Consider the following 72,089-nt stretch of genomic DNA (forward strand, 5'->3'; position numbering starts at 1 on the left):
TATGAGAATACAAGTAAATAAACCTTTCTTCTTGCTACTTGTTGTTGCCTCTTGAACCTTGGAGATGCTCTCTAAGTGCCTTCAAGAACTGGCGTGAATGCTGGAGAAATCGCCATGAGGATCGGAGAAGAATCACAGGAAAAAGATCGCAAAGAACTAGCGAAGAAAATGCTCCGCCCAGGCTATATACAGTGCCTCCAATCGATTGAAATCAACCCCAATTGATTGTCACGTCAGCACCGCTCCATCGCAGCCGTCCATCACCTGCATCCTACGTAACGGTCACTTCACAATCGATCGATCGATCGATTGGGACTGCCTGAATCGATCGCCCGATCGATTCAGCGTCTTTCTGTGCTCTCGCATCTGCGTGAAAGTTTATGCTGCCCAATCGATCGACCGATCGATTGGCAGCTCCCAATCGATCGTCTGATCGATTGGGAAAGTCTCTGTGCTCGCGATTTCATATCCCAATCGATCGGTCGATCGATTGGGCCTTCCCACAATCGCAGCACAGTCCAAATCGATCGACCGATCGATTTGGACCCTGTTCAATCGATCGATTGAACACTCTGAACTTGACTCAAACTCAAGTCTAAAGTCTCAAACCCAACTTCTGGTCAACCGTGACATGTTGGGTCTCCATGCCTAGCATTTGGTCATACCCGACCAACCTCGAACTAGCCTTCTAGCCTCCTCCATCAGCCTTGCGTCCCTCGGATATCTCCCCATCCTTCACACCTTGCCTTCAGGAGCTTCCTTCGGCCTCATCCTAGTTGTCGGGTCTTCCTTGCCAAGTCATATCAGGACTTACCTTGCCAAGACCACATGCTTGGACTTTCCAACTGTCTGGCTCCTCACCAGGACTTTCTCCTGCCTGGCTCCTCACTAGGACTTTCCAAATGTCTAACATCTAGTTAGGGATTTCCCAGTCAAGTCTCCTATCAACTTTGACCTACTTGACTTATATTATCATCAACCTGGTCAACCCTTTGACCATCTCCATAACCGGGTGATTGCTCCAGCAATCTCCTTATATTGTCAAACATCAAAACTCAAATCCTGACTCAAGCTTGACTCAACTCAAGCTTAGTCAAACTGGTCAACCTTAACCTAGGGAAATTGCCCCTACAATCTCTCCCTTTTTGATGTTTGACAATACCTTTAAGTTAGGCTAAATCCCATAGCCTTAACCTCTTCTTTATACCAAAGCTAAATCTCATAGCCTTAACCTCTTCTTTGTACCAAGGCTAAATCCCATAGTCTTAACCTCTTCTTTATCACAAGGCTAAATCCTATAGCCTTAACCTCTTCTTTATCACAAGGCTAAATCTCATAGCCTTGACCCTTTCATGACAAAGCATGAATGAAGGTTTCCTTCATTCTCTCCCTTTCCTAGAGGGCAAACTCCCCCTGCTTGGGATGAAGGCCTGAGTTAACCTTCCATTCTCTCCCTTTGTCACACATCAAAAACTAAAAACAAACTCTTCTCCATAAGAGTTAACTCTACGTTGTTTACAACCTCATATGTTGTTAACAATCCCACAATGAAGATCTCATATTCTTCATTGCTACCAAAGCTCCCCCTTGAGCTCTACTTCACTTCACAATGCTCATCCTAGAGCATACATCAACTTCCCAATGAAACTCTCATTCATTGTATTTAATGCTCCCCCTTGAGCAGTAATCTTCTTCTCAATGCTCATCCAAGAGCATTTTTCACTTTACCAATGAAGGTCCGATCCCCTTCATTAATCCAATGCTCCCCCTTGAGCAGTAACCTACTCCACAATGCTCATCCGAGAGCATTTATCATCTTAGCAATGAAGATAACCAATCTTCCATTGTTCCCCAATACTCGACCCTGAGTATTGTCCATCACGAAGGTTTAACCCCCTTCCAAGGTCCTTGAAAGTGAATTTTCATGCATTCAAGGAGTAGCTCCCCCTAAAAACATGGTCAAACTTCTATCATTCCACCAACAATGACTTAGAGTTCTAAACAATTAGGAAAACCAAAACTTGAAGTTTTGAGGTTCAAAATTCAATAATGAAACTAACCCCCAACCTAAACTTCACCTAAGTCTACCTTAACCAATTCATACCTGCTTTCATCGTGAAAGTTCCCCTTAAATGTATACGAATGTATTCCAAGGGATTTGGAATGGTTATTGGAACTTGAAGCGGCTTAAAGTTCTGAAATCAGGCTTTTTAGGCCAAAATCAGACTTCCCAATCGATTGAAGTTGGGACTCAATCGATTGAAGCTACTTCAATCGATCCACTCATCGATTCTATGAGCTTTTGCTCGCAGAAATTTCCTCTGAATCGATCGACTGATCGATCCAGCCTGGGTCAATCGATCGGCTGATCGATTCACTAACCTTCTGTTCGCAGGAATGGACTTTCCAATCGATCAACTGATTGATCAAAACTCCTCCAATCGATCGACTGATCGATTGGGTTTCTGATTTCTCTGAAATTCAATTTCAGCAGACTTCAGAAACTCCCCAAAAATTCTATAAAACTCTAAAAATCATGAAAACTCATGTAGATACTCTTTAGGGTATACTTTATCAAGGAAAAATAATTTTCTATGAAAATACTTCCTATTTTCAAAAAGTGACACAAATTTGAAAACTTCAATGTTTTCTCCTAGTTTGTGTCTAACTTTTCAATGGTGAATACTATCAAAAGATAGTCTTCACCAAGGTTTTCAAAAGCATTTTAAAAATATTTTAAAAGTCAATATCTAACCATGTTCTTTGGGCTCAATACACATGACTTGTACATTAGCTTTCCCAATGATTGGAAAACACATAACTATGTGTTTTGATGAACCTAAAACTCAACAAGATGCACTAAATCAACATCTTGAGTTTTGTTCACCATCCTAACATCTCACTTGTATCTAATGTGTACTAAAACACACACAAGTCACCTTATGATTCTTTGTGAGATGTATATTTGGTTTTGTCCTAAACTAAAGGATCATGCATAACTATCTAGGCATTATGAAACTTATGATCATCCACCTAGGATGTCACTTGGTGTCATCCCACTTATTGAGATATTTACCATTCATGATAAATGTCTTTTGTCCTTAATTATAAGGAATTAAATATGATGCATGATATGTTATGACATACATCAAAAAGAAATAATTTTTAAAAGAAAATTTCCTATAACTACATGATGTATGTATGACATGACATGATATTTTTTTGTATTTTTCATAATAATCATGAATGAAAAAATAAATATGATGTCATGACATATGATGGGCAATCAATCATGGCACTTTAGCATAGATAAAATATATCTAGATAGAATATCTAAGTATCCTTAATCCCTTAGCTAAGCCTTTAAATTATAATCCTAGATTGCCTATTGAAGAAATGCCACAACCCAACTTGGCATGTCTTTTATCCTTTCCTATTTGTGCCAATTGAGATTAAGAATTAAATCCTCAAAATTTTATTTGGCACATGTTACTCTTTCCAATGAGTAATCGATCCGATTAAGGCTTAGATTTCCCTTAACGCATTAAGAGAACACCAAAATCTCAACTTAGTATCTCTTATGGTTTTCCTTTAAATGTGCCAATTTAACCTAATTCAAATCTTCAAAACTTGGCACCTTTTTGCTCTTCAAGGCTTAATCACATTTGATTAAAGCATGGGTTTTCTCTTAATTCCTTAAGAAAGTATCAAAATTCTAACTTGATTTTTCTTATACTTTTCTTAAGTGTGTCAATTTAGACTAAGTTTAACTCTTCAAATTTTGACACATTTTAGTCTTTCAAAGAGTAACGCTAATAATCCTTTTCATTTTCAAAGGTTAGTGGAACCTTGAAAATGCTCTCCAAGTGCCAACTTCATCAAGGTTGGGTTCACTACCCTTCCAAATAGAGTTGACACTCTCTAGACCCATCTAGGGTGTAGAGAATATGCTCCTAGGAATCCAAAACCTATTGGTGCTCCTTGGATGCTTTAGGTACTCACTAGGGATAACTTCCCTAGTCACCTTCCTAAGTACCTTTCTAGGTTTCTTAGAAGCCTTGGTCACTTCTACTAGGTCAACTCTAGGGATTGCTTCCCTTGTGACCTTCTTTGTAACTTTGTTTGACTTCTTAGAAGTCTTAATCACATTGGTCTTGACAAACGTACTCTTAGGGATGACTTCCCTAGTATTTTTGGCTTGACCTCTAAACTTAGGGTCGGTCTCATAGCTATATGGAACCCTATGGAATTGAGTCTCACTCTTCTTGGCTTTGGGTTTGTATCCCAAACCGTTATGACCATTGAATGACTCTTGCCTAGTTCTCCCTAGAGTTTGCTCATTTTGGCCCTTAAGAATATTTTCCATTCTTGCTAGGGTCCTTTCTAAGTTATCAAGTCTTGGCCTCAAGACTTGGTTCTCCGTCATTAAATCCATATATTTGGATTTTTCTTGACGCCTATGAGCATTTCTATATTTTAACATATATCTATAATCCTTAGAGTTATTGCCTAAGTTGCTATCTACCTTCCTAAACTTAGGTGTGGTAGTTCTAGCATGAGGAGGAATGTATTTTCCCTTAACACTATCATGCTTCCTACTTTCATGATAATTTGAATTAAGATGGTAAGAATTATTTCTAGCATACTTTTTATCATGTGTCAAAGGAACAGATTCATTAAATGATACCTTGGTTTTTACATTGGAAGCTCCACCTAGACTTGTGATTCCTCCTTTGACTTTGGTTGTTTTTGTAACGACCACCCTTCTTACTACTACTACTCTCTAAGAGTGACCGTTACTTAACTACTAACTCTACTTAACCGGTATGATTAAAAAAAATCACATGGAAACCCTACCGAAAAATTTTGGCAGAATCTCCCCTGTACCGGTGACCATATTCAACAATACATGCAATATATACTCAGCCACAAGCGGCTGGAACACATATCAATCAACCACGCAGTTAAATAAGTATCAAACACACAAATATCTACTTACTAAACTGAACTCATCCTACATGCAATCTACACAGAATAATCTCAAATGACATGAACTTAAAATACAACTCAAATGTTTACAATAACTAAAATGCGGAAACTAAAATTAAAATATTTTTCCTAGTCCCAAGGCTTCCATAGTCCTGGCATGATTCTCTTCTCCTGGAATAAAAATAGGATCTGTACATCCTATCACTGTAATATAAAGGGTAAATTCAAGTCGAGCAAGTTCCAGACAACATGCTGGATCTACAAAAATGCTTGATCTACCAAAACTGGCAGCATGCTTCAAGAAGAAAACTTCTTTATAGAATTCTTCGAAAACCAAAGAAAGAATCAACAAACAGGAATTAAAATCCCTAGCAGCAAGCTTCAAAAATCGACACAGCAGCAAACTTCGGAAATCATGAACACAAAGATCCAAAACCTAAATTCACAGCTACAAGGGCAGAAAATCTCGGAACTACTCTTACCGCAGGTCAGTGAGCAACTAACTTGGCTTCTTGGTCTCACAACCGAAGGGGAAGGCTCTAGGGTTTCCGGAGAAGTGAAGATCTCGGCTCCTCTTCGTGTCCACGAAATCTCCTCGACGAGGGGATTGTGATAGTGAAGAAAATCCCTTGGAGAACCTTGGCCGGCCGTCGAAAGAAGCCCTAGCTTCTCTTCGTCTTCCGCCCGAGCAGAGGACAACGCCGCGCGAGATAAGGGAGGGGGAAGAAAATTAGGTCTCGGAAAAAATTAATCCCTAAGTTCTCTCTTATAACTCAATATTCGATTAACTTCTTTAAATAATTTTACTATCTAATCTTAAACAAAACCGCCCGCGGCACACTTGGTTAGCCAGGTTTTAACCAAGTCAGAGATCTCGGCTTCGATTCCTCAGCCGCGCACTTTTATTTCCAATTTATTTTACTGTTCCTAACTATTACTTAAATATATATCGCTCCATATATAAATAACAAAACATCCGTAGACCAGATGGTTGGGCAGAGTTCGTTAAGACTTGGGTTCGGATCCGGGTTCGTGATCTTGGGTTCAAAACCCGGCTTCAACATATATTTTTTTATTTTATTTTTTTTTACTTCTTCCTCTTGGTAAAAATATCAAACGAACTACAAAAATTACATAAAAATACTCTATAAATTCCTAAAAATCTCTAGAATTTTTCTAAAGCATTTCTAGATTTTAATAAGGTCTTTTACGACTCCAAATCATAAAATTTGGGTGTTACAATTCTCCTTACCTTATAAAAAGTTCGTCCTCGAACTTAGACTAATTCTGGACATTTCTGTCTCATGCTGTCTCCACGCTCCTAAGTAACTTCCTCGTGTTTCTGGTTCTAAATGACTTACACTACTGGTACTCTTTGTTCCTTAGTCTCTTAACTTCTCGGTCTTATATTATTCATATCGCATCGTACCCATTAGTGGTCCTTGGAAGGCTTGATATCTTCTCTATCCTTTCTAAGCATACTTATGTATATGAATATAAGAGAAACAAAACTAAAATTGTCTCTATTCTTTCTAGGCATATGTATCAAAACATAGAAAATTAAAACATGAATTTTCTTCTTTCCTAAGCACATATAAGCAGATACTCTATACTGTAAATAATAAATAAAGCATAAAAGAAAATTAAATACTTTCTTACTTGAAGACGGCAAGGATGGTGCTGATGTGTGATGCAGGAGAATGGGAACGTCTCTGATACCAACTGTAACGACCACCCTTCTTACTACTACTACTCTCTAAGAGTGACCGTTACTTAACTACTAACTCTACTTAACCGGTATGATTAAAAAAAATCACATGGAAACCCTACCGAAAAATTTCAGCAGAATCTCCCCTGTACCGGTGACCATATTCAACAATACATGCAATATATACTCAGCCACAAGCGGCTGGAACACATATCAATCAACCACGCAGTTAAATAAGTATCAAACACACAAATATCTACTTAATAAACTGAACTCATCCTACATGCAATCTACACAGAATAATCTCAAATGACATGAACTTAAAATACAACTCAAATGTTTACAATAACTAAAATGCGGAAACTAAAATTAAAACTTCTTTCCTAGTCCCAAGGCTTCCATAGTCCTGGCATGATTCTCTTCTCCTAGAATAAAAATAGGATCTGTACATCCTATCACTGTAATATAAAGGGTAAATTCAAGTCGAGCAAGTTCCACACAACATGCTGGATCTACAAAAATGCTTGATCTACCAAAACTAGCAGCATGCTTCAAGAAAAAAACTTCTTTACAGAATTCTTCGAAAACCAAAGAAAGAATCAACAAACAGGAATTAAAATCCCTAGCAGCAAGCTTCAAAAATCGACACAGCAGCAAACTTCGGAAATCATGAACACAAAGATCCAAAACCTAAATTCATAGCTACAAGGGCAGAAAATCTCGGAGCTACTCTTACCGCAGGTGAGTGAGCAACTTACTTGGCTTCTTGGTCTCACAACCGAAGGGGAAGGCTCTAGGGTTTCCGGAGAAGTGAAGATCTCGGCTCCTCTTCGTGTCCACGAAATCTCCTCGACGAGGGGATTGTGATAGTGAAGAAAATCCCTTGGAGAACCTTGGTCGGCCGTCGAAAGAAGCCCTAGCTTCTCTTCGTCTTCCACCTGAGCAGAGGACGACGCCGCACGAGATAAGGGAGGGGGAAGAAAATTAGGTCTCGGAAAAAATTAATCCCTAAGTTCTCTATTATAACTCAATATTCGGTTAACATCTTTAAATAATTTTACTATCTATTCTTAAACAAAATCGCCCGCAGCACACTTGGTTAGCCAGGTTTTAACCAAGTCAAAGATCTCGGCTTCGATTCCTCAGCCGCGCACTTTTATTTCCAATTTATTTTACTGTTCCTAACTACTACTTAAATATATATCGCTCCATATATAAATAACAAAACATCCGTAGACCAGGTGGTTGGGCTGAGTTCGTTAAGACTCGGGTTTGGATCCGGGTCTGTGATCTTGGGTTCAAAACCCGGCTTCAACATATATTTTTTTTATTTTATTTTTTTTTACTTCTTCCTCTTGGTAAAAATACCAAACGAACTCCAAAATTTACATAAAAATACTCTATAAATTCCTAAAAATCTCTAGAATTTTTCTAAAGCATTTCTAGATTTTAATAAGGTCTTTTAGGACTACAAATCATAAAATTTGGGGTGTTACAATTCTCCCTACCTTATAAAAAGTTCGTCCTCGAACTTAGACTAATTCTGGACATTTCTGTCTCATGCTGTCTCCACGCTCCTAAGTAACTTCCTCATGTTTCTGGTTCTAAATGACTTACACTACTGGTACTCTTTGTTCCTTAGTCTCTTAACTTCTCGGTCTTATATTATTCATATCGCATCGTACCCATTAGTGGTCCTTGGAAGGCTTGATATCTTCTCTATCCTTTCTAAGCATACTTATGTATATGAATATAAGAGAAACAAAACTAAAATTGTCTCTATTCTTTCTAGGCATATGTATCAAAACATATAAAATTAAAACATGAATTTTCTTCTTTCCTAAGCACATATAAGCAGATACTCTATACTGCAAATAATAAATAAAGCATAAAAGAAAATTAAATACTTTCTTACTTGAAGACGGTAAGGATGGTGCTGATGTGTGATGCAGGAGAATGGGAACGGATCTGATATCAACTGTAACGACCACCCTTCTTACTACTACTACTCTCTAAGAGTGACCGTTACTTAACTACTAACTCTACTTAACTGGTATGATTAAAAAAAATCACATGGAAACCCTACCGAAAAATTTCGACAGAATCTCCCCTGTACCGGTGACCATATTCAACAATACATGCAATATATACTCAGCCACAAGCGGCTGGAACACATATCAATCAACCACGCAGTTAAATAAGTATCAAACACACAAATATCTACTTAATAAACTGAACTCATCCTACATGCAATCTATACAGAATAATCTCAAATGACATGAACTTAAAATACAACTCAAATGTTTACAATAACTAAAATGCGGAAACTAAAATTAAAACTTCTTTCCTAGTCCCAAGGCTTCCATAGTCCTGGCATGATTCTCTTCTCCTGGAATAAAAATAGGAGCTGTACATCCTATCACTGTAATATAAAGGGTAAATTCAAGTCGAGCAAGTTCCACACAACATGCTGGATCTAGAAAAATGCTTGATCTACCAAAACTGGCAGCATGCTTCAAGAAGAAAACTTCTTTACAGAATTCTTCGAAAACCAAAGAAAGAATCAACAAATAGGAATTAAAATCCCTAGCAGCAAGCTTCAAAAATCGACACAGCAGCAAACTTCGGAAATCATGAACACAAAGATCCAAAACCTCAATTCACAGCTAAAAGGGCAGAAAATCTCGGAGCTACTCTTACCGCAGGTGAGTGAGCAACTTACTTGGCTTCTTGGTCTCACAACCGAAGGGGAAGGCTCTAGGGTTTCCGGAGAAGTGAAGATCTCGGCTCCTCTTCGTGTCCACGAAATCTCCTCGACGAGGGGATTGTGATAGTGAAGAAAATCCCTTGGAGAACCTTGGCCGGCCGTCGAAAGAAGCCATAGCTTCTCTTCGTCTTCCGCCCGAGCAGAGGACGACACCGCGCGAGATAAGGGAGGGGGAAGAAAATTAGGTCTCGGAAAAAATTAATCCCTAAGTTCTCTCTTATAACTCAATATTCGGTTGACTTCTTTAAATAATTTTACTATCTATTCTTAAAGAAAACCTCCCCTATCACACTTGGTTAGCCAGGTTTTAACCAAGTCAGAGATCTCGGCTTCGATTCCTCAGCCGCGCACTTTTATTTCCAATTTATTTTACTGTTCCTAACTACTACTTAAATATATATCGCTCCATATATGAATAACAAAACATCCGTAGACCAGATGGTTGGGCTGAGTTCATTAAGACTCGGGTTCGGATCTGGGTTCGTGATCTTGGGTTCAAAACCCGGCTTCAACATATATTTTTTTATTTTATTTTTTTTTTTACTTCTTCCCCTTGGTAAAAATATCAAACGAACTCCAAAAATTACATAAAAATACTCTATAAATTCCTAAAAATCTCTAGAATTTTTCTAAAGCATTTCTAGATTTTAATAAGGTCTTTTAGGACTCCAAATCATAAAATTTGGGTGTTACAATTCTCCCTACCTTATAAAAGGTTCGTCCTCGAACTTAGACTAATTCTGGACATTTCTGTCTCATGCTGTCTCCACGCTCCTAAGTAACTTCCTCGTGTTTCTGGTTCTAAATGACTTACACTACTGGTACTCTTTATTCCTTAGTCTCTTAACTTCTCGGTCTTATATTATTCATATCGCATCGTACCCATTATTGGTCCTTGGAAGGCTTGATATCTTCTCTATCCTTTCTAAGCATACTTATGTATATGAATATAAGAGAAACAAAACTAAAATTGTCTCTATTCTTTCTAGGCATATGTATCAAAACATAGAAAATTAAAACATGAATTTTCTTCTTTCCTAAGCACATATAAGCAGATACTCTATACTGCAAATAATAAATAAAGCATAAAAGAAAATTAAATACTTTCTTACTTGAAGACGGCAAGGATGGTGCTGATGTGTGATGAAGGAGAATGGGAACGTCTCTGATACCAACTGTAACGACCACCCTTCTTACTACTACTACTCTCTAAGAGTGACCGTTACTTAACTACTAACTCTACTTAACCGGTATGATTAAAAAAAATCACATGAAAACCCTACTGAAAAATTTCGGCAGAATCTCCCCTGTACCGGTGACCATATTCAACAATACATGCAATATATACTCAGCCACAAGCGGCTGGAACACATATCAATCAACCACGCAGTTAAATAAGTATCAAACACACAAATATCTACTTACTAAATTGAACTCATCCTACATGCAATCTACACAGAATAATCTCAAATGACATGAACTTAAAATACAACTCAAATGTTTACAATAACTAAAATGCGGAAACTAAAATTAAAACTTCTTTCCTAGTCCCAAGGCTTCCATAGTCCTGGCATGATTCTCTTCTCCTAGAATAAAAATAGGATCTGTACATCCTATCACTGTAATATAAAGGGTAAATTCAAGTCGAGCAAGTTCCACACAACATGCTGAATCTACAAAAATGCTTGATCTACCAAAACTAGCAGCATGCTTCAAGAAAAAAACTTCTTTACAGAATTCTTCGAAAACCAAAGAAAGAATCAACAAACAGGAATTAAAATCCCTAGCAGCAAGCTTCAAAAATCGACACAGCAGCAAACTTCGGAAATCATGAACACAAAGATCCAAAACCTCAATTCACAGCTACAAGGGCAGAAAATCTCGGAGCTACTCTTACCGCAGGTGAGTGAGCAACTTACTTGGCTTCTTGGTCTCACAACCGAAGGGGAAGGCTCTAGGGTTTCCGGAGAAGTGAAGATCTCGGCTCCTCTTCGTGTCCACGAAATCTCCTCGACGAGGGGATTGTGATAGTGAAGAAAATCCCTTGGAGAACCTTGGTCGGCCGTCGAAAGAAGCCCTAGCTTCTCTTCGTCTTCCGCCCGAGCAGAGGACGACGCCGCGCGAGATAAGGGAGGGGGAAGAAAATTAGGTCTCGGAAAAAATTAATCCCTAAGTTCTCTCTTATAACTCAATATTCGGTTAACTTCTTTAAATAATTTTACTATCTATTCTTAAACAAAACCGCCCCCAGCACACTTGGTTAGCCAGGTTTTAACCAAGTCAGAGATCTCAGCTTCGATTCCTCAGCTGCGCACTGTTATTTCCAATTTATTTTACTGTTCCTAACTACTACTTAAATATATATCGCTCCATATATGAATAACAAAACATCCGTAGACCAGATAGTTGGGCTGAGTTTGTTAAGACTCGGGTCAGTGATTTTGGGTTCAAAACCCGGCTTCAACATATATTATTATTTTTTTTTTTTTTTACTTCTTCCTCTTGGTAAAAATATCAAACGAACTCCAAAAATTACATAAAAATACTCTATAAATTCCTAAAAATCTCTAGAATTTTTCTAAAGCATTTCTAGATTTTAATAAGGTCTTTTAGGACTCCAAATCATAAAATTTGGGGTGTTACAATTTTCTTTCCCTTTGGAAATTGGCTTCGATAATGTCCATTTTGGCTGCACAAGAAACACACAATGTGTTCCTTTCTCTTCTTTGTTGTGGGGATTGTCTCTTTGGGCTTCTCCTTGCCCTTAGGTACTACTTGGCTCTTCTTCTTAGTCAACTTTGGACACTTGCTCTTATAGTGTCCATGTTCCCTACACTCAAAGTAAATGATATGATTTTTATTATTTACAATCGAAATTTCTATACCTTTGCTTGTAGGGGTGGCACTTGATCCTCCATTTGATTTATCTTTCATTGTGGAGGTTGCATCATCTTCTTCTTCTTCTCTTGAGGGTGTGGGTGCTTCCACCTCTTCAACTCTTAAGGATGTGGATACTTCCACCTCTTCCTCTCTTAAAGATGTAGAAGATCTCTCTTCTTCTTCTTTCTCCTCTTCTTCCTTCTTCTCCTCGAATGTTGACCTTATGTCAACATCGGATTGGTCATTCTCTTCTTGGACCAATGAGCCCTTCTCCTTAGGCTCATCCACTCCTTGAAATTAAGTGGGGTTCTCATGATAAGCAATAACCTTTTTTCAAAGACCACTTGCACTCGTGCATTCACCTACACTCAAAATTATGTTAGAGGGTAATAGATTTAACAAAAACTTTGTTACCTCCTTATCCGCCTCTGCTTGCTCCCTTTGTTCCTCGGTCCAATGTCGAGGTCGGAGGCGCTTACCCTTCTTGTCCATTGGAGCTACAAATGGGTCCTCCAAAATAACTCATTGGTTCCAATCCATTTGGAACCATGTCTCCAACTGAGTTCTCCAAGAATTGAAGTCCTCTTTGTCATACGGAGGTGGAATCCGGATGTCCCATCCGAGCGGTTCTTCGGACTCCATCTTCTTCCTCTAGCTTCTTGCTCTCTTGGCGGTTAGTCCGTAGAAGAGCGGCCTCACTCTGATACTAATTGTTGGAACTGATGTGCCCGCTAGAGGGGGTTGAATAGCGTTTCGTCGTGCTTGTGTCGATTTGCTTCGTCTTGTTGTTGTGCAGCGGAATACTCGAAGACAAACACTCACAATGCTAACATCTAGGATTTACTTAGTATCCACCTCAAGAAGAAGTGACTAATCCAAGGATCCACACACGACATGTTATCTCCATTAATGAAAACCTCTTCTCGGTCGCAACCGGAGGCGGAGAAGCCTCGTACAAACTCACATACAACACAAACACAAATACAAGAAGCAACTATGAGAATACAAGTAAATACACCTTTCTTCTTGCTACTTGTTGTTGCCTCTTGAACCTTGGAGATGCTCTCCAAGTGCCTTCAAGAACTGGCATGAATGCTGGAGAAATCGTCGTGAGGATTGGAGAAGAATCGTAGGAAAAAGCTCGTAAAGAACTAGCAAAGAAAATGCTCTGCCCAAGCTATATATTGTACCTCCAATCGATTGAAATCAACCCCAATTGATTGCCACGTCAGCACCACTCCATCGCAGCCGTCCATCACCTGCATCCTGCCCAACGGTCACTTCCCAATCGATCGACCGATCGATTGGGATTGCTTGAATCGATCGCCCGATCGATTCAGCGCCTTTCTGTGCTCTCGCGTCCGCGTGAGAGCTTCTGCTGCCCAATCGATCGACTGATCGATTGGCAGCTCCCAATCGATCGCCCGATCAATTGGGAAAGCCTCTGTTCTCACGATTTCATATCCCAATCGATCGACTGAATCGATCGCCCGATCAATTGGGAAAGCCTCTATGCTCACGATTTCATATCCCAATCGATCGGTCGATCGATTGGGCCTTCCCACAATCGCAGCACAGTCCAAATCGATCGACCGATCGATTTGGACCATGTTCAATCGATCGATTGAACACTCTGAACTTGACTCAAACTCAAGTCCAAAGTCCCAAACCCAACTTCCGATCAACCGTGACCTGTTGGGTCTCCATGCCTAGCATTTGGCCACACCCGACCAACCTCAAACTAGCCTTCTAGCCTCCTCCATCAGCCTTGCGTCCCTCGGATATCTGCCCATCCTTCACACCTTGCCTTTAGGAGCTTCCTTCGGCCTCATCATAGTTGTCGGGTCTTCCTTGCCAAATCATACCAGGACTTACCTTGCCAAGACCACATGCTTGGACTTTCCAACTGTCTGGCTCCTCAACAGGACTTTCTCCTGCCTAGCTCCTCACTAGGACTTTCCAAATGCCTAACATCCAGTTAGGGCTTTCCCAGTCAAGTCTTCTGTCAACCTTGACATACTTGACTTGTATTCTCATCAACCTGGTCAACCCTTTGACCATCTCCCTAACTGGATGATTGCTCCAACAATCTCCTTATATTGTCAAACATCAAAACTCAAATCCTGACTCAAGTTTGACTCAACTCAAGTTTAACTCAACTCAAGATTAGTCAAACTGTTCAACCTTGACCTAGGGAAATTGCCCCAACACATACTAGATTTTTATAATTAATCATTGGATTTTGACCGAAATCCACTGATGAACCTATGATATTCGCATTTCTATAAACTCTCAACTGATAGGAAGGGTTGAGCAATGAGAAGGTAAATATGGCGTCAAACCAAAATTGTGATCAATGATCAAAGTGTGTCTAATATGATCCTATATCAGGTCCACGTTGGGCCTGATATGAGCCCATATCATGCCCACATTCAAGCTGAAACTTATAGTAATGTTTTTGATATAAACTCATATCAGGCTCACATTCAAGCTGAAACTTATAGTAATGTTGGAGCATTTCTGAAGAGACCTAAATAAGCAATGGATGATACCATCGAAGTCCTTGCAACAATAGAAACTCACAAGATTTGAAATGGGTGCAATCATACCTTCTAGATTTATCAATGGATTTTGACCAAAATTCGATGATAGACCTAGGGTATTTGGATTTCTGCAAATTCGCAATCACTAATAAAGGTTGAGCGAGAAGAAGGTAAATATGGTGTCAAAACAAAGTTTAATCAAGGAACCTAGGGTATTTGGATTTCTGCAAACTCACAACTTGGGCATGATACATACTATATCAGCTAAACATGGGTCTGGTATCTTGGATACCATGACCAAGGTCTAGATGAAATTTAGCATCATAATGGAGTACCTCACAAACCGAATAAGTAATAGAGAACATCATATTATTAGTTTGTTTCAAAAATCTTCCCCACACATCGATGGACAACATAAACATGATTTTTATAATCACCTTTTGTTACAAAAATGTACATTATTTTTTATAGTACAAACTAATTTTACAGTAGCAAATTGATACGTGCATCACTAAATCTTTATTTGTCTTCTTCTACCAAATTCAATCTTACTTGAAATTTGTCCTTCAACGTCGATGTTCTTCAACACCTCTTCAAGTTGCCTCTTGAACACCTTACAATAATACTCCCGCTTTCTACTTAGTCTTTTAAAATTTCGTCAAACTGTAACGCCCGCCCTCCCACTGCTCAAGGAGGGGTGGGGTTACTTACTTACATACGTGCATACATATAAATTCATGGCAGCAGAAACAGTTATTTAAATTTTTTTTTTATTTCTACACTAACTGCAGTAAACATCAGGCTTATCCTATTGAACATGTAAACATACTAGTATTCATGCATACTACATAATTAATGCCAACAACTTGAAACATAATTCATGATATCATAAGCATACTAGTATGAACCATGAAGGATATAAGTGCAGAACTATCCATACTAGTTAAAGTATTATCAAGGCATAAAAACAACACATGGTTCATATGCAAAACTTAGAACATAAAACATATAGCAGTTTGTTTTCTTCCACCATGCCACTGCCACACACACACTTGCCCGTCCTACTGCTCCTCTTAATTCAGCCATTCCTTTCCTTTTTCTGCAGTACAAGGAAACATAAAGAAAACTATAAGCCCATAGGCTTAGTAAGTTCCTTTCCTACTCACAAAAACCATAAGTCATGCATGAACATAAAGTGATAGCATGTTCATTTGGTAAATCCTAACATAACATGTGAGAGCATAACAATAAGTCATATCATATCATGTGAGGCATACACATAAAATCGTATCATATCATGTGAACATAAACATAGAGTCATATCATATCATGTGAACATAAACATAGAATCATATCATATCATGTGAATATAACATAGAATCATATCATGTGAACATAAACATAGAATCATATCATATCATGTGAACATAACATAAGATCATATCATATCATATGAACATCATGGACATATCTCAAGAGCATCTTAAAGAAGCATAAGGGAAAACATATATCATGAGCTCGTAGATACAAGATGTTCTTTTGAAAACATGAATCGTGAATGAGTATATGCAAGATGTCCTTTTGAAAACATATATCATATACATACTTAAACATAATCTTAACATTAGGGCCTGGCTTGTACCACATACATACATGAATGCGCGCAATCCCTAGGACAGGGTAACTAGCCCCGAACCTACTAGGGAACTAGGTCCGTACTACGACCGTCGATCTAGGGGCGTACTAAGGAGCTCATCCCTTTTTACTAGACCCGTTCATAGTCCGTCGGCCTAGGGGCGCTTATGGAGCTCACCCTTGGTACAAGCCATACAAAGTAAAATAGCATGTCATATCATGTCATATCATAGCATTTCATGTTCTTGTTATATCATGAAGAGAGCTCTTGATCCCAACTTAAGGGAAGCATCTCTTTGTCATATCATGAAGAGTGCTTTTGATCCCATCTCAAGGGAAGCATCTCTTAGGCTTTTCATTTTACATAAGCCTTTCATAAACATATCATAATAGCATGAGGTGCACATAGCATAAATCATATCATAAGGAATCATAACATGAGTGCACATAACATTAAGCATATCATAAGGAATCATATCATGATGTCATAGTACACATAACATAAAGCATATCCTAAAGAATCATAACATGATGTCATAAGCACACATACATAAAGCATATCATAAGGAATCATAACATGAGTGCACATAATATTAAGCATACCATAAGGAATCATATTATGATGTCATAAGTGCACATAACATAAAGCTTATCCTAAAGAATCATAACATGATGTCATAAGTGCACATAACATAAAGCATATAACATACAACATGGTGACCTAAATTTCATAGCACATCATAAGGAGTCATTATCATGCATGGTTGGGGGTTTTGATCTTCCTACAAACCCTAATTCCTTGTTGGCTGAAACCTAAGGTGAGGTTCCAACTTTTAATACCACATGTAGCATGAAACCAACAACATATAAGACATCATATTTCATAAGAAAGCATAAATAGGCATGGTTAGGTTTCAAAACTTTGCCCTAAGTCACAATCTCAACCTTGGCCGAAACCTAAATGTGAGGCATTTAACTTTTAAATACAACATGAAGCATAAAACTTAAACCAACCATATAATAATGATCATACGTCATAAGGAAGCATATACAAGCATGAATAGATTTCAAAGCCTTGCCCTAGACCTTATTTCCAACTTGGCCGAAACATCAAGGTAAGGATTCTAAATTTTTAATACCACATGGAGCATAAAACTCTTAACTAACAGCATATAAGAGATCATGTATCATGAAACAACATAAACAAGCATGTTTTCATTTCAAAACTTTGCCCTAGACCTTGTCTCTTAACTTGGCCGAAACTTCAAGGTGGTGTTCTAGGTTTTTCATGCAACATAAGCCATGGATATTTAACCTAACATAGCATAAGAAAGCATACATCATGAAGAAACATCAAACAAGTATAGTTAGGTCAACAACTTTTCTCTAAGCCTTTTTAATTCAACCTTGGCTGAAACCTAAGGGTAGGGTTTCTAGGGTTTTCATGCAACATAAGACATGAAAATTTCAATCTAACTTTGCATAGAAAATCATACATCATGAGGAGCACAAACAAGTATAGTTAGGTCTCAAAATCTTGCCCTAGACCTTGTATTCATCTTTGGCCGAAACCTAAAGAAAGGTTCTAGGTTTTGTTTATACATCATGTAGCATGAAAACTTATCTAACAACATATAATAGATCATGTATCATGAAGGAGCATAAATAAGCATGTTTAGATTTCAAAATCTTACTCTACACCTTATATTTTCTTTTGGCCGAAACCTAAGGTAGGGTCCTAGGTTTTATTCATACATCATGTAGCATAAAAACTTATCCAACAACATATAATAATTCATGTATCATGAAGGAGCATAAATAAGCATGTTTAGGCTTCAAAATTTTACTCTAATCCTTGTATTCTCTCTTGGCCGAAACTTCAAGAGTGAGGTTCCAACTTTTTGTTACAACATGAAGCATAGATTTCAACTTGACAACCATAAGTGACCACAACTCCTTATTTTGGCCGAAACTTACAAGAAAAATCCCTAAGTTTTTTTTTCAAACAATTTTTAAAGGTCAAGCGTACGAAAACTATTGTACTGCAGGTGAGAGGATACTTACATCCCTTGCTTAACTCTCTAAGAGAAGAAATCCTTGGTTGTGAAGCTTTTCCTAGAGAGCAACCCTTCTTGCTTGGTTCGGCAATGGTGAGGGAGAGGAGGGTGGTTTCGGTGGAGAGGAGGAGGAAGGAGAAAGAGAGCAACAAAAATGAAAATTTTCATTCTTTCCTCCTTTTATTCCAATTGAATGGAAGAAGAAAACATGAATTTTTTTCCTTCCCTTTTCCTTTACTCATCCTTAATGAAGGGAGAAAGTAAAAAACTTTCTTTTCATTGTGAGAAGAGGAAGGAAACTTGGGCTTCTCCTCCTTAGTAAAGAGAGCATCCACTTCCTTACCTTTAACAACAATTCCTCTCTTTTCATATTAGCACACTCCTGCTGGGGCTACTGGTTATGACATGAAACCATTTATCAAGAGGTCCAAGGTTCAATCCTTGGTCATGCCTCTTTTTGGTCCTTTTTATTTTATTTTCTAAAGAAGAACCCACACAAGGCCCATGTTATATCATGTATAAATCTATTTGAATTATTAAGGCTTATTTTAATTATGCATAAATCTATATTAATCATGCATAAAACTACATGAATTATTAGAGACCCTATGGGTGTTACACAAACTATAAGAAAAGATTTGTGATAGGGTCGTGTTTATAAGAGACAAAGATAGAGGGTAAGACACATAATAAGATGACGTGCATCTGAAACACAGAAATCACTTTCGAATAAGAATTTCTTAAAAAGAGAGATTGGTGGGAGTGATAGAAGGGGAATATCACACATTTAACTACATCGCTTGGTAAATGTTTAACTGTAGTTTGATTTTTTTTTTATAAATATCGAATTCAACATGCGTGTTTTAATAAATTGCTGAATAGTAAAGTCACTTATCATCCAACTAAATAGTGAATCCAGATCCTCTAGTCCATAGTCATTGGTCCCTTCTATAATTTGTACGTTGAATTATAGTTAGAATTCAGTTAAAATTGACTATGATCTTTTCTATATTCACATTCTCATCTAAGTTACAATTTTGAGTCGAGTCAGGAGGCTAGAGGCCACCGACGGTGAATGGGCCACCCTTGCTCAGTACCATATAATTCATTTATCGGTGGTCTTTGATCGTCTGATTCAAATGAAAAGATAAACTTAGAAAAAATCTAATCAATATTAACAAGATTCTGACCATGATTTAACATGTAAATTAATCTAACCATGATTTAACATGTAAATCGTGAAAGAGACCCGAAGAGATTTGCTCTCCTAAGTAGTAGCAATGTCGCTGGTCATATTTTTTTTAATTTATAAATTTGATAATGCCTCCACGTGGTGCGGTTCCAAATTGCTGACCCTACCAGTGACCACAACGTCCAACCAACACAGCCGTTGAGAGAAGACGACAACAAACATCTATCGCGTTCCCCATCCACGCAAGACGCACCCCTTTACGGTTCCTCCGACCTCTCGCCGCCGGCTTCCTCCGTCCGTCCTCTGCTCTTCTCTCTTCCTCGCTTCTTGACCTCCGGCAGCCCGGCGCTCAGATCTCTAGGGTTCGTCGCCTCGAACCACGCCTCCTTTCCAGCTTCTGTCCTTTTCCTTCGCCAGATCCATCTGACTCTCGACTAGCAAAATTGAGACTTTTCATCTTCCCTTCCTGTTCGATTTCTTCTGTGGATTTTGGTGCTTTCTTATTGGCTGATTGGCTCGTCAAAGGAAAACTCAACTCAACCTTCTCTTTGGAGTTCAAACGAAAAACGGCAAAAAAAAAAAAAAAAAAAAAAAAAAGGGAAAATCGTCTTTTTCCGGTATCGCATTTAAATTCACAACTTTTTGTGGTCCGGTAGGTGATCCGTCCTGACGGGAGAGGAGAATGAACGGGTTCAAGGGACCAGGGCTGCGGAAGGTAGGGTCCCATTCATCGCTGTCAGACGCCGACGACCATGACCTCTCCCGGCTGCACGACCGGCATATTCTTAGCCTTGATCGGCAGAGATCATGCGACGAGAGGTCGATGAACGAGCTCTCCATAAGTGTCCGGGCGATCGATAGCCATGACAGTGTGTACTCGCCGGGAGGGATGAGGTCCGGATTCAGCACGCCGTCGTCGTCGTGCCGGAACCCTTTCGAGCCACATCCCATTATTGCGGAGGCTTGGGAGGCCCTCAGAAGGTCCATTGTCTACTTCAAAGGAGAGCCTGTTGGGACCATTGCAGCTTTCGATCACGCATCTGAAGAAGTCCTCAATTATGACCAGGTAATCTGTTGCTGCTTCATTCCCTCTAAAAAGAATGCCTTTTTTCTTTTCACCGTTGTTTTCGAGCTTCATCCATTTGATATTGCGGTTTTGTTCTCTCTGTGAATGATGATTCTCTTTTTGAGGTTGTTCAATTGCAGTGTTTTTCTAGATATTTATTTCGTTAATCTGAGCGATACCTCGAGTTCATTAGTGTACAAGAAAGGTGAGCATATACTTTGTGTGTAGGTGTTTGTTCGAGATTTTGTACCAAGTGCGTTGGCTTTTCTAATGAATGGAGAGCCCGACATTGTTAAGAATTTCCTTTTGAAGACTGTCTACCTTCAAGGGTGGGAGAAGAGGATAGATCGTTTCAAGCTTGGGGAAGGTGCGATGCCAGCAAGCTTCAAGGTGCTGCATGATCCTGTTAGGAGAATTGATAATCTAGTGGCAGATTTTGGAGAGAGTGCAATTGGAAGAGTTGCACCTGTTGACTCTGGATTCTGGTGGATTATTCTTCTGCGTGCTTATACAAAATCAACTGGGGATTTAACCCTTGCAGAGTCAGCTGAATGCCAAAAGGGTATAAGGCTTATATTAGCTTTATGTCTGTCGGAAGGTTTTGATACATTTCCAACCCTGCTCTGCGCTGATGGTTGTTCAATGATTGATCGAAGAATGGTAAGATAATATGTTTCTTAAACCTTATGGTTTTAGCTGCATTAAACAAGAACTTATAAGCATTACTCAATAATTGAATGTACTAGTTCCTTACATAAATTCATTTGATTTTGTTTTAGGGATACGTCAACTGCTATCTAAAGTTCCATTATGTTCCTTGAAAAAGTGGTTAACTCTTTGCTAAGATGAGAAACAGACTTAAGACTCATTTTACAAGTCCTCCATGTATTCTTCGCATGTCTAAAAGCTTTGAATTACATGCTCCTCAATTGTCATGTTGACATTTATAAACATTTTTTTTAACAAAATATTTTATTTAATTTTAACATTGTCATGGCACTAATGTAAGAGCTTCTTCCTGTTCAAACGCAAGCAGTTCCTTGCGCTAACTCATGCTGATACAAAAGTCTAGTCAAGCTTTACTTTATAGAATTGCTTTGTGCTTAGGGTCAAGCTGTGTCAGATGAAAAATCATAATACTTCATCTAGTGTAATGACCTAAATACAAACATGAAATTGAGCTTGTGCATGAATCAGACTAAACTAGAGCTTGATGAAGATATACTTTATACGATTTATTCTGATTCCTTTATAGCAATCTAGGTCATCTGAAAAGGTTTCGTACTAACCAAACAGAAGAAAACATGTTTACATAAGCTTAGTTGCAAGCATTCTGTAACATCCTGGAAGTTTCAACATAATGATAGTTTCCCATATAAACTCACTTGTAAATTGAAATGTCAATATGCTCTTGCATCTCCAACATTGAGTATTAAAAGATGTGTGCCTTATACAGCTGTTTCTTCAAGCTCTGCCATAAAAGTGCCTTTCTGCCTGATATCATTTTTTTTGTTGTTAATTGTTGGATGGGTTCTACTGGAAGTATCAAGAATTTTAGTGGATTTTAGGTTGTGTAAGTATCCCTTATACTAGTTAGAGATTATACTATCAACTAATAATAAAATGTTTCATTCTATTGATGTGTGTAACATGTAGTCACTGGATTCTACGTTTCATGCATCCACATTTTTAGTATTGGAACATATTGAACTGGTACAAAATGAACCTTTTTAATGATTGGACTTCATTTGGTTTCAACTGAATGGAAAAATTATGGATCGATGAACCATAATGGGTGAAGCAGAAGGAATTTTTTATGTCTGTAGTTAGTCAATTTGGAATGGGTTACATCTCCCATGTGCCCCTTGACCCAGCACTTCCTCAAATCCAAACACAATGAATAAACTTTTTGGACATTTACATAGCCTTCTTTTTATGCATGGTTGTTTTTTCTTTACCACTTTTCATGTTCATATTTCTGGTGTTTATGTTAAAGAACATAATTCTACAGAGCATCTTCTACTAACCTCTTTTTTATATTAGTGAAACCTTCTATTAACCTCTTTTTTATATTAGTGATGTTAGTGAAAACAGTTCATCCTTAACCACATAAGCCATGTAGGATTTTTGGAGCTGTAGATTAGAACTTATAAGAACATTATAAATAAGCTTGTTTAATCTAATATATTGCCTAAAAGAATGCTTCTATGGTCTTAGAATATCACAAGAATTTTTCCTTTGCCTTATTGATGATTTTTCTTGTTCTTGTTTCCTTTTGAATACTTACCAAAGTTAGCAAGACCTCTCGACAGTACACATTCCAGTTAATAGTTCTGAAAGTATTGTCTTTTGAATCTACAAATGTTAGGTGTTAATTTTCAGACTTCGCTCTGGTTATTTAAGTTACTTTTTCTCTTCTTTTTTTTTCCTTTTACATGTTTGATGTCACAATTTTCAGGGCATTTATGGGTATCCTATCGAAATCCAAGCACTTTTCTTCATGGCATTGAGGTGTGCTCTGGCAATGCTCAAACATGATACTGAGGGAAAGGAATTTGTTGAGCCGATAGTGAAACGTTTACACGCTTTGAGTTATCACATGAGAAGCTACTTTTGGCTTGATTTCCAGCAGCTAAATGACATTTACCGATACAAAACTGAAGAATATTCTCATACAGCAGTGAACAAGTTCAATGTAATACCAGATTCAATTCCAGATTGGGTGTTTGATTTTATGCCTACTCGTGGTGGTTACTTTATCGGAAATGTGAGTCCTGCGAGAATGGATTTTCGATGGTTTGCATTGGGTAACTGTGTGGCTATTTTGTCATCTCTTGCTACACCTGAGCAATCTATGGCAGTGATGGATCTCATTGAAGAACGTTGGGAAGAGTTAGTCGGAGAGATGCCACTTAAGGTTACTTATCCCGCCATTGAGAACCACGAGTGGAGGATAGTTACAGGTTGTGACCCCAAGAACACCAGATGGAGTTACCACAATGGAGGATCTTGGCCAGGTTGGTCAAGCTGCAAACTTAGCCCTACATGAAAACTAGTAGTAAATTAGAATAACATATGGTTGCTTTTATCATCCATTTCTTTTCATTTCTCAACTTAATTAACTTCTTCCTAGCTTTCATAAGGAGATCTAGCTAACAGTTGTTCAACTATTTGACCCTTGCCTTTTGGTAATTATACAAATTTTCTATTTATTCAAGGCATTTAGTAGCCTTTTAGTGTAAAACCTTTTTGAAGTTGTCTAATGAATGCATGAAAATATTTTTGTTTAAACCTAAAACCTTGTATCTTCTGTTGCTGCAGTGCTTCTATGGCTGCTCACTGCAGCCTGTATAAAGACTGGTCGACCACAGATTGCTCGAAGAGCAATAGAGCTCGCAGAAACCAGGCTGCTGAAAGATAGCTGGCCTGAATATTATGATGGTAAGAGTGGAAGGTATGTAGGTAAACAAGCAAGGAAATTCCAGACATGGTCCATAGCTGGTTATTTGGTAGCCAAGATGATGCTGGAAGACCCATCCCATGCTGGGATGGTCTCTCTGGAAGAGGACAAGGCCATGAAACCTCTAATAAAGAGATCAGCTTCATGGACTTGCCCAGATCCTGCAAATTGAGTCAACCATGTAAACCACATTAGTTTCGCCAAATTTATCATGATCATGCCCGTCATGAGAGCAAACAATTTATGGAACACCAATAAGTCGGATTCTGATTGCAAGATGAGAATGCCTATCACATCATTGCAACTCTTTGCATTAATGAAGACGGTCTTGCAAATCCCAATATCTATCTGGACCAGGTGCTAATTAGAGGCTGGATTCATTCGGTTCTCTAGCATTCATACTTCAACAGAAGATCAAAGCGTTAATTTAGTTTCTCTTTACTCGGTTATCTTCATCTAAAAGTGCTGTTGCTCTTCATTTTTTATGTACATTGTTTTGAAATTTTTCAGTTTGTGATTCTTGCTAATAAAATCACTTTAGTTTCCATGTCTGAATGAATAAAATATATTTGTTAGGGATGTTTTGGTATTGCTTAGAGTTTCTTGTCTACAAATTTACCACATTTCTATGCATCGAATAGAGACATCTTCATTTTATTCCACATACCAAACTAAAGGGCATCGGTGCACAAAGCTCCTGTCAATATGAAAAGTCTATTATACATAGTCTTACCTTACATACATTACAAGAGACTGTTTTCATGACTCAAACATGTGATCGCTAGGTCACACAACAACAACTTTACCATTACGCCAAAATTAATTTTCCACGTACCAAACTAAAATACATAAATTCTTCATTCTTTCATTCCTTGAGAAAAACTATTCTATATAACTATTCTATCTATTCTTTTGTCAATTATAACAATTAAATCACCATAAATGATAGCTAAAAAAATACAAAGGTGTCCCCTTGGGGCGGGTGTCTAAGCATGCCTCTCCCATGCCTTGGCCACCTACACTAAAACCTTTTGCCACATAAAAATAAACAAAAGCCCTCAATGGTTAGACTCTCTAATAGATAATCAAGGGATCTAAGGTTCGAGTCTCAGCTATGACGCACTGGGATTTTTCCCTCCAATGAAAAGTGGGCCTAAGAATGCTGGTCATTTGGATAAGCCTTCATTATCTCTTTTCAATTTACCTGATGACAGATGGGACATCTCTTGGATTAGTCGGTTCACATTTTTTGATAATTTGAATGAGCCTCCATTAACTCTTCCTACATTTTTTTTAATTCCTCCCCTCTAAATTGCACGCGCCTTAGTCCAAGTAAAAGTAACAATTAGATTCGGTCATTGCATGACATAGGATGTGCTTGACACAACCTAGACAGAAATGGGTCATGCAAGGCTCGGCCTATGTCACAGGACGTCCATGCTAGGTGAAGGGGCGACGACCCATGTGCTTATGCTAGCAAAGTTTCTAATCGGAACAGGCCCAACACGACATAAAAAAATATAAAGAAATAGAATCATTCTATTGAATTGATTGATTAAATAGTAGAAGAAAGGGTGACTCGTTCTTACTTTGTCAGTCTTCACATTGCTATTCAAATTTTATGTTATGTCAATTTTGATAGAAGAGTACTACTCTAGTTTACCTATGCCATGTGCATACCAATAAATCAACTATTGCAATTATATGATCATCAGAACAAGTATAATTCAATTTTTTTTAATCATCAAAATAACTTCAATAAGGTGAAATCTGATCACGAATATGTATCTATCTTGTACAATAAACAAAATTTCCAGAAATTCTACGAAGCAATTAAGCAAGGAATCGTTCAACTGATTCTCTTACAATGGTTTAGAAAACAATTTCTTGAGAAAGTATGTATCATGTTCAAGGAAATATATATCATAACACATTTCTCTTTGTTTACATATATTTTTGCTATTTTTTGAGTAAACACTGCTTTGAAGGAGATGGGCAGGTTAATGAAATTAGACTCACCTCTCTCTCCATGAAGCAATCTTCTGAGTTGCTTTTTGCCGAAACCCAAGAACAATTTGTCAAGCAGAATTGCCCTTATGTCGACTGGACGATCAAGTCTGATCTAACACGTGCATGCTCTTCTGCATCACAGCACTGCTATGGAAGGGTCGTCCTCTTCCTGATGCAAATCCATAAGCTTCATCTGCTCTGTCGACAGTGTTCTTATAATTTGAGTTCTTGATAGCTCCGAGGACAACAAATCAAGAATTGGCCATAAATCAATAAAAAGTGGGTTTGATTCATCTCCAGCAACAAACTCCTGAACCACATTGTTCACCTCAATCAGGCTGCAGCCTGGTGTCTTCTTCATATTCATGCTTCTCACTAATTTCCTCATCTTAGCGACAGCATCCCACCTTCCTGCAGCAGCATAAATGTTTGAAAGCAACACATAGTTGCCAGTGTCCTCTGGTTCAAGCTCAAGTAGCCTCTCTGTCACATTTACAGCTGTTTTGAGATCTCCATGGGTTTTACAAGAACTAAGCAAAGAACCCCAGATGCTAACATCAGGTGTAAATGGCATGCCATTTACAAGTTCCATAGCACGACGAATGCACCCTGCTCGACCAAGGAGATCCACCATGCAACCATAATGCTCAATTTCAGGATCAATACCATAGACATTCTTCATTGAACTGAAGTACTGCATTCCCTCATCCACTAATCCAGCATGAGAACAGGCAGATAAAAGCCCAAGAAATGTAATGCAATTTGGCCTCACTCTCGTATCATTCTCCATTTCCATAAACAACTTGATTGCATCAAACGCCCTCCCATGTGTTGCAAGCCCACTGATCATTGTGCTCCACGAGATCACATCTCTTATTCGCAAACTGTCGAATATCTGACGGGCTTGGTCAATGTTTCCACATTTAGCATACATCTCCATGAGGGCATTGCATATGAATGTCTTCTCCAGCAACCTGTGCTTACTACAGAAGGCATGTATCCACTTGCCCAACTCCAGAGCTCCCAAGTGAGCACATGCCGGTAATACTGACACGATGCTAATGTCATCCGGTTCCAGGCCTTCTGACTGCATCTCACTGAAGGCCTCTATAGCATCAGAGTAGCAACCGATGGAGGTGTAACCAGAGATCAACGCGGTCCATGAGACTACTGTTCTCTCGGGCATTCGGTTGAACATATTTCTAGCTTTCCTCATCTGCCCCAACCGAGCATGGGCCGTGATTAGCATATTCCAAGATATCACATCTCTATCCGCCATTTCGTCGAACAGGCAATGTGCGCTGATTAAATCATCGCTCCTAGTGTACATTTCAATCAAAGAGTTCTGAATGATAGAATTGGACATCAAACATGACCTAGAAACACGGGCGTGAAGTTGCTTGCCGAGATGCAGAGCCGCCAGGCCGGCGCAAGCTTTGATAACAAAGGGATAGGTGAATCGATCCGCAAAAAGGCCATCTTGCTTCAGCATCCGCCTGTAGAGATCGATTGCCTCCTTAAAAAGGTTATTTTTGGCGTAGTTTTTTATCAATTCGTTGTACAAGAAGACGTTGGGTTGCTCCACCTGGTTGAATACTAGCGTCGCGTAGTCCAGCCTTCCGATGGCGCTGCAAATGCTTATGATTCTGGTCGAAAGGTAACAACTTTGGGAGAGGGAAGATACCACAATGCGAGCATGGACTTGCTTCAATTTCGCAAGCCCAGTGCAGTTCCTCAGAGTGGGGACGACCTGGTCCTCCATTTCCCTGATGGCCAAGCTTGGAATTCTCATTTCGTGAATTGCGAAAGTGTGGAATTCCGGTGACACTGGAACTAGGCAGCATCTGACTGAAGAGGGGAGGAGGAGGGGGCGTTGCGATATGAGATGTGCAGCCTCAAGCTTGACTTGAGCATCAAAGGAGGGTTTTGTTGAGCTCCAAAATCTCCATTTGAAATGGATTGAGCCCGGCCGAGTCGGTTGATGACTGCCTAACCTAAGTTTTCTTTATTCCTTCAAACGAGTGCACAACTATAGAAAATTGAGTTTTTTTATTCTCCACCGTGAACATTTTTTAATTAACTCTAAGTAAGAAACTCTTGGATATTATTTGATTTATTATTTTTTTTCTAAATTATGTACTTTACTTGTAAAATTATCAACACACATGTTTTTTAAAATATTTTTTCTCCTTCCGTAGTCCAATTTCACCTTTGTCCATCTAACAACCACTCGAACCGACAACAACATAGATAGTCATGAAAACATGATTGAGTTGACCAATCTAATAAAAATGATTATACTCATTTCAAACGGTTTAGTATTATCAATCTCATAATAAAATATAAACAGATAAATCATGATATACAGCAGCCTCCTAAGTAAGAGGACATAACCTAAGGTGATAAAATCTCCAAGAATCTATCAGTGCTCAATCCTACAAATTTATCATCCGAATACCAACTATAGTACCCATGGGAACACGATTGAGTTGGTCAAGTGACAATCTAACTAAGATTTCATAGGCGCCTTCCTATTCCAGCAAGGAAAAAAAAGATGGAGGAAAGCAAACGCGAGAGAGAATGAGTATCTGAAAAAACAAATATATATATATATATATATATATAACGCGAGAGAGAATGAGTATCTGAAAAAAAAAAAATATATATATATATATATATATATATATATATATATATATATATATATATATATATATTTATATATATAATATTTTTTTAAGCAGTTGTGAGTGTCTCTCACAACTACCAAAATGGTGATTTTTTTTAAATTTTTTTAAAACTCCAAGTTATGTAATAAGTGTTTACTTTTAAGGTTTAGGAGTTCGGTAAAGTGGAGAAAAATTCTCAATCTCATTCTTAATTTTGCATGTAGTCCCTCTATCCAAAAAACTTTGTTTCCACTCCCTACATGCAAAATTTCCTTTGCTTCAACTCCCCTCATGTAAATATCATGACCTAATTGCCCTCAGATTTTTTAGGTATAAAAAGTCCAAGAATGAGTATAATTTCTCCTAAATTTAGTATCATTTAAACAAAATTTAGTATATTTTCATCCAATTGAGTATCATTTAAAGAAAATCGTGTATATTTTCTATCAAAATTAACTCTCATATTTTTTTAGGTACAAATAGTCTAAAAACGAGTATAATTCCTATTAAATTCAGCACTTTAAACTAGAATCGAGTATATTTTCTATTAAATTGAGCACAACTTTTTTCTTAATATAATTCCTCCTAAATTCAGCACTATTTATCATTTAAAGAAAATCTAGTATATTTTCATCCAATTGAGTATCATTTAAAAAAAAATTAATATATTTTCCATCCAATTAAGATGAAAAAAGAATCGTACTCAATTTGATAAAAAATATACTAGATTCTAAATTTAATGTACTGAATTTAAGATGAATTATACTGATTTTTGAACTTTTTATACCTAAAAATATCATGGGTAATTAGGTAAATATGTTTGACTAGGGAGTGAAAACAAAGAATTTAGGAAATAGGGACTGCATGCAAAGTTATGTTTACCAATGGGGACTGCATGTAAATTTTCCCTTAGGAGTTATGATATAGTATTAAACATAAGAAAAAATCAAATGGGAAAAAATTGAGTGTGAACGAACTGTGCAAGGTATCAAAACTATATATATAGTCCTGATGTCCTACACATCGCATAGTGTGTGATTGTGAGCACGCAAGACATCAGCGACATTTTTTATTTTTTTATTATTTTTTTAATTTCGAATTAAAAAATTAACATTTCTTTATATAAATTCCAAATACATTAATATATCTCATAAACACATTACTATACATACTAAATGCTTAAATTTTTTTCTTTTTTATTTTTTCTTTTAACTTAACACTATAAATCAATTGGGAAGTTTGAACGCTAGAGGTAAAATCATAAAAAAAAATTAGCTTGAATACTATGACACAATTAGGAAGCCTAAATTTTAAGGATAAAGAATTAAAAAATATTTTAATTAATTTTTTAATCCAAAATTTAATTAAAAAACGCCGCTGATATCTTGCACATGCACAGTCATGCACTGTGCAGGCGTGCAAGATATCAACAACATATATATCTATATATAGAGAGAAAGAGAGAGAGATTCTATCCACCGCACAGTGTGCAACTGTGCACGTAGGATATCAACTACGTTTCATTTTAAAAAAAAAACAAGTAAGGCTAAAAAAAGTACTTTTTTTTAAAAGCGTTTAGGATTTAATATTTAGTACGGGTGTCAAAAAAATGACTCGACCTAACAACTCGACCCGAGTCAATCGAAAAAAATCAGGTTCAAATTGAGAATTTTCGGGTTAGTTCCGAGTTGGAGATTTTTGGGTTGGGTTTGGGTTATCTCGGGTTAACCCGAATTTAGATTTTAGTGGATTTTTTTAGAGTTAAATCAATTTTTATTTTAAAAATTAAGATGTTTTATATATATCAATATTAATGTTAGCATAATAATAATAGAGTATTATGATAAAAGTAAAGAATTATAGGAAAAATAGTAAAAAAATCATTTTTAATCAGGTTATTCGGGTCAGATTCGGATTAGTCGGATTCGAGTTCAGATTTAGGGGTTTCAGATTATATTCGGGTCTGGGTCAGATTCAGGTTGGGATTTTTTATAATTTTTTTTCAATCTAACCTAAACCCGACCTGACCCACCCAAATCGGCACCCCTATTATTTAGGATATAGTATTAATTATGTGTATTTTTTTAAGAGTTTAGTATTTAAGGTTTAGGGTATAGTATTTAGGGTGCGTAATTTTTTTAGCTTTGAGTTTAGGGTTTAAGATTTAATATTTAGGTTTAGTATTTGGGGTGTGTATTTTTTAAAATTTTTTAGGGTTTAAGATTTAAAATTTAGGATATAATATTTATGATGTGTAATTTTTTTTATAGTTTTTGTGACCCAAAGTTTAAAAAAGAAGGAATGTAGCTGATATCCTACATGCATGTGTGTATATATATAACCAAAATTGTAAATTTTTTAAATATCTAAATCACACACACTTCTTTTAAAATTGCTTATCTATTTTTCAAAATACTCATTCTCTCTAACATCTTCCTTCCTCCATCCTTTGTTCGTTGCTCGAATAGGCAATGAAGGCACCCATGGAATCCTAGTTAGATTGCCGCTTGACCAACTCAATCGTGCCCTCACGGATAACGTAGTTAGTACTCAGATAGTAGATTTGTCAGATTAGGTGTGTGTGTCTATATATATATATATATATATATATTTATATATATTTGTCATCTAAGTGAGCTCACTGGGGCGATGCATAGTGCGCCCCTGTGTGTGACTATGTGTCATCTCGTTTTTTTATTTCTTTGTTTTTTTTTCCTTACATTTAAGCCATATAAAGTTTTGTCTTTAGAATTTAGGAATTGTGTTATAATATTAAGTGCAAAACAAATCAAAATGAAAAAAAAAAATAGGTGCTCATAAGGTGTGCGGCGTAAGAGATGCAAGATAACAAAACCATATATATATAATGAGTATAGAAGGACCCAAGGAACATAATAGAAAATTATAAAAATTTAGGCTTATGTAGCAGTTTTAGTCAAAATTACTATGTGAATCTAAACCGATATAAATTAGAAAAAAAAAGTAAAGGGTGAGAAAAGTGCTTAAGGAACACAACAAGAGTGGTTATTAGTGAAATTGAGACAATTTAGGTTAATGAAGTAGTTTTAGCTAAAACAGAAACATATATTCGAATGGGTGTGAATTGAAAACAAAGAGCAGAGGATAGATAATTAAGAGGACTAAAGTTTGAATCCCAATGAAAATGATTCTAAAGGTCAACCTTTGAGTGTGCATAAGTCGTGTTTTGAATTTACCTAGTAGGTGAACTAGGAGGGAAGATTGTCTTCCTCTAGGATTAGTCGGGCGAAGCTCAAATACCTGGATTATATATAACAATAAACAAAGACATAGGACAAGTATAGAAGACTTGAGGAATATAATGTTTTTCAATTTTCATAGTTCTTCAAGTCACCGAGTGTGTCATCTTGATCACACCAAGCCATCATCAAACTCACTCGACTTGTTGAGTGACAAACTCTTGAAATTCCTTGTATATTTTGTCAACTCTTTGAACAACTCAAGTACACATCAAATCATAATGTAAAACCTAACATAAACCTTTGCAAAACATCAAAATCAAACTCAATTACAGTAACATATCATTTTATATATTCTTCCTAATTTAATTATTACTTTTATAAATAAATGGATTCAACAAGCTCCTTTAATAATTAAAATTATGTATTAATGTTAAATAATTACTGATTAACAACTTCTATATTTGTTTTGATGGCAAAACCACTTGACCATTAAGAGGATCTTACTCATGTGTGATAATAATTATGAATAATGTTTAGTCATATCTCCAAGGAGGTAGAAGTTTAGTATCATAATAGCTATCAAAGTTTCTTTATAGTATTTATTCAACTTCAATCTATATTCAGTGTTCTTATGAACAACGCTCATTAAATATTAATTAGAACTATAACCATATTTTTTTTATAACTTCTTTAAATGTGGTTTGAGATATTGATGCAAGATGATCCAAATATCTTTCATACTAGTTTGAGTAAGTTTTGAGTTTGTTGGTATTTAATGTATTTTTGCAATTAGGATATTTTTGATAATTTTTGTCTTTTGTATTTTTGGATTTTGAGTCTATTTAGGGATTTTAGGATTATGATTCTATTAAGAATTTTTCCTTTCTGTTAGGATTTTTTTCCTTTTTTTTACAAGTTAGAATTTTGGATCTATATAATCGTCTTGTTAGTTGATGTTTAGAGAGAGATCTTTTTATTAATAATATTTTTCGACAATATCATTATTTTCCTATTTCCTTGTTTTCCTCTTCGAATAAATAAGTTGTATAAGATTGCTTTTGATATTCATGCACGAATCAATAGATTCAATAGCTTGTAGGATAATTGCTATGCCACTCGGCGTCAATTGGTATCAGAGCTCTAGATCCCATGGATAGTCATTGTGGTCGTGATCAAGGTTATGACAGGCAGGTTTCGACTGAGGAAGACTCACATCGTGACTGTAGCACCTAAGACGAGATACTTGAAGATCTACAAAGACAAGTCATGGAGTTATCTCAATGTCTAGCCATGCAAGATCTTGAAGATTGTGAGTTACATGGTCAAGGTCGTGACAGACATGTTTCGGCTAAGGAAGTCTCACACTGTGATCATAGTGCTTGAGATGTTAAAGATCGTAAGTTCTTTTATTTTAATTTGAATAAAAAATTTCTTGAGAAAGATATAGACAATAAGATCGAAATAGTCAGTGATTCAATTTACGATGAAGATGAGACCGAGTCAACTAGTGAGCCGATATATGACGAGGTAATTTATGATGATGACCCTGAGATTTAGTCTTTTGTAAGGGATTGTTGATTTCTAAGGACGAATCAGGGGATACTTCTCAACTGACCTACACAGGATTTGGACAATTAGAGTTTATAGATGGTGGTTGGTGTATGCATAATGAAGCCACAATGCATTACATTGACATGATTAATCAAATAACTCTTGGGCATCGGATGATCAAGAAATAATTTATTGAGATTCGTTATATTGGCTGGCAAGTAAATCTTTTTGGTCATTCTGTTGTACATGCTAACTTGTTGGATGCTGATCTTGGTTTTGATTTTGTATACTCTGTGAGAATTGATTACTTAGACATGAAAAAGTTGTAGGATGATCCTATTATATTTGATTACTATGTTGAAGAACTTAGTAAATCTGAACTTAAAAGACTTACTAGAGTTTTCACTCAAGAAATAATTTGATTGTCATTCACACAAATATTCTAACACTTGATATGGGGACTAATTCACACATAACAATTTGGATACTGGATGAGTACTCAAAGTTTCAGCAATTGTTACTGAAAAACTTGTTAATTCAGGAGGAAAACTTGTTGATCCTAGAGGAGCTCTGAGTAGAAGCACTACTCTAAACTCGAAGACGAGTTTTTTTTTAACCCGGGGTGACTAATATAGGAGGATCTAAATATCTTTCATACTATTTTGAGTAATTTTTTAATTTTTTTTGTTATTTAAGGTATTTTTAGTAATTTTTGTATTTTGTATTTTTTTTTATTTTGAGTCCATTTAAGAATTTTAAAATTATAAGTCTGTTAAGAATTTTTTATTTCTGTTAGAAATTCTTTACTTTTTACAAGTTAGAATTTTGGTTCTATATAAACGTTTTGTTAGTTTATGTTTAGGGAGAGGTTTTTTTTATTAATAATATTTTTTTGACAATGCTATTATTTTCCTATTTCATGATAATCCTCTTTGAATCAATAGTTGTATAAAATTGCTTTCAATATTTGTGCACAAATCAACGGATTCAATAGCCGATAATTGTTATCTCGCCTAACGTTAGATATTTCTATGCACGATGCACATTCAAACATTTATCAGTAAGTTATTATATTTCAATAGTAAAATGCATTAGGTTATAATAATTTCATAGAAACTTTACTCTATTACACAATTTTGGGAGGAAACATTTTTATAACATAGTTTAAATTCTAAATATATTATTCGCTAGTGCACTGTTGTTCATATCAAATAAATACAATAATGTTGATATAAATTCATGCATAAACATTTAAATATTTTAATCATCACCTCATTATTGAGTGATGCATATCGGTACAAACTTTATCACATGAATTCATGTAAAAAACAAATAGATATCATACCATACATATGCATATCAGAACCTTTTAGTCCATAAGTGAGAGGTGGTAAAGAAAAATGCAGATTGTAACTTCTGAAATTTTAAGATGTGTGATAAGTTCACTTAGTCAGACTTAATATATCAGAAATGAATGAACATTATTATCTTTCTTTCATTAGGTTAGAATCATTAATAAATTTGAAAAAAAAAATGTTGATAAGATTTTCTAGCTTGTGAATCAAGTACTTGACAAAAAGGATTCTAACACACTAAATAGAAATTCACTTCCCATTAACTTCCTCAGTTTGATATTTAAGATCCACCTATACCACTATAAAACAGCTTCTTTGTTGCTTTAACATTCCATGTTGATGAGAGGCTCTGCCTACTATCATGATACCGAATCTGACACACAGAATCTTGAACCAGGGAACCTTGTTTGCCTCTGGTAAAAAATAACAAAAGAATACTGAATCCTGTAGCTCTCATAAAATGATGGTTATCGACAAGATATCTTTTCTGTAAGCAATGTTCTTAAATTATGTCTGTGCCAAATACTTCCACAATATAATCTACACTAAGCAGCATATTTGATCATCACTTCAGATCTTTCAGTATGTTGCTCCCATTCCATTTATCCAGTTCACATACCCTGATGTCTATATCTTACATCGCTGACCAAGCTGGAAAACTAACACGGGGTGTGTTGTCATTTATTCAACACTGTTACAGCAGCAAGGATGATATCATATAGAAATAATTTGCTGTGTGATCATAGAATAATCATGATGGCGATCAAAAGATTATATCCCCTCAAAGATGAAATCTTGCAAGTTATTGAACTACAACAATTTATGCCTCCAGGTATCCACCAAACTTAGGCCAGAAGAAGCTTATAATTCACTCACCAATAGTCACTGCAGGAGCAAGATCCCTGGTTGAAGTGGTGGAACCGGCTTGAGTCTCTAACAACAATCTCCCTCCCCTCAATTTCTGATATTAGCTTAATCACATTGTGGCAATCACCACAAACTCTAAGGTTCTTCACAATCTGGAGGGGGGTCTCATGAGGTGTAGCTATCAGCCCAAAAGCAATGGCAAGTCTCTCACTGTGCTGAGCTAGCATCGTCTCTTTATGCTCCTCTTCCATGTCATGAAGCACAAAGTCTGTATTCGGTTGATAACCTTTTTCTTTCAACCGAATAGTGATTTCTTGAAGCTTTGCATATATCTGATATGATAAAGGATGGCTCATATCTGAAGCTAAGAAGGAATGCACTTTGTTCTTCACTTGAATCCAACTGTACCCAGCTTCTTTCTTCACTTTTCTAGAATCCATTAGCCTCCTAATGTTGGATCTTTCTTCCCATTTTCCAGCAGCTGCATATATGTTAGATAAGAGAACATAGGCTGCAGAATGTGATGGTTCGAGTGATATTAACTTCTCTGCAGCAAACTCTCCGAGTTCAATGTTTCGGTGAAGCCTGCAGGCACCCAAGAGTGTGCGCCACACGGTTGCTGTTGCTGGAAATGGCATCTCATTAATCAGAGTCATTGCTTCTTTGAGTTTACCTGAACGACTAAGAAGGTCAACTACACAGGCATAGTGCTCAACAGTTGGGCTGAGGTGATAATTTTCAACCATCGACTTGAAGTACATCTTGCCTTCCTCCACGAGCCCCGTGTGTGTGCATGCAGTGATGACACCAATGAAGCTGATTCTGTCTAGTTCAATGCCACTCTCTTCCATCTCTTTAAATAATTTTAGGGCTTTCTGGCCATAACCATGCTGAGCATAACCCATCAGCATTGCATTCCATGAAACCTGGTCCCTTGCTTTTTGCCTCTCAAAGACTCCCTGAGCATTCTCTATGTTCCCTCTCCTTGCATACATGGTGACGAGTGCACTACTTACACAAAGTGTGCCATCATATCTTAGCTTCATCGATAAGGCATGGAACTGCTTCCCCTGATCTGCAGAGGCTGTGGAGCTTGCACATGAATCAACTGCACTAGACAAGGTGAACTCATTTGGCCTGATACCATTTCTAGCCATCTCAATGAACAGTTTGGCTGCCCCTTCAGAATCACCAGCTTGGGCATAACTTGCTAACATTGCAGACCAAGCCACAATATCCTTATCTTTGATCGCCTTAAATGCAAAGAATGCATCGCTGGGGTTTCCTAATTTAGTATAGGCTGCCAGCAGGGCTGTGCCTACGGAAGGGACTTCTTGGTATCGGGTCTTGATCACTTGGGCATGAATCTGAATGGGAAATATCTGAGGTGAAGCTGCCAATAGAATGGAGTAGGTGAATTCATTTGGCTCAATATACTCTCTTCTCATTTGGCTGAAGAGAAGTGCAGCTCGATCAACGTGTCCATTTTTTAGAAATCCATTGATCATAGCAGTCCATGAAACCACTGTTCGAGTTCCCAATATGGAAAAAAGTTCAAATGCTTCATCCATCTTGCTGCATTTGTTGTAAACCACCATTAGTGCTGTAATTACATTAGCATCCAGTTCAAGCCCTTCTTTCACCGCACAGCAATGGAGCTGTTGAGCAAGATCTATATGTCTAAGGTCAGCACACAACTTGATAATAGTAGCAAAGCTCGCTTCTGTTGCTTTCAGGCCAGCGGCTCTCATATGATGAAACTTCTCGACTGCTTCAGCACCATAACCATTCAGCACAAGCCCTGCAAGCATTGCATTCCAAGAAACTGTATCTCGGTTTGCCATGCGATCGAACACTGCTCTTGCCTCCTGGACAAGGCCACACTTGGAGTACATGTTGATCAGAGAATTGCACACAAAAACTGTATTTTGATGACCAAACTTAATCAAATAGGTATGTATCCGTCTTCCCTTCAAAATTAGACCCTGCGCTGCTGCAGATGCAAGACTTGTTGCAAATGTCAAGGGGTTAGGCATAGTTCCCCCAACACCCAGTGGAACTTTCTGAGTGCATCCTGTGAATAGTGGATTCCAACCGGCCTCATTCCTCTCAGGCATCGACTTGAAGACATCCATGCCCTCATTCACTACCGCACACTTTATGCAGTTGTCAAGCAGTGAGGTGCCGTGCAGTTGCCGTCTGAGAATTCCACCAGGCAGGCTGCCAACGCAAGAGCATGGTGAACAGTCGAGGGAAATTTCGGAACGCGGAGCTCTCAAGAGCAGGCTTAGGCCCTGCCTATGGAAATTTCTACCTAAGTAGAAGAAATGGAGGCGTCTTTGATCAGTGGAACTCCTAAGAGGACTTCCGTCGAATGGTTGGTGGGCAAACGATAAACCAAAACAACTTGGGCTGTCGAAGTGTTTGATGGAAGTTCCCAGTGTCCGATGGCGTCGTCCAGCGAGAATCCGTGGAATCATGAGAGCTTGAGCTTCGGATCGACAGATAAGTGCAGTCGCGAACGAATTTGATCAACGTCGCGTGGAGTCGATGACGAAACAAATGGCAGCAGTTATTTCAAGAGAAAATACGACGAATAGCAATAGCTCTTTTAATCTTATTTTATTTCTTATAAATATTTATTAAAAAGGTAATTTCAAAATATCCATTTTATACTTATTTTTATAGAATTCTTGTTCTATACTTATTTGCAGGGAATAGGTATTTTAAATAGGTTGTATGGAATTTTTGGATTTATAAAAAATAGTTATTCTTTAATATTTTATTTATTATAGAAATACTTTTTTTATTTATTCTATCTTTCATATATATATATATATATATATTCAATTAGCTTAATTGGGTTCAAAAAATCAAAAGGATCAAGTGGATGAAATTAGTCAAGTGCACTAATCCGGTAGGGCGAGTTGAGGGGACCAAACAAGTTAGTTGATTCGGGTAGGCCAAGGGAATTGAGTAGATCAAGCAGACTAATCTGGTTAGATAAATGGATCATGCATGTTGTGTGGTGTATTAACTAGTATGCTTTGATATATTTAACAAAGAATTTAAAACTAAGTTATCTTGTGTTACTAATGTGTGTATATATATATATATTTTTTAGAGATTTAGTAGAATACACATAACACTCAGTTTGACTCGACAAAGTCAAGTTGTGTTGGTTAGCTTAACACAATCAAGTTGGAAGCTAGAGAACGATAGTATGAGATATGACATTTGAGGGATGGTAAGATGAGGAGCATGGAGTTGGTTTGATAGCTTTGATGAGAGTTTCTACCTTGTAAGTAATCTAAGGACGCGTTTGGTTTGGGATTATCTTTGATAACTTTACATCATGTTTGGAATCCTATGGAATTGAATTCCTATGATAATTGGAATTCAATTCCATAGTTTGGAATGAATTTTTGAAATGGATTTGATATGAAATTCAATTCCAATTTCATTCAAAACGTGAATAGTAAATCAGACCTCAAATGGTCAGATTTGGATAGGGATTTAACATGAACAACTAAAATTACTTAATTGCCCTTTTAACTTAAAATCTTTTTTTCCATCTATCGACTCTCTTGTTTTCTTCTGCCTTTCTCCCGTGCGTCGTTTCTCCTTGTGTCGAAAATTTCTCCTTGCACCGTTTCTCCCGTGCGCCACCTTCTTCATACTGCTGTCTTAACTGTGCGATCCCTTCTTCCTATTCTTTAATACTTAACTTGATTATTAAATGATTAGTTATGAGGATAAAATGGTAAATGTATAAGAATGGAATTCAATTCAAATAGATTCCAAATTAAGGAATTCAATTCAATTCTATTATTCACTAATACATTCCAAACATAGGAATTAAATTCAATTCCTGTCAGAATTCAATTTCTAATGGAATTCAATTCAATTCCTTCACTTAAGTTGTTTCCAAACAGGGTGTTAGTTATCCATCCAAAGCTATCAAAGATAATCTTGTTTGGTTTAAATAATTGATGATTCCTAAGTCATGATGCATGCCTGACACATCAACAATTTGAGCATATAATCAGGAATCACAAAATCTTAGAAAAATAAAATTTTCCTTGATTCCGAGGTTAACAAAAATTTTAAGACAAAATTATCCTTCATTATTTACCATTTGAGACAAAAATCACCCTACAGATCTATCAAATTTCAATCTGCCACTTGAAGGTTCCCGATTCACAAAAAAAAAACCCTAGCTAGTGTTCGCCACTCCTCTCGCGCACAACTTTTCCCTCTCGCGGCGATCCTCCCTCTCGCAGCGATCTAGCGGCGCTCCTCTCGCGACGATCCTCCCTCTCGCACACAACTTTTCCCACTCGCGGCGATCCTACCTCTCGCGCACAGTATTTGGTTTCATTGCTTCTCCTTGGATACCAGAGAGGATAACTAGTTCCATCAGAGAAATGAAGATTAATATTTTTCTTGGCTGTGCAGCCTATCAGTCCATTAGGAACTAGTTGTCAAGAATCGAGAGGTCACAAACTTGAGTTGTGAAAGGATGCCATTATGTAGGTTGAACAAACACTAGATCAATGCCGAAATTTGGAGGAAGATTTGATACTTCTTTATGGAGTGAGATCTGTAATTAATTTTTCAATCCTTGGTTTCTTTCCTCTTATTTCTCTCCCTGTTAAAATCAAAAAAAGAAACTGTAGCATGTAAGATTGTAAATGCAAGCTTAAGGATTTTATTCATAGCTATTCATTAGTTTGCTTCCATGTCAACCAGGTATTGATTGAAGCAGTGGAGAATCATATGCCACAAGTTATTGTTATTGATGAAATTGGAACTAAACTTGAAGCAATAGCTGCTAGCACCATCGCCCAACGTGGCATCCAGCTTGCTGCCACTGCCCATGAGTAAGTACAATAGAGAATTTGATAATGAATCCTTCCTTGGAGATGCTTGCGGGAGGAATACGAAGTACGTGTTATAAATTAATTATGTTTGTATTTCTTAACATAAGCTTAATTAAATTTATGACCTAGTAACAGTTGATGCATCAAATTTGCATAATTCTATTAATGTAGATATGATAGCAAATTTAGCTTCACTTCAACAGAATGCTGTTTGCTACTTTTTGCTCTCCGTTTTAGACACACACACATACACATATAAATTATAAATGAATTAAAATAAGTTATTTTAAATAGGCTTACTATAAGACTAATTTGTTATAGTGATGATTGTCCTTAAGAGTGTTACACTAGGTGACGAAGAAGCAAGCAGAAGAGGTATCCAAAAGACTGTTCTGGAGCGCAAAGGACCCTCAACATTTTCATGTGCTGCGGAGATTGTCTTAAAGATTGAAGTACGAGTACATCATAGTCTAGAAGCCACAGTAGATGCACTTCTTGCAGGTTATTAAGCTTTATGTTTTCATCCAACCAGACCTTATAAGACAGTATAATTCTTTGTGAAGTTCTAGCCTATTTCTCTTTTACTATGCTTTGAAAGTTGACAAGGCAGCAGCAAGGGGCTGATTTACTTTTATCCAAAATGAAATCCATCCAAAATGAATTAGATAGTTGAATTAGGTTGTTGGTACTTATATTTTGATATACTTTTGGACAATTATGATATTATTTTGATCAAAATTTATTCTATGAATGTCATTTTAGATTGAACTTGATCATAGTATGTTATTTTTTGTTTGTATTTATGTTTGATGATAATATGTATTTGTTGTCTGTATTGTTGGTTCAAAAATGTTTACATCCTGACCTTCAATGGTTGAGTCTCATCTACTTGATCGTAAACTACAAATACCCTTGTAGAAAATTTATGAACCAATGGTTCCACTGCCAAATTGTTTCTTTTTTCATGAAAAGATAGAAAATTTATGAACCAATTTTAATACTACATCTTACTGATTTTTCAAAGAAAAAGGCATAATCTATTTTTTTCTTCTTCTCCCTTTTCTTGGTTAGGATATGTGAACCTATACATTGTGGTAGTGATTTGCACTAACTTGAATTGCTGGATATTCAACTTCATACGGAATTAGCTAACTACATATTACTAACTTGTTAAGCAACAAATTATGAGAACAAACAATCTTCTATATTATAGAATCTCAAAGCCTCTTCTCGAATGAAATATGGTGCTTCTCGACTCAAGAATTTCAAGAAAGCAAAGACGGCAAAGAATGTAAATTCCCGGAATAATGCTAGTCCAGATTATCATAGTGATAGACGTTTGTTTGGTGATGAATGCGCATTTTGCCATTCGTTTCGAATTACGGAGGTGATGTATATGTGAAGTATTGTCCTTCCCCTTTGTACTCGGGTTAAATTTTAGTTAACTCATGGTGTTATTCTGATCCTTTGAGATAGTAATTGTTTTTGCAGTGGATATTCTGCAACAATATTTTTTTTTACAAAATGGCATTTGCAGGCTTCTGGACCTATGTATTGCTACAAAGATGGAAAACTCACTGCATTGGAGGAAGCAAATCAGCCTGCATGGAATATATGTTCATGAAAAGTGCGTTGTATGGCAAGTTATTTCTTCGATAGATGTTTCAGAATTATGGGATTTCAAAGTAATTGCGTATGATGATTTATTTTCTAGCTTGTTACATTCTTTCCACTGATTGTTACATCGCTAGTTAAATCCATATCTAATGTTTATTCTTGTGCCTTTAGCAATTCCTTCTTATCATTTGGAGTTCTGGAGCTTAGATGGTTTATGCTTCTTCCTTACTGATCCTTTTTCTGTTTGGTGATTGTGTACTTAGGGCTCCCCAAGTGTATTTTTATGGAGAAATCGTGAAAAACTTTGAGTTAGAATTAAAGCGAGCATCAAAGTTAAAATGCAACAAATATGGGTTGAAAGGTGCTGCTCTTGGTTGTTATGATAACAACTGCCATTGTATTTTGTTGGATTCTTGATTTTTTTTTTTGGGTCATAATGGAAGGTGAAGATGCATGCTGCATTTCGAATGCTATTTTCTCAATGTGTTGGCAAGGCACTAATACAATCTATCTACTTATAGACATGTCTTGTGGATCAGCATACAATGCTCTGTCTTTGTGGTAGAAGTAAATTGTAATGAATCAACTGATTTACAGAGAAAGACAAGCCACCACCATAGTGGTAATGCTTATTAAGATGTTAGCCATCTCAATTTCAGAAGAAAAAACAGAGAGAGGATTTCACAAGTCAAATAGGCCTTAATAACCTTGATTTCAAAAAAAAAAAAAAATCTCCATCTAAGTGACAATAACAACCTTTGAAATTCTAGACATTCAACTACCATCCGATTGAGACCGTCCTACTCTCAGCTGGGCAAAAAAACGTCTCTTTCGTTGTGATATATATTTTTAATATATATATAAAAACTGTAAAACAAAAAAAATAAATAAAATAACTGAATTCAATTTTATTCAACATCATGTATATAATGTATTATCCTTTATAAGGATTAATACCTTTTACAAAAAAAATAATTATATATTTAATTAAAACTATCTAAAAATAAAAAAAAAACATAAAATAAATTTTTTATTTTATTTTATTTATTAATATATATATATATATATATATATATATATATATATATATATATATCACTATTAATAAAATAATATTATCACTATTAAATCAAGGGTAATATGATAAAATATCACGTTAGGTTATATACTAAAACCTCCAAACAAACAAGATTTTACTGGATTACCTAAATTGAACCAAACAACCAATGGGTTATGTTTCATTCCCTATAACCTTGATTATGTGATTACTTGGTAATCATATAACTAAGGTTATGTATCATAACTTGAACCAAACGCGCCCTTAGGGTGTTTGGTTCAAGTTATCATGTATAACTTTGATTATGTGATTACTTGGTAATCACATAACCAAAGTTATGGGAAATAAAACATAACCAAATGTTGTTTGGTTCAACTTAGGTAATACAACAAAAACTTGTTTGTTTAAAGATTTTAATAAATAATATAATTTAATATTTTACTATATTACCCTTAGTTACAAAATCAACCATATATTATTATTATTATTTTAAACTCTACGTCTATTTTTCTTTTTTCTTTTTCATGTTTTTCTTTATTTTTATGTGTTTTTTATTTTTTATTTATTTTATTTTTTTTCTTTATTTTTATGTGTGTTTTTTTATTTTTTTATTTTGTATTTCTTTTCTTTTTTTCTTTTTTCGTTTTTAATTTTTTTAAAGTTTTAAAAGTTTTTTATTTTTTTTTATTTTTTTTATTTTTTATTTTTTATGTTTTTTTTTTCTATTTTTATATATTTTTTCTATTTTTACATTTTTTATTATTTTTTATGTTTTTTTATTTTTTTAAAAAAATTTATATTTTTTTAAAAAAAATTATATTTTTTTAAAAAAAATTATATTTTTTTCTATTTTTTTATTATTTATTATTTATTTTATTTTTTATGTATTTCCTATTTTTTATTTTTTAAAAAAAATTATGTTTTTTACTTTTTTTTTTAATTTTTTAAAGTTTTTTATTTTATTTTATATATTTTTTATTTTTTTCTTTACAATTTTTCTTTTTTTATCACATTTTTTTCTTATTCAAGGGTATTTTGGATAAAAAAAATTTCGTTAACCCCGAATTTAAGAAAAACCTCAGTTTTCGGAGGTTTTCGATTCTGAGTTGCATACCCCTTTTGCTGACGTGTCGGACATGAAACATTACTCGAAAATCATCGATTACCTAAATCAAATAGGGTTTTCGTTGATAACATTGGATGGATAATAAAGATTATCAAAGATAATCCTTAACCAAACGCACCCTAAAAGTTTGAAAAGACTTATGAGGTGTAAGTCGAGCAAAATCAAAATTTGAGTCGAATGATGTTTATTCCACTTGATTGGTATGCTTAATTGATTACTTGGTTGATTAGAATTCTATGCACAAGCACAAACTTATTCTTTATTTGAATTGAGTCAATAGGAACACCACTTGAGTCCTCTCATGAGACTTTGAAAAGATAAGCTTGTTGTATTAACTAACTGAGTCTACTAGGATAAGTCTCAATCAACTGACTATTGTTCTAACTCGATTAGATCCTTGTGAATTCAATAGAAAAACTTATGATCTTATCTAATGTGGTAGATTGAATATAGTTGAGTATTTGAGTCAATTGAATATAAACTTAATCGACTGTTTGATAGTTGAGTCAATTAACTATCCAAATGAGTTATCTTTTATTTGAATCAAATTAGAAAAATATCACTTTGAAAACTTTTTATGTAAATTGCAATATCCTCACTTATAGTATTTCGTGAGTTATAGAAAAGAAAATTAAAATTATCTATATTTTAATTAGTGAAATTGACAATTTGATGGGAATTGTTTATTTTTTAAATAAATCAAAATAAAGAGGGCTGATTTTAAAATAAGAGGTGCACCCTTTTAACTTTTTTTTCCATGTTGATAATTAAAACATGAATTATGCATTGCAATATTAAAAAACTAATAATATTAAAAAGAATATTTCATGGGATTACATGTGTGCATCTAAAAATAAATAATTATTTTAATTTCATTTGTCTAAAATAAATACATGAACATTGGAATTTAATTTATCACAACAATTACGTGATATCCTATAGTAGGTTAATCACATTTGAATAGCCCCCTCCTCACCCCCACAATTAAAACATGATTTTCTTCCATTGCTATTACTTGCCCCCATCTTTCTCTTGGCATTTCAAAAACAATGTGGATTATAGCTACAATTCTAGTCCTTTCCAAGATAAACTCCAATGAGGGAGCTCAATTTCCGGCAATGTTCGTGTTCGGTGACTCGCTCCTAGATCCCGGAAACAACAATAATCTTTTAACTTTAGCAAAAGCTAATTACTTCCCGAATGGCATTGATTTCTCTATCGGAACCACGGGGAGATACTGCAATGGTGGCACTTTGGTCGACCATTTAGGTACTTTTCTTCGACCTAAAGATCCAAAATGGCTTGTCGATTATAATCTTCATATTCATGTTTAATGAACGCAGGTAAGCTTCTTGGGTTACCTTTTGTTCCTACGTTCAAAAACCCTAGCACCAATGGATCAAACATATTAAAAGGTGTAAACTATGCATCAGCTGGGGCTGGAATTCTTTGGGACACAGGACTAATATTTGTGAGTCTACCTAAACACCAAATCTCTCCCCTACAAAATTTCTTTCATTTTTTTTTTTAAAATAATAATTATTATAATAAATTCTTAGGGAGATGTCTTCACAATGGATGAACAGATACAAAACTTCAAGAAAACAATTGAAGACTTGAGCCTAATGCTAGGAAATAAGACTACAGACTTCCTTGGAAGATCTCTCTTCTTCATTAGCATGGGAGCTAATGACTACATCAACAACTACTTGCATCCTCTAGCATGGAGGTACAAAAAGTACCCTATTGTGGCATATGAGCAATTGCTGGTTCAAGAATATTCAAGGCAAATTAAGGTAATTGTATGTATTTCAGATTTATAATTAGCTCTCATATATATATACAAGCATATATAAACCTTATGATTCGGTTGTTCATATATATCAGGATATCTATGATCTTGGGGCGAGAAAAATCTTCGTGTCCGGAGTTCCTCCACTTGGTTGCATACCTAACCAAATAGGTGGCAATAATGATAGCAGTGGAGAGTGCATCAGGTCAAGCAATCGAATGGCAGTGTCATACAACAACCAAGTCAGTATGTTGGCAGGCGAGCTAAATGCAACGCTCGCAGGGGCTTCTTTCCTCTTTTGGAACAACTACAAGCCAGTTTACGACATCATCCATAATTACTCATTATACGGTAATTACATACATAGATATAACCTTAGCTTCTACTAATTAGTTTCCCAATTTATATATATATTGTGGTCAGTTAATTAAGGAGCAAGTACTTATACCTTGTTGGTGTTGGTGATTGAAGGATTCAAATATCCCAACAAGGCTTGTTGCGGTGCAGGTCGATCCAAGGGACAGATGATGTGCCTGCCACTATTGTCATTGATGTGTCGTAATAGATCAGAGTACATATTTTGGGATCCCTATCATCCTACTGATGCACTAAATGCCATTATAGCTAAAAAGGCATACAAACTTCTTGTTAGATACAAGTGGATTTCTGAATAATATAATGATCTTGCTAATTAAATCACACATCATGAAAAGGAATTCACTTAAGTGTGCTATATGGCAACAAAGTTCTTCATGAGGGTCTATCAATATAATTGATTGTTGTTGTTATTTGTCACTTATTTAAAAATATATATATTATTTTGTTTACTTCAATGGACTATTTATTAAAATGGTAGAACGGATCAAACAAGTATCAGGATAGGAATCCTGACTGATTTTGTATCAGAGATCCACAACAAGTGTCCTTCTTCGTGCGTAGGAGGATGCGCAATTTTCTTGCTGAAGCTGATGTTGAACGATTTACTTTCGTTGATTTTGCCGGAGAAATCCAACGTCTCTGGCAAGACCTCCACCGCCACGCTTTCTAGGCCATCCACCTTCGATTTATATGTCGATTTCTCGCTACAGACATTTTTCACGGTGCGGGTCACCGTGATTCTATCAAAATCGGACGACGATGCTAGAATTATAGCCGGATAGTTCAAGTCGACCTCCCTGATTTTGCCCACCTCGGCGCACGTGACTTTTCGGTGGGTCACTACCTCGACTTGCTTGTCGGAGTAGCCTAACCCGCACAGGAAGCGAACGTAGTCGTTCGGCTCGATGTCGTAAACTAGCCCGGGATCCGCCGCCTTAGATGGGTTGACGTTGCCGGCTCCCATGCCGAAGAAGCTTGCCTTGTTGTGTTGCTCGTCCTTTATGGGATTCCCGTCTTTGTCCGTGATATCTGAGGTCGTCATGATTGCAGATTTGACGGCGGCGGGTGACCAGTCCGGGTGCGCTGCCTTTATGAGCGCAGCGACGCCGCTGAGATGAGGCGTAGACATGGAAGTGCCGGAGATCATATTGAAGAAGGTGGTTTGAGTGTTACCGGTGGTCTGGGAAGAATTTGGGCCGACCTGAATGGGCCACGCCGCCAGGATGTTGACGCCCGGTCCCAAGATGTCGGGCTTCAACACTCCTCTGCTCTGGGAATTCGGTCCTCGTGAAGAGAAATAAGCGACGGTGGGCGCCGGAAAGACCTTGAAAACGGTGCCCCTGAAGATGATGGAGGCTATCGGCGTCTGCGTCGCGTTCACGTAGTGAGCGACGCTAGAGCCGTTGATGTAATTGAGGTAGGACATAGGCAGATTCGGCGCTTCGGCCATTGTGGTGTAGCCGTCGAGCTCGCCGTTGACCATCAGCATCGCCAGGCCTCCGAGGGACTTTATGTTGTCGCCTATGAGGATACTTGATCCGGACTCTATCGAGCAAATAACCATCTTCCCCTTTACCTCCGCCTCGACCAACCCCTGCCAGCAATTGGGACCGTCGAGGCTCCCATCTGGGATTGTCATCGGCAGGGAATCGGAAGGGTAGCTGTTCGGCTGGTAGGCCGACTCGCCGTCGAGCTCGACCCCATTCCCCAGCCTCACGGTCGCCCTTATGTTGCGGTCTATGGTGCTGGCAGCTACCGTGAGGACCCAAGGCGCCTCGTTGGAGAGGGAGGTCGCCATCGGGCCGGAATTACCTCCGGCGCAGCTCACAAAGATTCCTCTCTCCACGGCGCTGAAGGCGCCAATCGCGATCACGTCGTCGTAAAAAGCGATCGGGCCACCGCCGAGAGAGAGGGACATCACGTCGACGCCGTCTTTGATCGCTGCCTCCATGCCGGCGGTGATGCTGGAGACGGTACAGTCGAAGCGCCCGCAGACCTTGTAGATGGCCAGGTGCGCGCGCGGCGCGATGCCGGAGGCGGTGCCGTTGGCATTGCCGAGCACATTGGCGCCGGCCACGAAATTGCCGGCGGCTGTGCTGGCGGTATGGGTGCCGTGACCTATGGTGTCGACGGGGGACTCGTTTTTCACGAAGGATTGTGCTCCGATCAACTTGTTATTGCAGGAGATAGCGCCCTGCAGGCCAGGGGCGCATGAGCCTCTCCAACGCGCAGGAGGCGGATCCATTCCCTGGTCGGCGAACGACGCGTGGTCGACCAAGCCGGTGTCCAGGACGCCGATGACGATGCCCTTTCCCATGTTGGAGTGTGTCCAGAGGCCAAGCCCGGGGAGAAGTCCGAGTAGGCGCGGCGTGTAGGTGGTCAGGAGCGGCACTTGTCTGTCCCGGAAGCTCGCCAGGAAACCTGGCTTCCTCTCGACGGATCTGAGCTCTTCCTCGGTTAGCCGGGCGGCGAAGCCGGTCATGGCGGCGCTGTAGGTGTAGAGAATGCGGGGCTCGGTGGAGTTTGCGGCGGTGGGAGGGAGCAAGGATCTGTACCAGTCGTCCAGTGCCTGGGCGCTGACCAATGTGGCGTTCCGTGGGAGGCGCATTCGAATGATGTAGCTCTGCAACTGCGAGTACTGGGGAGAAGAGGCGGTGAGAAGAAAGGAGGAGACGGCGAGGAGGAGGAGGAAGAGAGCCGATGGGGCACTGTGCGTCTCCATTGTGATGGAATGGAACGATGAACACGATGGAATGAATCAATGCAATTGGCGTTTTATAGAGGGAGGGAATTGAATTGAAGCTGCCAAGGATTTGCAAGAGTAACATGACAGACGGTCTACGTGTTCCTTCCTTAAATTCTAGATAGAAAATAAATAAATAAATAAATAAACATTCGTTTTTTATCTAAAAAATTTATTAATTAAAATAACATTTATCCATAATTTAATATCTAAAATATTTCTTTCGATTTTACTTTAGAATTGTTTCCCATGAAATTTAATATCTCTAAAATGGAGTATGTATTTTAGAAATTTAAATTATGAATTAAGTATTATTTTAATATATATATATATATATATATTTAAAAATATTTATTTGTTTGTTTGATTGAAAATATAGATAAAAAGAACTTTCATCTTGATTAATTTCTATCTAAATTCAAAATGCATACACAGTGTCATATATATTTTAAGTTTTAGATTATGAAAGAAACTAAAAATAAATATATATAGAACGTAAATAGCTTCACACATTGAAACACAAACACTACACCATGCATACGCATTCTGAAACTGGAGATGAGTTTGGCACATTGCAGAAGGTGGAGCGAAGTGGGTGGAGTGCTCCCTAAATTTGCCATTCTGAACTCCATGATTATCTCCCTGATGGAAACCCCATCCAAATAATTAGAAGCGAGTCTGTTATTTTTCTATTTAAATGAAGTCCAAATACAGTACGCCATCGAGCAAGAACCAAGCTCCAACTCAGTCTGTTAGTTTTCTATTCAAATCCCATCCAAATTTGGTGCACTTCTTTAAACACTACTACTGTGGAAGAAACCAAGGCATTACAGGAGCTCGGAAACTAGGTAATGCAAACTTAATTGGCTGCATGTTTATAACCTAACTAACTCTATGACGATCCAAGCGTAGTACATCTTCACTGGTGGAAGAAGGAACCTTAAATATATATGCATGTAAAAAATAAATATGAGCAGTCAATCCCTCAACAATTGTAGCAAGGTATCTGAAAACATGGATGTAGAAACAAAGATGGAAAAATCTAATCAAGGTTGATCAAATGTTTCATAAGGAAAAGTTCAAGTAAATCTTGGATGACTTTATGCTTGGTAAGTGACAAGTCGAGACAAATCAAAGGTGATCGGATGTTTGACAAAGAAAAATCTTAGGGAGTTAACCTTAGGTAGTGAGAAGTTTTAAATGAATAAACTCTAAGTAAGAGGTAAGTTTAGTATGTTAAGTAGACTTATAGTATTAAAAAAAAGGTGGCACCTCAGCGACCCCTCCTAGAGCCGACTCATGGGTATGGAGAAAGCAGAAGACACATGGTGGGATGAATTTCAAATCGTGAGTTCCTATGAGATTTGACCCCTAACTTACTGTTTGTTTGTGTTTCTTATATTATTTTGTAGGAATATAGAGTTGGAAGTAAAACAGAGAGCAGACAAATATAATTAGACAAAGCTAGAACAAGTTTGGCATGAACCGAACTCATACTGATCCAATCAACTAAACATCTAGTTCGATAGATGAAAAAGGTTCGACATAATGAAAAATTGATTCGGTAGATCAAAAAATCGATTCAGTAGACCGAAAAGGATAACGACGAGATCGCGTGGCTCGATCCAAATCGCGATGAACTCAATCGTGGGGATCATGTTTGAGCAAGTCCGGTTTACATTACAAGGATTATTGGTCTATTAAACCAGGCTTATAAAAGAACCTCACGATCAAAATTCATATCAGCAATCTCCACATTCAACTCTTTATCTCTACGTTCAGAAAAGATCTCGAAGCTCTGCTCGTGCAACTGGGGAAGCGCCAGGAAGAGTGTGTGGCACCATAGACGGATCGACAGCAAGGCTATCCTGGGTTGTAGCCTAGCCCCCAAAAATTATTGATTACCCATTCAACGTGAACACGAGTACCTTCTTTGTTCAAAGCATACGACGGTATAAGCTAGCCTCTCTATTCTGTTATGTTCTATTCTATTATATTTTTTTTTGTTCGACTGTAGTCCCTATCCTCGCCGCATACATTCTCCTCAACCTATCAACGACAAGACCAAATCCCGCGCGGAGAGGCACCACTATCTCGCGCGGAGAGGCACCACTGACACCACTCACAGGTGCTCTGCATTTCCCCTCCTCGATAGTCGGGGTTCAACATCTCCCTCGAAGAAGGCAACCCACTCGTCAGCGAAGCGGCCCAAGAGCACCCTCACAATCTGGTTGAAGAACACAACCACTAAAACCCTATCCACCATGCCAACGGAGACGAGGATATAATACAGTGCTTGGAACCGAGATTAGTGTAGGATCATTACACGCATGAGAGGGGGGAGGGATGAATCACATGATTTTAAAAAACTTTTTTTTCTTAATTTGAAAATGAGTATGCAGCGGAAAATGGAGGATTAAGTAAACAATGGCGGAGCCAAGCATTGGCTTACCCGGGCTATAGCCCTGGGGTCCAGTTGGTGATTAGGCAGATTTTACTTCTTCACCCCTTGTATTTTGGATTTTCAAAGGGACAAAAAGGACTTTTAGCCCGGATGACAATTTTAGCCCAGGTGGGCTATAATACCTGGCTCCGCCAATGTAAGTAAAGGAAAATAAATAAAGACAAGTACACGATTGATTACTTAGTTTGGAGCTTCAACGATTCCTACTCCAAGATCCACGATCCCTTGGACTGTATTAACGGATAATCCACTAAAACTTCTTTCGGAAATGTCGGAAGAGGGAATCAAATACAACAATTAAAACGTGGATAAGTTGTTGGACCGCGGGGCCGACTAGATGGGGAGTTTAATAGCCTGTAAAAATTAAAAACAACCCTTCTCGACTTTTCAACTGAATAACACTTGCATAAAATAATTAAACAGAACAAAAATAAAAGGTAAGAGAATTTTTACTTGGTTACAACCGGGGAGGTTGTTAATCCAAGGAAGATGTCGCACTAGTATCTCCTTCAGGTAGAGAAGTCTCTTACAGCAATGAAGCACACAAAGAAAGAAACTAAACTCTAAATCAAAGCGTACAAGTGTTGGAAATGAATTGCTTGTGTTCCTTGAAAGCTTCTGGATCACGGCTGTATTTATAGTCTTGGTCGGGACGCTCCGAAGAGTTCCAGGCGCCCTGGGGGATAAAACTTTATCCCCAACGCAACGGGTCACTATTGAAGCGATCTAATCAAAAAGTCAACTCCCGGGCGCACGGAATAGTTCCGGGCACCCTGGGCTGTTCCGTGCGCCCCGAGCAGTTCCGAGCGCCCCGGACTGTTCCGGACGCCTTGGATGGGGAAAGTCAACCTCGTTGACTTTTTTAGCCTTGGTCTTCTGCTCCGGCTTCGTTCGCCTCAGTTCGGGTCTTTCTCTCTAGCTCCGCTCGCTTGGGTGATCTCTGCCATCCGGAATAGGGCGAACCCAACTTCCGGTCTTCTTGAGCAGGCTTCCGCTCTGGCTTCTCGTCCCTCGGAATCGTCGCGTGCTTCCTTCTTGTCCGCCAGCATACCCATCCGCAGCTTTCGTCCCTCAGTCGCACCCCGTGCCGACCTTCTCGCTAGCTGCGTCTCTTGCTCCTCGAGCAGTCTTCCGCTTTGGCTTCTTGTCCCTCAGAACCGTCGCACGCTTCCTTCTCGTCCGCCGGTGTACTCTTCCACAGTGCCTCATCCCTCGGACGAACCGCGTGCCATCCTTCTCGCTAGCTGCGTCTTCCGCCCGACTACCTGTGCTCTGACACGAGGTTAAAACACAACAGGATCTAATTTAACTTGTTGATCACACCAAAACAATCTTGGGGTTCCAACATAAGTGTAACAAGATGAACTTTCTTTTATGCAGTAATTAAGTATAAACATAACTATCATTACCCAACACTTTTGAAGACAACCAGATCGATTTCGGTGTTGGACAACTTTTCAGTAGTAGTTGAGTGCAGCAATGTAGCACAGCAAGAGGGTAAAGTCGGAGCAGCCGTATACTTGAAAGTTTACTTGTAGAAGTTGTGAATGAGTTATATTGAAGCACTGGTTGAGCAACTCTTTTAAAGGGGGATGAAGACGCCTTCAATACCAAATTTTATCTCAAAAAAATCAACTATCATCGTCGACGAAGCCTTCTATGTTATCTGGTCGAAAGCGCCTTCCAAGCTCTCGAAGGTGCCTTCAGCGCCAAGCTTCAATGCGCCTTCCTTCGCATGGAAGGTGCTTTGAGCACTATTCATCAAGGCTATTATTTCTTTCTAACTCTTACAAAAATATGTTAGTTCAAAAGTAAAGAGTAATCTACAAAACAGAGTTAGTACAATAATAAAATATATAGTATTAATTAGTGTAGGATCGAAAAGAATCCTAGTGGGGGGTGAATAACGATTGCAAAAATCGATAACGAATTAATCGAAGTACGCAGCGGAAGAAAAAATAAATCAATGCTAACAAACCGAGTTTTACTTGGTTCGGAGCCTTCGACGACTCCTACTCCAAGGCTCTCACCGTCGAGTACTTTTGTTAGCCAATTCACTAACAGTTCACAAAAGATTATAGGAGTTAAATACAAGAACTAAAAAAGTTACTAACAATAACAATAGAATTGAAAAGTCCTGGTCGTCGGTTGTCGTTGGAGCGTAGTAGCGTTGTGGGAGCCTTTTCGAAGCACCGAGAAGAAGAAAACTTGTAGTGATTATTGTGTTTAAGCTCAGGGTTGAAGGCCTTTATATAGGTCCACTCCGGACGCCTGGACCACGTGGCTCGGCCAACAGATGCGCTCCACGTCAGCTTGTGGATGAAGTTTCGAGTCCTGGTGTCTAGACCGACTCCAGGCCCCTGAGTGGGCCTGGTCCGGGTGCTTGGACCAACTTCGGGCACCTGGACTCCTTCGGGGCGCCCGTACCAGCTCCGGCCTCCCGGACTCCTTTGGGGCGCCTGGACTCCTTCTGAGCGCCCGGACTCCTTTTCTTCAGCAACTTTCCCTTGCAGTAAAGGTTAGTCCTGGGCAACCAAAAATTAGGTTTTTCCCTACAAAATAGAGTTAGCATAATAAAATAAAATATGAGTAGTAATTAGACCCTATATCCTCGAGACCAGGATTTAGTCAAGGTCTTATCTTAGATTTTCAAAATGGGCCTAAACTGGACTGACACCTATAGTTCCCTCAATGGGGAACGCATCCTCACTGGATCTCTCCTCCAATTGCTTACCTTCACTTACCACATACAGTCACTTGACTTACCTTTGACCCACTAGGTCTTCTCGCCAGTTGTCAGATTCGCAGACCCAACTAGATTTCGACCGGTTGTCAGGTCCCGCAGACCCAATAGGACTTCCCGCCAGATATTGGGCCCCATAGACCTATCTAGACTTCGTACCATCTATCGGGCCCCGCAGATCTAGACTTCGACTGGTTTTGGGCTTTTGTTCGAGGGTGTTCCGGGTGCTCATCCCTAGAATTTGGATCCGGGCACACTAACGGGGGTCCGGGCATCCCGTACTGCGCCTGGAACACTCTATAAAAGAGGGGTAGGGGTGCCCCAACCCTTGCCCCTCATCGTTTTGTCTTTTGCAAAAAGCCTCTTACCAGGTTTTACGAGCAAAAGCAAGAAAAGGAAAAATATTTTTCCTAAAACTTTCCTACTTCGGTTATCTAGCTGTGCATTGCGAATCAATCGAGGTCGTCAGTTCTTTTATAAATATTCTCGATGCCTTGGTAAATTATTTTTAACCTTAAACATTAATTTTTTTTTCTCTTGCTTAGAATTTCATTTTTAGGCTATTGTTTGTTAATTAAGAAATGATCTCGTTCTGGTGTTGGTCCCTCGACTGCTAGTACAAACCATAGGTTTCCCACTGATGAACTTAGGATTAGATTTTCCTCTACCATAAATGTTTCTATATCCTCTAGACGTTTAGATAGACAATTTTTCATGCCATCATGCATTCCTACTATAGAGATTATTAATTATTATAGCTTGCAGCGATTAGTTTATTGCTCTTGTTCAGTTAATGTAGGTATGTGTATTGAGTTGTATAATAACGTAGTTAGAGTTGATGACTTTACCTACACTACTAGGATCACTGGTACAGATATGCCCCTATCTCCCATTATTATTCGCGACTTTTTGGGTCTACGTCCATCTATATGTCCTTTTCAGTGCTGCCCTCCTCAGGATCCACTGTTTGGTGATCCCTACTCACATATCACACTTGATACAATCTATTTGTATTTTTTTTTGGGGTCAACATGTACTAATTGTGACCCTATTTAGATCAGTTACTCTTAGAGTCCAGGACTATGTCCTCTATCATGTTCTACTTACATGCATTTTACCTCTGACCACTCGCGATGTAGCGATGATGCGTCATTTTCATTTCTTTCTCCTTTATGCATTATGTCATAGATTAGATATAGACATTAGTTTGCATATATTTTAGACCATCCTCTATTTGGCTAGTATTACCACTAGTCAGCGGGTCCACATGCCATATTGTTATATTTTGACTGCATTCATTGCCTCATTGGACGTTGATGTCACTATAGGTGATGTTAGAACCCTAAATGAGTTTGAGATGGTAGGTCCTAGGAACTTCTCCTTAGGGGGTGTACATATAGATGATGTGGCTGTCCTGTCTTGGAGGAGGGCGGGCCAGCACTAGCCCGATCCAGCTGCCTTGTTCCAGCTTGATCTTGAGGCCCAAGATTAGCTTGATCCAGCTCTAGACGAGGAGGCAGAGTTAGATGTGTACGTTGCTAATCTCTTTGAGGCACCGACACCTCTAGTTCCTCGAACGTTAGATGATCGAGTTACCAGACTTGAGGCTGCCATGATGGGTCTTCCACAAGAGGTCTCCGATCTTCGATGGGACATGTCCAGTTCTCGAGAGGAGAACTAGACTCATCATACTGAGTTGATGGATTTCTTACGATCTTGGGGTTCCGTCCCATCTTCCTCATCCTCATAGTAGTGTAGTCCTTGACAGTTATTATTCGTGTTTGCTCGTAGTTGACTTGATATGACTTTACTTTCACTTCAGTTACTAGTATTTCATTTTCCTTTAGCCAGTTTCACTTTAGTGATTTGCCTTGCTATTGCTTTATACATAATGTTTTATCTCACTATGTTATCAGATTAAGGGGGAGGATTTATTTAAATAATTTAAAAATGATTTCATTTTTTTACTTTAAAACATCTTTCTTACTTTGAAAATTTTCCTTATTTTTTTTTTGAAGTACTTTCAAAATTAGTCTTACGAAGTTATATTTTTCAAAGTACTTTGGATTTTTGAAGAAAAATATTTATCTCTTTGAAAAGTACTTTTAGAAAATTTGGAAAAGTTATTCTGTGGAAAAAATTACTCTTAAAATAGTAGAAAAATTATTTTAAAGAATTTTTTATTATCTTTTATCTTAAAAATCCTTATTAGAAAGTTTTTTTTGTAGTTACTTTGCAAATAATTTCCTACAAAAATATTAAAGCATTAGAAATCATTTTCCTAATTTTCCTTAAGAATTTTTTTTAAAAATAACTTTGTAATTGTTTTCTTAAAGAAGTTTTACAAAGATTCACTTCAAAAATATTCTTAAAAATAATTCCTTAGAAGTTTTGTTTTAAACTTTCTTTTGAAAATCTTACAAAACTTTAAATCTTTTTGAAAAACAGTGGTACTGTATGTTGAAAAGTTATTACTTTTAACATATTTTAAAAACATTACTTGCAAAATTTCTCAAAATGTTTATTCCTCCCTTAAAAGAACATGAACTTCCATTTAACTCCATTTAACAAAATTTTTTAAAGTAATTGGTATTCAAAATTCATTACATTGCCATATTTCTTTGAAACTTGCTTGAAGACCTAAGTTTACAATGACTTCTTACATATATTTTTTTTTACATTATTTTTTTGATGTATGCCAAAGGGGGAGGATAGTGGGTTAAGTTAGAAAATTGAACTCACTTTAAACATTTTTATGGCTTATTAGTTTATTGTATTTTTTTCTAACTTTAACCCGGATTGTCATTACATCAAAAAGGGAGATTGTTAGTGCAGGTTGTACTAACAGTTTGATTTTGATATATGATAAATAGGTTAAAGTTAGATGAGTTGTTTATCTAACATTTTTATCAAGTGTGCAGGAGTTGATTGGTCCGAAGGACTTGATATCAAACTGAAATCCAGCCAGATCTGCGGGGCTCGATAGCTGGTGGGAAATCTAGCTAGGTCAGCAGGGCCCGATAGCTAGTGCGAAGTCCAGATAGGTCTGCAGGGCCCAATATCTGACGGAAAGTCTTGTTGGGTCTGCGGGACCTAACAAACGGTCGAAGTCCAGTTGGGTCTGCGGACCTGACAACTGGCGGGAAGATCTAGTGGGTCAAAGGTAAGTCAAGTGACTACAAGTGGTAAGTGAAGGTAAGTAACTAGAGGCGAGATCCAGTGAGGATGTGTTCCCCATTGAGGGAACTATAGGCGTCAGTCCAGTTTAAGCCTATTTTGAAAACCTAAGCTGAGGCCTTGACTAGATCTTGGTCTCGGGGAGATAGGGTTTAATTACTACTCATATTTTATTTTATTGTGCTAACTTTATTTTGTAGGAAAAAATCTAATTTTTGGTTGCCCAGGACTAACCTTTTCTGCAAGGGAAAGTTGCTATAGAAAAGGAGTCCGGGCGCCCAGAAGGAGTCCAAGCCCCCCGAAGGAGTCCGAGCGGCCGGAGCTAGTCCGGGCACCCCGAAGGAGTCCAGGCGCCCGAAGTTGGTCCAGGTAAAAACCAAGCATGATTTTTAAGGTTTAAGTTAGTTTTTAATTTTTAAATTTGACATTTTGTTTCTCTAACTTAACCAACTATCCCTTCCCCTTTGGCATTCATCAAATAAGGACATAAGCAACAATACAGAGTACAGACAAAGTAAAAATTGTAAGAAATGATGTCAAGTCAACTTGGGCGAGTTTTAAATTTCACCATATAGTAACTTAACTTTTGTAACATAACTAAGTTTTGAAAAAATACATAATTTAGCAACATAACTTTTAAAGATAACTTTTGCAAAATTAGATGAATTTGCCAACTCAAAGAGAAAGTTTTTAAAAGCTAATATTCAAGTGTAAGTTTAGGGAAGTTAAGTTTAGATAGTCTAATTTTCAAACATAAGAGTTTAAGTTTCAAATTTTAAGAAATTAAATTTTCAATCATGAGTTTTTAAAACCAAAGTTTCAAGATCAAGGTTTAAATTTTCAAAATGAGTTTCAATTTTGAAACACTTTTCACACATGAGTTTGTTTTTTAAACTAAAGTTTCAAGATCAAGGTTTAAATTTTCAAAATGAGTTTCAATTTTCAAAATCTTAGTTTATAAGATCCAATTTAAACCCTTAGTTTTGTAGAAGCTAGTTTTTAAAAATAGAGTTATAAAAAAATATTCAAACATAAGTTAAAAAAAAATTTCAAAACCAAGTTTGAAAAATCTACTTTTCAAAACTGATTAAGATTTTTCAGCACTAAGTTTGTAAAAACTTCAAATTTCAAAACCTTAGTTTATGAAATTCAATCTCAAAACTGAAAAAAAAAAATTAGAAAAGATATTATTTTTAAGGTGGAGAAAATAATTTTGGTGCTAAGTGTGAAAGTAGGTTGATTTAATCCTCCCCCTAAATCTGACATTCAAAATAGTTGTCTAACCAATTAGGTACTTACTAACTATCAGAAGATAGCATCTTTCACTTGGTTAATCAAGTTAAGTGTATTGTAATCAGTTAGTGTTTGACTAAACTGAATAACTTAACTTGATCAATATATGTTTGGTATTTAATGCCCAGACTTATATTGATGCACTGACATAAGCATCTTAAGTCCAGACAACTGGCCTATGCATTTCACCCCTTTCTATGTTTGGCAATCACAAGCAAGGTAAAACTAGGGTGTTGGTGAGATGCTCAAATGCTAATCCTAGGGGTACATGATTTCTAAGGGATTGACCTAGTCTAAGGCTAAAAATCTTTTTGAAATTCTACAAATAGTAAAGTTTTGCAAAATAAACAGTTTTAGCCTAGGATTTAAAACACTTATTTTGAAAGTAGTTTAAATTTTAATGATCATAATCTATTAAATTAAAGTAGAACCAATCAAATCTGGAATGATAATCAATAGATCAAGATGTACTACAAGACCTGTAATAGAGTCATAACAGAACTATATAACAAACACAACTACTGAGATGATGAAGGAGGTGGTCTGGAAACCAAAGAATGAAGTAGTGCCAACAGCTCAGTATGTCGGGTCCGGTCATTCTCTCGTAGGTCTCGTCGCAGGTAGGAGATCTCCTGCCGTACATCTCGTCGTAGATCGGAGACCTCTTGTCGCACCTCTCGTCGTAGGTCGGAGACCTCTCGCCGTATGTCTCGGTGAAACTCGGAGGACTCCTGCTGGAGGCTCGACATAGCTCTCTCTAGTCCGGATACTCGATCGGCTAGAGTGCGAGGAGTGGGACGTGGGGCTCGAGCTGGTGCTGGGGCAGGAGCGGCCTCATCAGGAAACAGTGCGAGAAAAAACTCATCCTGCTCTGCCTCCTCCTGCTGGGCATCTGGGTCGGGCTGGTGCTGTGCCTCCCTCTGCCAAGACATGATACCATCACCATCTATATGGACACCAGCTAGGGAAAAATTCCTATCTCCTATAACGTCAAACTCGATCATAGGGCGGATGTCACCTCTGGTGACATAAATGTCCAAAGAGGACATATATGCTGTCAGAATGTGACAGTAGAGCATGTGAACTCGCCCACTAGTCACGTATCCGGCCGAGTAGATAATGGTGGAAAAGATATGTAGGCTGATGTCAATATCTAACCTATGACACAGGGCATAGAGAAGAAAAGAGTGGAATGGTCGCATCACCGCGATGTCGCGAGTGCTCAGTGGTAGAATGCAAAAGACTAAGACCCTATAAAGGGCGTAGTCCTAGACTCGAAGGGCAACTGACCTAAACTGGGTCACAGTGGGTACTCGCTCACCCCCCAAAAAATACGAATAAATCATATCAAGAGGATAGCACTGAAAGAGACAGGTAGATGGCCGTAACTCCAAAAAGTCCCGGATGGTAGTAGGGGATAGCATGATATCGGTGTCAGCTGCCCTAGTAGTAAAGGTAAGGTCGTCTACTTTCACTAGGTTGTTATAAAATTCGACACACAAATTTATGTTTACTGGACTAGTACAGTCAATAAGGTTCCGCAAGTTATAGTGGTTTATAACCTCTATAACTAGAACGCAAGAGCGTAAAAAGAACGCTCTATCTACACATTTAGTCCTAATGGCCATATAAATGGTCGACTCAAACTTAATCCTAAGCTCATCAGTGGGAAACATAGGGTCAATGCTAGCAGTGGAGGGTTCAGCACCAGATTTAGAATGTTTCATAAATTATGAAGCAATAGTATACTAATTAAAAGAACAAATATGCAACAACTTTTTTAAAAAAATTTAAACAAAGAACAAGAATTTTACCGAGGAGCCATCGCAGGATATATTTAGAAATGACGACCCCGGTTGATTCACACAGCGTATTAACCGCAGAACGAACTAAAATTTAATTTTAATCACTCTCGTAATAAAGCTCGGAAGGAGCCTTGACGAAAGTGAGAAATATGTGGTGCGAAAGGAGGGGGCGCCCCAGCCCCCCTATATATAGGGGGTTCTGGGCTCCCGGATCCATCCCGGGCGCCCGGGGTCAAGTGGGGCAGGGCGCCCGGAGTTTCTTCCGAGCGCCTCGGGTCAGTATACCAGGGGCGCCTGCCCCTGGTTTTTGACTCCGGTTTCTTCCTTTTTTTTTTTAAAAAAAATAAGTTTAATTTTTAAAAAAAACTTTTTAAGTTAAAACTTAGGTTTAATTTAGAAAATAAATTTTTAAGTAAAAAAAATTTAAGTTTAATTTTTTAAGATAATTTTTAAGTTTGAAAACACATTTAAATTTAATTTTTAAAATAATTTTTAAGTTAAAAAGATTTAAGTTTAATTTTTTAAAATAATTTTTAAGTTAAAAAAATTTAAATTTAATTTTTAATAAAAATAATTTAAGTTTAATTTTTAAAATAATTTTTAAATTTGAAAGAAACTTTAAGTTTAATTTTTTAAAATAATTTTTAAGTTTAAAAATTTAAATTTAATTTTTAATAAAAAATATTTAAGTTTAATTTTTTAAAAAAAATTTAAGTTTGAAAAAAAACTTAAGTTTAATTTTTAACATAATTTTTAAGTTTGAAAAAAAATAAATTTAATTTTTAAAATAATTTTTAAGTTTAATTTTTTAAAATAATTTTTAAGTTAAAAAAATTTAAGTTTAATTTTTAAAAATAATTTTTAAGTTAAAAAAAAATTAAGTTTAATTTTAAAATAATTTATAAGTTTGAAAAAAAATTTAAGTTTAATTTTTTAAAATAATTTTTAAGTTTAAAGAAATTTAAATTTAATTTTTAAAATAATTTTTAAGTTAAAAAAAATTAAGTTTATTTTTAAAAGAATTTTTAAGTTAAAAAAAAATTAAGTTTAATTTTTTTAAAAAATTTAAGTTTAATTTTTTTAAAAAAATTTAAGTTTAATTTTTTTGAAAAATTTAAGTTTACTTTTTTTGAAAAATTTAAGTTTAATTTTTTTAAAAAAATTTAAGTTTAATTTTTAAAATAATTTTTAAGCGTCCGGACTCCTTTTCTTCAGCAACTTTCCCTTGCAGTAAAGGTTAGTCCTGGGCAATCAAAAATTAGGTTTTTCCCTACAAAATAGAGTTAGCATAATAAAATAAAATATGAGTAGTAATTAGACCCTATATCCTCGAGACCATGATCTAGTCAAGATCTCAGCTTAGGTTTTCAAAATGGGCCTAAACTGGACTGACACCTATAGTTCCCTCAATGGGGAACACATCCTCACTGGATCTCTCCTCCAGTTGTTTACCTTCACTTACCACTTACAGTCACATGACTTGCCTCTAACCTACTATGTCTTCTCACCAGTTGTCAGATCCGCAGGCCCAACTGGACTTCGACCGTTGTTAGGTCTCGCAGACCCAACAGGACTTCCCGCCAGATATTGGGCCCCGTAGACCTATCTAGACTTCGTACCAGCTATCAGGCCCCGTAGATCTAGACTTCGGCTGGTTTTGGGCTTTCGTTCGAGGGTGTTCCGGGTGCTCGTCCCTAGTATTTGGATCCGGGCACACTAACGGGGGTCCGGGCATCCCGTACTGCGCCCGGAACACCCTATAAAAGAGGGGTAGGGGCGCCCCAACCCTTGCCCCTCATCGTTTTATCTTTTGCAAAAAGCCTCTTACCAGGTTTTACAAGCAAAAGCAAGAAAAGGAAAAATATTTTTCCTAAAACTTTCCTACTTCGGTTATCAAGCTGTGCATTGCGAATCAATCGAGGACGTCAGTTCTTTTATAAATATTCTCGATGCCTTGGTAAATTATTTTTTACCGTAAACATTATTTTTTTCTCTTGCTTAGAATTTCATTTTTAGGCTATTGTTTGTTAATTAAGAAATGATCTCGTTCTGGTGTTGGTCCCTCGACCGCTAGTACAAACCATAGGTTTCCCACTGATGAACTTAGGATTAGATTTTCCTCTACCATAAATGTTCCTATATCCTCTAGACTTTTAGATAGACAATTTTTCATGTCATCATGCATTCCTACTATAGATATTATTAATTGTTACAGCTTGCAGCAATTAGTTTATTGCTCTTGTTCAGTTAATGTAGGTTTGTGTGTTGAGTTGTATAATAACTGTCACGCCCCGGAGGAGTCCCTATCTGAAGAAATTTCGGCAGCATCTCCCCTGTACGGCGGACAATCTGAAACTTTCTACATCGCCCACTGGGACACATATACCTCGGCCAACACGGCCGGAACAATTACAATAATATAAACAATCACCCACACAGTTAATAATTTAACAAACTGTAACAGTGATAATATGACTCAAAAACAACCCTACTCAACTTCACTCATAAAGCTCAAAACATATTTCTACTCCACTACACTCATAAAGCTCAAATCCGACGATAAGATCAACTTACCTCTTCTGCCGTCCAGGCAGGCATTAGTAAAACAAATCCAAATAAAAACTCATCGACAATGTCCATATAAGATCCAAGTGTATCAAAATAAAACAAGTCTCAACATAGTCTAGTAAAAGACACCAAAAGACAAATAAACATCCTCGAGGACTGCAGGGGACTAGCGACTGGAACTCTCTCTAGACAGCATCAACCTGAAAATAACAACGGAGGAGGGTGTGAGTCCAACACTCAGCGGGTATCAACTGATATGCATAATAAAGAAAATAACAATCAGCACTAATCATGCATACAGTCTCCTGATACAAGAAGGATAAATGCAACTGAATAAAGCAGGAGAAAATTGTACTAACCAGGACAATAGGGTCGTCAGACCGAAAGTGTCATAATCCTGTATGCATGTCAATCATATGCATCCATATAAATGCAGCAAACACAAGCAATAAATACATCATGCATATGATGCAAATGTCATGGTCACCTCTGACGCCAGTCAGCCATGTCACACACAATGGTGAGACCGAGTGGGTAGGGTTGTGACAACTGTGCACTCTGTCATCACTGCTCCTGATGAGTGACCGAATGGACGGGATGCTGTCGGAGTACACACAAACTCCTACCCCAAATCATAAATGGGGGAGCACAATGCTCTCATCTCCCGGAACACCATGACGGGGAGGGATCCCTAACGTGCTACCACGCTGCGTCACACTACACATGAGCGGACTAACGGAGCACCGAACAGAGCAAAACTGACGTGCTACCACGCTACCCATGAGCGGACCAACGGAGCACCAACAGTGATGAAACTGACGATGTGCTCAACAATAATGGAGCAGACTATCGCACAACATGCAATCATGCGAATGGTGCATGATACTAAGCATGGCAAAATACTGAGCAGCATAGCAATAATCCATATACATGTAAAATGTGTACCATCGGGAAGTGAATCAAATCAAAGTACACAGACCAGATAAGGTATCAAAAACCCTAGATCCTGAACATGATAAATAACATAATTGTGTCACTACCTCTATAAATAGGCATAATCAGGTAAACACTAGCATGATATGCAAAATAAATAAACAAGCAAGCATGTAACAGGTCAGGTAGTGATCAACCGAAGCAAATGAGAAACATAATCATTGCTATATGTTAAAAACATTATTATGCATATCAAAAGACATAAAGTCAAAGTACCCGCCTCCAACAAGAATAGTCCAATATGATCCAAATTCGACGTCGTGATACACATCTCACGTCAAAGTCCTGTAGTACAGGGTATCCGGATTTAGCTAAGTACATATAAATAAATTAGCTAAATCTAATCCTCGAGAAGCTAACACAAATCCAAATCCAATCTACATAATCCTACTAACCATATAATCCAAATTCACTACAAAATGTATCACGATCCTACACTTTACCTCAAATCACAACCGCTGATTGCTGCTGATCGTTTACTGCTAGAATGAGGGCTGCCGGAATAGGGGCAACTGCTGGAAACTGTGGACGGAGTTACTGCTATCACAGTTTTATTGCCGTCACTACCCAAGAACCACTGCTAGGCATCCTTCACAGTTAGACCATTCCCATAATGATATCAAAACGCAAACCTCTACAAATCTTGCACCCAAAAGTAAACAGACTTACCCAATCGACAGTTTACCTCTCTGGCGGAATCAGCACAGTGAAGAGAGGCGAGGCGTCGGCTGCACCAGGAGGTACTGAGAGGTTCTGGGCAATGTCGGTCGATCAACGGCGACAGTAGCCAGTGGTGAGCGAAAGACGGCTAGGGCAAAGAGGGACGACGGCTGTGGCCCAAATCTAGGGCACAACACAAGAGGAAGGATGGCTCAAGGAGACTCAAGTGTGCAGTGGCGACAAACTAGGGCACACAGCTGGAGGCGGCCGGCGTTATTCCATGCGGCGGCGACGCTCTGTAGAGGAAGAGGGAGTGGCATCGGGACGGTGGGTGGCGCGCGTGAGGAGCAAGGTGGCCGGCGCTCGTGTCTGCGCAGAGGAGAAGAGAAGGGAAGAGCAGAGGGAAAATGGTCGGCAGTGGTGAGACTAGGCCGAAGGTTTTTGATCGCGAGGGGAAGCGACGATTTTTGCGGCACCGGTTGGAAGAGGGTGGTTAGGGCAAGCGTCGGGCACGAGAGAAGGGGCTCGGGGAAGAGGGAAACGGCGAGGGAAAGAAATAAAAGAAAATAAAAATAAAAAGAAAAGAAAAAGGAAATAAAGAAAATCAACATTTCCTCGTTAAAACGGGGTAGCCTAAAGAGGCTTTTCCCGGGCCCCGTTTTTATCCCCGTAAACTCGTCCATACGAGTTCCGAAAAATTCTCGAAAAATTCCAAAAATTTTGAAAAATTCCTGTATTATGATTCGCCTATTTTCGGTATTTTACATTCTCCCCCACTAATAAAAATTTGGTCCCTAAATTTCGTTATCTACCATCAGCAAATAATAACAACAGATAAAGAGTATAAATGTTGAACGATAAATTAAATCACATACCTCAAGTGAAAAGATGGGGATATCGAGCTCGGATCGTATCCTCGAGCTCCCAAGTAGCCTCCTCATCCGAATGATACTGTCATCCGACTTTAACCAGCCGGATAGTCTTGTTCCGCAACTGACGTCAGGCTGAACTGGAACTGAGACATCTGTCAGCACATGCGTCGGGTCGGGTACATATCTCCTCAGCATAGATACGTGGAATACATCGTGGACGCCTGCTAGGGACGGTGGTAGTGCCAGCCGATAAGCTACTGCTCCAATCCTCTCCAGGATCTGGAAAGAGCTAATGTATCGCGGAGCTAGCTTACCTCTGAAGCCAAATCTCTTCACCCCTTTCGTGGGTAAAACTCTCTGAAAAACATGCTCACTAATAGAGAACTCCAAAGGTCTGCGTCTCTGATCACCATAACTCTTCTGGTGATCCTGCACCTCTGACATCCTCCGTCTGATAATACGGACCAACTCTGCCTCCTACTGAGCTCTATGAGGTCCCAACAACTGGGCCTCCCCAACCTCATCCCAGAGGGTGGGTGTCCGACGAGGCCTACCATACAACGCTTCAAACGGTGCCATCTGGATAGCCGAATGAAAGCTGTTGTTGTAGGCGAACTCTACTAATGGCAAATGGTCCTCCCAACTGCCTCCAAAATCTAGTACACAAGATCTCAGCAAGTCCTCTGACTGTCCATCTGTCTGCGGATGGAAAGCTGTACTAAATCGGAGCTGAGTGCCCAAGGCCTGCTGCAGACTCTGCCAGAAATGAGACGTGAACCGGGGGTCTCTATCCGAAATAATAGTCAAAGGGACACCATGTAATATGATGATCTCCCGGTAATACAGATCTGTCAATCGATCCAGGGGATCAGTCCTCCAGATCGCTAAGAAGTGCGCGGATTTGGTTAATCGATCAACGATTACCCAAATTGCGTCATGGCCTCATCGTGTCCTCGGCAAACCTACCACAAAGTCTATAGTAATATGTTCCCATTTCCACTCAGGAATAGGAAACCGCTGAAGTAAGCCGGCAGGTATCTGGTGCTCAGCCTTCACCTGCTGACAGACAAGACATCTAGCTACAAATTCCGCGATGTCTTTTTTCATACCGTTCCACCAGTAGGAATGCCTCAAATCTCGATACATGTGGGTCCCGCCTGAGTGGATCACAAATCGAGAGCAATGAGCCTCCTGAAGTAGCTCCTGTAAGACCGGATGAGACTGAGGTACGCATAATATACCTCGGAAGTATATAATACCCTCCTCGTCTCGTGTGAACTCAGTCTGCTGCCCGGAAGCTATCTGTCTGCCAATAAACTGCAAATGCTGATCACTAGCCTGGGCCTCTCGGATCCTCGTCCTGATCGACGACTGAGCAACCATGGTAACCAGAATACCCTGCTCTGTCGGTCCCTGCTCCTCAAGGTATAACCCGGAGAAACTCTGAATCAAGTCTGTGACTGAAGTCCTCTGGACTTCCTGCTGAGTGCGTCGGCAACCACATTAGCTTTCCCCGGGTGATAGCTAATGGTACAATTGTAATCCTTCAGGAACTCCATCCATCTCCTCTGTCGGAGATTTAGTTCCTTCTGGGTAAAAATATATTTGAGACTCTTATGATCTGTGAGAATCTCAAATGTAATGTCGTATAAATGATGTCGCCAAAGCTTCAGAGCAAAAATGATGGCAGCTAACTCCAAATCATGAACTGGGTAGTTCTTCTCATGCTCCTTCAACTGTCGAGAAGCATAATGAACTACTCTGTCGTGCTGCATCAGAACAGCGCCCAAACCCTGAAGAGACGCGTCGGTATAGAGCACAAATCCGTCCTCTCCAGAAGGTAAAACCAAAACTGGGGCCGATACTAATCTCCGCTTCAGCTCCTGAAAGCTGGTCTCGCAATCCTCGGACCACGTGAGCTTCACGCCTTTCCTAGTAAGGCGTGTCAGCGGCATAGCAATGTTGGTTGCTACTCGGAAAACCTAGAGGTTCCACTGTAAAAAAATTTTGTACAAAGGTCTGAACCTTTTCCTAACTACCATGTGTTCTTTTAAATTAAATTTTGGATCGCCTGCGGAACTTAACACGTTTGATCCAAAACTTAATCTATTTGTTCTTTTAGGTTTTGACTTGGATCTCCTGCGGAACTTAACACGTTTGATCCAAATCACCTAAGTTATTTATTCCATTAAATATTAATTTCCAAAATTGGTTCCCAGTACTGACGTGGCGAGGCACATGGCCTTCTTGGATATGGGAGCAACCACCACCGACTAGACAAAACCTTTTAAGGAAAGCTAATATTTAATTTCCTAAAATAACTTTAGGTTAACCGAAAAGAACAATCAAATCACAAGGAAAAGAAAAACAAAGGAACACTATATCGAAAACAAATTCGAAACACTAGAATCGTATGCCTCTTGTATTTAGTATTATTTCCAAAAATAACTAGTATGATGCGGAAAGGAAAAATACTAGTTATACCTTTTAGAAAGACCTCTTGATCTTCTATCGTAGTCCTCTTCTAACCTCGGACGTTGTGTGGGCAACGATCTTCCGAGATGAGAACCACCAAGCACCTTCTTCTTCCTTGCAAGTTTCGGCCATCAAAACATCTTCTAGGATGAAGAGGTTCGACCACCACCACCATGCTCCAAGGGATGCTAGAAACAAAGCTTTCTTTCTCTCCTTCTTCTTCTTCTTCTCTAAACTTGATCCGGCCACCATATGAGTCTCCACAAGAAAGATGAGATACGGCCATCAAAGAGAAGAAAGGAGGAGAGGATGGCCGGCCACACCAAGGAAGAAAAAGAGAGAGGAAAAATAATAGAGTTGTTCACCATGAAGGCACCTCTACCCTCTCTTTTATAATCCTTGGCCTTGACAAATAAGGAAATTTAAATAAAAATTTCCTTAATTCTTTTGCCATTGATAAGGAAAATTTATTTAATTAAAAACAATTTTATCTCATCAACAATGTGACCGGCCACTTTAAACCAAGCAAAGGAAATTTAATTCAATCAAGAATTAAAACTTTCCTAATTTGTTTCCGGAAATTTTATAAAAAATTTCTCTAATAATTTTTCCCTTCATGATGATTAATAAAAAGGAAATTTTATAAATTAAAATATTTCTTTTAAACATGTGGATAAAAAGAAAGTTATTTTTAAAAATTAAAATCTCTTCCAATCTACAAATAAAGAAAGATATCTAATCTTTTCTTAATCTTTGTAGAAGCATTATAAAAGAGATATTTAATTTTTAAACTATCTTTTAAATCATGAACATGATTAAAAGGAAAGTTTTTACCAAAATTAAAATCAACCTTTTAATCTACAAATAAGGAAAGAGATTTAACTCTTCTCTTAATCTTTTGTAGAATCTTATAAAAGGAAAGATTTAAATTTTTAAACTCTCTATTAAATCATGTTATCCACATAAGAAAAATTTTAAAAATAAAATTCCTTTTTATTTTAATAGGGCCGGCCACCTAAGCTTGAGTTCAAGCTAGGGCCGGCCACATGAATTCACCCATGAACCAAAACATGGCCGGCCCTAGCTTGGTCTCCAAGCTAGCTTGGCCGGCCCCCTATAGGATGGGTAAGAAGGTGGGTATAGGTGGGTATAGTACTCTATAATCAAGAGGCTACGATAGGGACCGAGAGGAGGAATTGGTTTTGGTCTCCCGATAAAATTAAGCATCCCGTGTTCGCCCCGAACACACAACTTAATTTTATCAATAATAATTCATTCCACTAGAGAACTATTATTGAACTACCGCACCAATCCCAAATTACATTTTGGGCTCCTTCTTATTATGAGTGTGTTAGTCTCCCTGTGTTTAAGATAACAAATGTCCACTGATTAAGTAAGTTACTTAATTAATATCTAGCTCCAAGAGTAGTACCACTCAACTTCATCGTCATGTCGGACTATGTCCACCTGCAGGGTTTAACATGACAATCCTTATGAGCTCCTCTTGGGGACATTCTCAACCTAGATCACTAGGACACAGTTTCCTTCTATAATCAACAACACATACTATAAGTGATATCATTTCCCAATTTATCGGGCTTATTGATTCATCGAACTAAATCTCACCCATTGATAAATTAAAGAAATAAATATCAAATATATGTGCTTGTTATTATATTAGGATTAAGAGCACACACTTCCATAATAACTGAGGTCTTTGTTTCTTTATAAAGTCAGTATAAAAGAAACGACCTCTAATGGTCCTACTCAATACACTCTAAGTGTACTAGTGTAATTATATAGTTAAGATAAACTAATACCTAATTACACTACGACCTTCCAATGGTTTGTTCCTTTCCATTATGATCGTGAGCTACTGTTTATAATTTATAAGGTACTGATAACATGATCCTCTGTGTGTGACACCACACACCATGTTATCTACAATATAAATTAATTGAACAACTACATTTATCATAAATATAAACATTTGACCAATGTGATTCTTATTTCTAGATAAATGTTTATACCAAAAGCTAGACTTTTAGTATACACTCTATCAATCTCCCACTTATACTAAAAGACTAAGCTGCCATATCTGTTTCATACATGTCCATCAAAAGCTCTTGCCTTAAGGACCTCGGTTATATGATGTAATCTGGCGGCAACAACTTCTCCTCGTTTATACGATTTCTCGTATTGGGTGGTACTTGCGCTCTATTGTGTTTTCTTGCATTATAGACTTATGGTTTCTTCAAGTTTGCTACTGCACCAATGTTATTACAATAAATTGTAATAATCTTTGGACACACCAGAAATCATATCTAAGTCTATCTTGAGGTTATTGAGTCATTCGGCTTTTATGGCTACCTCGGAGGCTTGCCATATACTCGACTTCTATGGTGGAGTCCAGAAAAACACCTATGCTTATCACTCTTCCTTAGTTATGACTTTACCTCCAAAGTAAACACAAAACCCGAGGTTGACTTATTATTGTCCCTATCCGATTAGAAGTCAAAATCCGTGTAACCCACAGGGACCAAATTATCGCCTTGTAAGCTAGCATATAATCTCTAGCGCCTCTAAGGTACTTTAATATATGCTTTATGCAGTCCATGTCCTTGTCTAGGGTTACTTTGATATCTCTAACTATGCCCTTGGCAAAGCAGATTTCTCGTGCATAGCACACATTAGGTTGTCTAACTGCATAAAGAACTGCCTACATGTCCTCAATCTCCTTTGATGTCATTGGAGACATCTCTTTAGATAAAGACACTCCATGCTTAAAAGGTAAGAAACCTTTCTAGGAGTTTTGCATGCTTAAAACGAGCAAGGATTTTTCCGATGTATCAAGCTTAGGATAAGTATATTTTTTCTTGCGATCCTTTGATCTCAAAAATATATACATTCTCCCAAGTCCTTTATATCGAATTATTTGGACTACCATACCCTTACTTCTGACAACATTTTGATATTATTTCCAACTACCAAAAATGTTATCTACGTATAGTACAAGAAATACCACTACGTTTCCATCACACCTTTTGTATACACAAGACTTATCCGTTTACTCAATAAATCCATAGGTCTGGATTACTTTGATAAACTGGATGTTCCAAGACCTTGAAGCTTTGCATCAGTCCATAGACTGATTGAGCTTGCACACAAGATGCTCTTAGCCCTTTGCAATGAACCCTTCTGGTTGCTTTATATGGATGCTTTCTTCAAGACTTCCATTAAGGAATGTTGTCTTGACATCCACTTACCAAATAGATAAAAGTATCCGGATAGACTTAAGCATGGCTACCAGTGAAAAATTTTCCTTTTTCATCTAGCCTTGCTTTGAAAGTTACTACCTTCCTTCCTATCCCTCTTTTCCTATTATAGACCTTTTTACACCCAAAGGCTTTTACACCATTTGGTGGTTCTACAAGCTTCCAGATTTTATTAGAATACATATATTCTAATTCTGT

General features: G+C 37.8%; 6 protein-coding genes across 14 annotated transcripts; 3 read left to right on the top strand and 3 right to left on the bottom strand.

Moving 5' to 3' along the window:
• The first annotated feature begins 19,978 nt into the window (after window positions 1–19,978).
• On the top strand, window positions 19,979–24,844 carry LOC122023755 (probable alkaline/neutral invertase D). The gene is made up of 5 exons (XM_042582052.1): window positions 19,979–20,133; window positions 20,428–20,837; window positions 21,066–21,497; window positions 23,296–23,854; window positions 24,159–24,844. Exons 2-5 carry the CDS (start codon window positions 20,454–20,456, stop codon window positions 24,467–24,469), a joined length of 1,686 nt encoding a protein of 561 aa, XP_042437986.1. The 5' UTR covers window positions 19,979–20,133; window positions 20,428–20,453; the 3' UTR covers window positions 24,470–24,844.
• A 1,519-nt stretch (window positions 24,845–26,363) lies between these two features.
• Window positions 26,364–28,301, bottom strand: LOC122023756 (pentatricopeptide repeat-containing protein At2g20540-like). The gene has a single exon (XM_042582053.1). The coding sequence runs from the start codon at window positions 28,097–28,099 to the stop codon at window positions 26,444–26,446; it is 1,656 nt and encodes a 551-aa protein (XP_042437987.1). The 5' UTR covers window positions 28,100–28,301; the 3' UTR covers window positions 26,364–26,443.
• Window positions 28,302–35,289: 6,988 nt separating this feature from the next.
• On the bottom strand, window positions 35,290–38,531 carry LOC122022451 (pentatricopeptide repeat-containing protein At2g27610-like). The gene has a single exon (XM_042580466.1). It carries the CDS (start codon window positions 38,448–38,450, stop codon window positions 35,976–35,978), a length of 2,475 nt encoding a protein of 824 aa, XP_042436400.1. The 5' UTR covers window positions 38,451–38,531; the 3' UTR covers window positions 35,290–35,975.
• Window positions 38,532–40,160: 1,629 nt separating this feature from the next.
• LOC122024440 (protein SEEDLING PLASTID DEVELOPMENT 1-like) lies at window positions 40,161–43,106 on the top strand. 9 transcript variants are annotated; one of them, XM_042583068.1, is made up of 5 exons: window positions 40,161–40,575; window positions 40,723–40,917; window positions 41,205–41,354; window positions 42,391–42,480; window positions 42,734–43,106. In XM_042583068.1, the coding sequence occupies exons 2-5, from the start codon at window positions 40,878–40,880 to the stop codon at window positions 42,766–42,768; spliced, it is 315 nt and encodes a 104-aa protein (XP_042439002.1). In that variant the 5' UTR covers window positions 40,161–40,575; window positions 40,723–40,877; the 3' UTR covers window positions 42,769–43,106. The 9 variants fall into 9 exon arrangements, 3 of the variants coding, with proteins under 3 accessions (XP_042439002.1, XP_042439003.1, XP_042439005.1); XM_042583069.1 differs by having other exon boundaries at window positions 40,723–40,853; window positions 41,175–41,354; XM_042583071.1 differs by having other exon boundaries at window positions 40,723–40,853.
• A 2,665-nt stretch (window positions 43,107–45,771) lies between these two features.
• LOC122022979 (GDSL esterase/lipase At1g71250-like) lies at window positions 45,772–47,119 on the top strand. The gene is made up of 5 exons (XM_042581082.1): window positions 45,772–45,922; window positions 45,997–46,124; window positions 46,213–46,449; window positions 46,541–46,796; window positions 46,917–47,119. Exons 1-5 carry the CDS (start codon window positions 45,772–45,774, stop codon window positions 47,117–47,119), a joined length of 975 nt encoding a protein of 324 aa, XP_042437016.1.
• Window positions 47,120–47,307: 188 nt separating this feature from the next.
• On the bottom strand, window positions 47,308–49,545 carry LOC122022980 (subtilisin-like protease 4). Its single transcript, XM_042581083.1, has one exon. The coding sequence runs from the start codon at window positions 49,543–49,545 to the stop codon at window positions 47,308–47,310; it is 2,238 nt and encodes a 745-aa protein (XP_042437017.1).
• Window positions 49,546–72,089: the final 22,544 nt, after the last annotated feature.

This window comes from Zingiber officinale, chromosome 9B, assembly GCF_018446385.1.
Source record: "Zingiber officinale cultivar Zhangliang chromosome 9B, Zo_v1.1, whole genome shotgun sequence".
NCBI lineage: Eukaryota > Viridiplantae > Streptophyta > Magnoliopsida > Zingiberales > Zingiberaceae > Zingiber > Zingiber officinale.

Coding starts and splice junctions, on each gene's coding strand:
- LOC122022980 (XM_042581083.1), bottom strand. CDS start 49,545: ATGGAGACGCACAGTGCCCCATCGGCTCTCTTCCTCCTCCTCCTCGCC.
- LOC122023755 (XM_042582052.1), top strand. CDS start 20,454: ATGAACGGGTTCAAGGGACCAGGGCTGCGGAAGGTAGGGTCCCATTCA. Junction 20,838..21,065: donor AAGTCCTCAATTATGACCAG/GTAATCTGTTGC, acceptor CTTTGTGTGTAG/GTGTTTGTTCGAGATTTTGT. Junction 23,855..24,158: donor CAATGGAGGATCTTGGCCAG/GTTGGTCAAGCT, acceptor CTGTTGCTGCAG/TGCTTCTATGGCTGCTCACT.
- LOC122022979 (XM_042581082.1), top strand. CDS start 45,772: ATGTTCGTGTTCGGTGACTCGCTCCTAGATCCCGGAAACAACAATAAT. Junction 45,923..45,996: donor CACTTTGGTCGACCATTTAG/GTACTTTTCTTC, acceptor TAATGAACGCAG/GTAAGCTTCTTGGGTTACCT. Junction 46,797..46,916: donor CCATAATTACTCATTATACG/GTAATTACATAC, acceptor TGGTGATTGAAG/GATTCAAATATCCCAACAAG.
- LOC122022451 (XM_042580466.1), bottom strand. CDS start 38,450: ATGATTCCACGGATTCTCGCTGGACGACGCCATCGGACACTGGGAACT.
- LOC122023756 (XM_042582053.1), bottom strand. CDS start 28,099: ATGAGAATTCCAAGCTTGGCCATCAGGGAAATGGAGGACCAGGTCGTC.
- LOC122024440 (XM_042583068.1), top strand. CDS start 40,878: ATGAATCCTTCCTTGGAGATGCTTGCGGGAGGAATACGAA. Junction 40,918..41,204: donor GCTTGCGGGAGGAATACGAA/GTACGTGTTATA, acceptor GTGTTACACTAG/GTGACGAAGAAGCAAGCAGA. Junction 41,355..42,390: donor AGTAGATGCACTTCTTGCAG/GTTATTAAGCTT, acceptor TGGCATTTGCAG/GCTTCTGGACCTATGTATTG.